Here is a 72089-nt window from a genome sequence, read left to right as displayed (position 1 = left end):
TAAGCCCTCAGATTATCTCCCAAGTGCACATATATCTGAATGGGATTGGTAAATGTTTTTTTTTTGGCTGTAATGAGTATTTTCATATTTAGGCAAACAGTAAATAGGTGTAATCATTGAGTATATTTTTCAAAAACATACTGTACTATTTAGAAAGAAGTTTAGAGTTTAGTTTATAGTAAACACAAGTCAGATCACATTTAAAAAGAACTAGGGGGCTTCACCCCCTGTTCATTTCTCTCACCAACCCCCCTGGCCTGCGCTACACACCAGACATTTCGCATCTGTGCCGTATGTGGATTTCACTTTCACCAAACAACACATCTTTTAATTCTTCATTGGGAAGAAACACTACTTTTCCCTGATGGCAACACAAATTAGATGATCTACAAGTCTCCGAGTTAAAGTTTAAATCCAACCAATATATTTGATCTCTTTTCTCTGTTCTGTTATTAATACTATTTCCATTTGTTTGTGCTAATGCAATCTTTACTATCATTTTTTTTTGAGACTTTCGAATTTTAGTACTTTCATTATCTCTAACCTGCTCTGCAAGTGTATCGCACCAACATTTTGGAACCTCTTTACAATGTTCTACTTTATCATCTACTCTTTGTCTTTTATTTCCAGCCCCAGCACAAAGTCTCATCTTGCAAGGCTTGAAAGTATCTCTCTGAAAAAGTCACATCTTGTCCCAGGCTAAAAAGTCTCGTCTCGTTACTGGAGTTATTTTATATAATAGAGAGATTAAAAATCTATGTATAAACTGCATGTTCTTAATAGAAGAAATTACACGTTTGTGAAAACTTTACAAACTGTATTATTTTTTTAACTCAATATCGACTGACAGTTATAGTATTCACACTACTTCTCACCAGAAGTTTTACTTTGAAGTTAAAGGTTGTAATTAATTATAAGTTAATTAATTGTATTACATGCTGTAAATTATTATTTTTTGTGTTTGAAAATGAGACAAAGGCCATGTTTACCACACTAGGTCTTGATACCTGAGTCAGAATTGGTGATGAAGTCCAGTTCAATGTTTATGGTATTTAGATTTCAATTTGTAGATATGGCCTAAGCGTTTACATACACGTTCAGCTAATGTGCAATGTTTGCCCTTGCATGGATTGTGATATGTTCAATGATGCTTTTGAACGTTCCTCTTTTTAAAAATAGAGCTTGTTTACTAAATATGGTACTTCAGCACAGAAGAGCGATGGCAAAATATCCCAAAGCATGATCTGCTCAGATTTTCTCCACCCCATCCCATTCAGAGAAGATTTTAGATCTGCAGCAAAGGTGAAAAGTGATGGGACTGATTGTTAGCTGTTTTGATAACACTGGAAAGGAGACCAGCTTTCTTGGGCTGGTCAAACTCCTAACAACTTCTGTTCTCCTTTCTGGAGCTTGCGTTTTGAGGCACCTTCCTGAAAACTGAGTAGAGCAGGGTCCGTCTTTGTAGCAGTTGTCCCTGCATTTCCAGAACCAGGAGTGAACTGTTACAAGTGGATTCAACTGATAGATTAACTCTGCGTATAAGTGTAGAAGGGTTTTACATAAAAATGAGGAAAAGATGCAAAACTGATAAAAACTATACTATAATCAATTGAGAGGTGCAAAATAATTTGTAAAGTGAATCCATTCCAAAATAGTGTGGTATACATTGCATACATTTCCAGATATTGAATACAAAATTAGACAACAGATGTTAGTGGACATGAATTGTCCTAATGCATTATCTGTTACAATTTTGCCTGTTAGTCCACAAGTAGAAAGCTTAATGAATTTAAACACATAACATTTTTTGAATAGTAAAAATTTCATGACACAGTCCGGAATGTTAGACTCATTCCAATTTGCCTAAATGTTTTCAAAAGCCTCATGAAGGATTTAATATCATTATTTACCATAACATATCTAGCTGACAGCTCTGATGTGACAGTTCAGTAGGAACATGCAAGAAAGGGATGCTTTATTTGCTATATCTCAATAGACAACATTGGACACTGATATTGTTATTATTATTCAGGAATAATGTTTTACATTATATGAGGCTAAAGCTTAAGATTACAATATCATAACACGCCACAAATTTAGTGGCACTCTTCAGGTCTTCCATTCAGCAAACTCATGTGTTATTTCCTTTACATCTAACTCTCTAACGTTACTCTAACTTTATTTCCTTTACATCTAGCTTCAGGTGTTCTGAAATGAAAGATGCCAATCTGGACTGTCTGTCATGACCCATGTGGCTGGGTAAATACATATTTTTTTATCTTAAGCATTGAAAATGGTGTCTCTATTGGTTCCTCAGTAACTGAAATGGTGGGGAAAAACAGTTGAGATAGTTCAAACTTCATTGAAGCTGGCAACAATACTGTTATGGTTAACAATTAAAAGTTAGAGTGATGTGTTACTTGTTTTTTGCACTTCCATTGCTTTGTATTTTCAGTAATAAAAACTGAACCAGCATTCAATTGCTCATGTGTGAATCAAGATGATTCTTTTCCAAAACACCAACCACAGATGTTTGAAAAGCGAATGTAGTGGGGTGGAGAGACATCACAAATGGCAACTCCAAAAATTCAAATATCACAGAAAATCTTGCCCACTCTACAAATAATCCATAGTAGAGATTACAGAGTTTATATTTTTAAAGGGTGGAGGATAAATGGCTCATTATTTATGAGAACTTAGTGTATCAGACAAATTGACAATGATCAGACATCTGTAAATGGCAGGCCTCTGGCCTAATAATTGACTAGTTGGGGCACTTCCTGATACATCCCCTGAGAGAAAATGAAAAGATAAATTGGGGATGAAATACTAAACATAGAATCATACCTTTTTAAAAGATATTTTCTTGAGTTATAAGAACAAAAATTTTTCTTGTAGTATATTAATTAATAGGATCATAACAAAGTAGAATAGCTAGGGACACAATGTTAAATCAGATCACAGCTGGGTGACACTGCATGTCAGTTTTTAGTGGGACAGTGGTGATGTGGATGATAGTGTAGGTGAGGTGAGGGCTTGAGGAGAAGCTGGTAAAGAGCTGTTTATGAGGGAATGGACCTATTAAGTACACACATGCAATCGACAGACCAGTGCTGGCATTCTCCACTGACAGCTCCAGGTATCGGTAGTGTAGTGCCCATACTACCATATAAAGAATCTGAGTCCAGGGAGAGAGGGGATGAAATCTGAAAGTACAGGATATTATGGAGGTGTTTTGGCTTCCATGACCCTTCATTGTTATGGGGAAGATAGGGGAAGTATTGGTAGGTTTAAGTATTTGTCCCCATTTTCACAAAGGGGTGCAAGAAGGAGTATTGCAGTTACTAAGTTATTGCACTCCTCAGCCTTCCTGGGATAGCTATGGCACTGGAATGGTGACTTAATTTCATACCACAACTGCAGATTCAGGAGGAACAACATTAAGTTAAAACTGGACATGGAACAATGGGCCCATTGTTCAGACCTGCAGAGATATTTGAAAGCGCATGGAAATTTTCCAATCATGTATTCATGTACCTCATTGATTTGGAAAAATCTTATGACCATGCTCCCTACAGCATCTTTTGGGAGGGGTTCTGGGTCTGCCACTGCATGTTGTTTGGGCACTGTATTTGTGGAGCAAAAGTCCTCATACTTCGCATTAAACTAAATCTATTCAGTGTAGGTGTGGACCCTACCTGGGATGCATTGTGCCTCCTCTCTTGTTCTTGATTTTCATGGACAGGAAATCAAGGTTTGGCCAAAGATAGAGAATATGCAATTTGTAAACATAAAGATTAAACTTTCCTTTTTGCAGATGATGATGCCCTCTTGGTTTCACTAGTGCCTAATCTCTGATGTGCACAGAAACAGTTTGGTGTTGTTGGGTTGAGAAGCAGTACCTTCAAATCTGAGGTAATAGTACTCTCCTAGAGAGGGTGACATGCAGGTAAGGGGTGAGCAGCTGTCCTGAGCAGAGAAGTTCAAGTACCTTGGTGTTTTGTTCAACAGTGAGGAAAGAAGAGATTGTGAGACTGACCACTAAGTTAGTGGATTGGCAGCATTTTTGCGTTGGTAGTACTGGACTATGGCGTTGAAATGGGAGATAAGTGGTTGAATGTAGATTTTGTTTTACAAATTTGTATATGTCCTCTTTCTCACCTATGGTGATAAACCCTAGGAAGACCCCAGAAGAATAAGGTACTGAGTTACATACAAGAAGCCCAATTGAGGTTTCTGTTTAGGGTTGCTGGGCTCACAATGTGTGAAAGGTTCATGAGGACAGGATGACATATGGTGAAGGTGGATTACAGCAGGAATTTTTCTAGAGCTAGGTTTGGGGGGTTTGTACCTAGCTTATCCATTTCTCAGGCTAATAAATGAGAGATCTGGAGGCAATGGTGACCCTAGGTAAGATATAATACTTCAGTGTGTTGCTTTCTTTAAGTGATAGCCTCTATACTACAGTTAAAGTATACATAATACAGAAAAGTAAAACGCTTTACAATAATTCAGCATTGTTCCCACTGGTTAATAATTCAGAAGTACTGATTCTGCCCATCCCTTCTGTCTTTAGGGTGGTACACCATACCAGTCAGCTCTGTTGTGTGTTTATCTTGTCTCTTGTCAGACTTTGCCCAGACATTCCTAATCACATACTTTTGCTCAAATCCTTGAACTTATTTGTAACTACACTTATTCTAAAAAGTGCGTTTTGTTGTGGGATGATGCACAGCATATTGATAATATATATATTAATATAGATAATGATAATTAAAAAAAAACTTCTTGTATAATTAATACATCTCCCTATGTCTTATTTTAATTACAATCACAATCATCCAAAAGCTTCAAGCTTACTATACAATTATTTGAAAGGCATACATGTTTTAATTGTTGAATGAAATATTTCATAACTGACAGATTTGGTTATGACACATCTTCGTTCAAAAGTAAACAACAAACTGCAGCCCACTAAAGAAATTTGCTTTCAATACAGCTTTTTCTTAGTGGTCAGCTTGTTTTTGAATTTCCAAATCATCTAAATTATTCATGAGAACCTCATACACTAGCTGTGGTTTTTAAGCCTTGAGTGTTGCCAACCCATGTCTGTCATTTCTGTCATGAATTGGTTCTTAAGCTAGGGGTTTGCTAGTGGGCCCTGGGGAGCATAGTGGGCTTGTATTCTTGACAAAGTGTACCAGCAAAAATAAGTGAAAGCACACTGCAGTCTGCAGAGCTAGACCAAGGCTGATTAAGAGATTTCAAGGAGCTAAAGAGACAAATCCAATACTTCATTCAAATTCAAATATACTGTATTATGTGCACACAGTACAATGAGGTTCTTCATTGTCTGTCTCCCTAAACTGTTTTAATTAATCCCAAACCAAATATTAAACATATTATCACATTATATTACTGTTTTCCTTTTTATATGCCACAGACAGATGGGAGCTGGAGCTGGAGCTGGGACTCAATAATATTGTGTGCAATTTTTCTTTAGAGACATTAAGGAGGACCATCCATTGAAAACCACAAATCATAGAAGGGCTCACAACTGCTATTGTGTTGAGCACAAAAACATATATATTTTAGATAAATAGACATCTACTACCTCCATGGGGTTCATAGTTCTTCCCATAACTGAGCCAGTTGTGGACACCCCAAACTGATGGTCAGAGGTGGACTCATCACTTGGTCATTCCAGTTGAAGTGACAGAAGTTGTTGATGTAGTAGTGACGGGATGAGGGGGACTGGTCATTAGAAATACATGGCAGAGGGAGGGAAAATCTATTAAAAAATTGGTTTAGGGTATTAGCTTTGTCCACATCCCCTTCTACCACCTGAGCCCTGCATTGTTTGTGTTCAATAATTATGCCCAATCCATTTCAGACACCCTTCATGTTATTTGAAATACGTTTGTTTTCTGTTTTAGCTTTGTAAGCTTCCTTTCCTTCACTCATCTTTTTCTTTAGCACTTGCCTTCGCTCAGCTTTTTCTTCAGAGCCTTTTTGTCACTGGATTCGAGTGCTGTCTTTTTCTCATTCAAGAAACACTTTAGCTACTTTGTAATCCAGAGCTCGTTGTATGGAAAGCAATGCATTGTCTTTGAGATTGCCACAATGTCGACACATTAAATTAATATAGTCTGTGATGCAGTGAGTCCCTCAACATCATCCTCAAGTGACTTGCACATCATTTTCCAGTTTATCATTCTGAAGCAGTCATCCAGAGCCTTCACACTCCATTTCCTGACTATCCTGGTGGTAACAGGCTGCCATCTAATAACAGACTTGTAGTTAGGAGTAAGATAGATAGATAGATAGATAGATAGATAGATAGATAGATAGATAGATAGATAGATAGATAGATAGATAGATAGATAGATAGATAGATAGATAGATAGATAGATAGATAGATAGATAGATAGATAGATATATAGATAGATAGATAGATAGATAGATAGATAGATAGATAGATACTTTATTAATCCCAAGGGAAAAATTCACATACGCCAGCAGCAGCATACTGATAAAAAACAATAAATTAAAGAGTGATAAAAATGCAGGTATAACAGACAATAACTTTGTATAATGTTAATGTTTACCCCAGGGTAGAATTGAAGAGTCTCATAGTGTGGGGGAGGAACGATCTCCTCAGTCTGTCAGTGGAAAAGAGCAGACCAGATTGTGGGTATATCTGCCCTAGATGCCAGAACGTTACTCTTAAAGGCATCTTTATCATTTGAATAGAGCAGGTCTAGCTTGTTATTTCCTGGAGTGAAATGATGACAGAAACTGATGTTAATGTTATACACAATAGTTTATTTGAGGATTTCCTTGATACCATTCATTCTGGTAGTCAAAATAGGTTGTTATGAGGATGCAGATGTTTTCCCATCATGTTGCATACTTTTCTAGATTTTTAGATTCTACTTTTTGCATCACAGATTATTTCTATATCTTTTGTGCTATTCATCTTCAACCCATATTTTGAAAAGACAAATATATGTGGTTTATTTTTCTGTTTTCTTTTGTATGTTTTTTGCTGTTAGAAAAGCTTCATGTTTGTGCTGTCATCATAGGTACTTTCTATGGGGAGCAGTTCCCTCTCAGAATTCGGAATGAATGCTAGAGAAAGGTTGCAATGGTAAAAATGAGTTGAAAAGTCCAAATCAGCCATGTTTGAGTCTCTGTGCTGCTAGAGGTTGCTATGGCTACATTCGGGCTTTGGTGACTCATTTGTTATTTTTGGTTTATGTCCAATATTTAGCTTGACTGTTAAAATTTATTTTGCAAAGGATTCAAATCTGATACGACTGACACATTTCCAGTTTTTGCCTCATATCTAATTTTTTGACTATGATTCAAATCCAATTGACTGAATAAAAATGAATTCATTAGACAAATGGGACCTAAAAGAAAACCATGAATACCAGCCACATGCTGACATGCTGACTTGTGCAGGATATCTGTGAATTTATCAGCTCAAGGTGGGCAATACTTAAAGATGCTTTGAGTGGAATCATAACTGTGAGATCTGTACATAGACGCCTGTGGATGTGAGGGAGTTAGCTGGAACTGATGGGAACAACATGTGGAAGGATTTGATGCAAAATATCAGTTTGACAATTTCAGAATGTCGAGGGGGACATTTGATTATATATGGCAACATCTGGCATTTCATGAAACACATAGCAACTGGGCTGTATGGCCAGAGTTTCTTTGCATCTCTCATTTCTCTAAAAACAGTGTTTCACTGAAATACAACCTTTGAGTGGCAGTAAAAATTAATGTTTAAAAAGGTACCTGTTCATTTAGCATAATAGGTAGCTTACACTGGTGGTGATAGCACAATCATAATATTATAATGTAGCCATTTAAACCTACAACATTAACCTCCTTAGCGTTGCATTTTCTTCCAAAAAAATGTAAAAAGCGTTGCATTTTTTTGGCATGAAAAATTACATTTTTATTAAATCTCTACAGTATAACAATGAAATAAATAATAATAGTAATGATGAATAAAAATAATATCATGAAATGAATAATATTAACAAAAATAATAATAATATTAATGACGCTAAAACAGTATATAATCTCAAAATGAGTCCTTTGTGTGGTAAATCTTAAAGCATGGTGAAAGACACAATCCAACGTCACAGTTGGGACAATAATAACGTGTTTCTTTACAGATTTTCTCTCCAGATTTATCAGTTTTTGAACAGCACACTGCACAGGTACCAGTCTGGATTCTTTTTTTTTTCTGTTGGAGGTATATAATCAATAAAATGTCTACCAATAAGATGCTATGATTGATCCGAGTTGTGCTAGGTTGACCGTGTCTTTTTAGCGGTAGTGTGGACGGTGGATGTGCAGCAATGATTTGTTCTGCAATCCGGAATGTAAACTCTGCATGAGAAACATGTATGCCAGCTTTTTGTTTGTACAACAAGAATGCATTTCAAACGCACTGCTCCACCAGATGACAAAATATCTATTTGTAGTATTTCTTTTGTTGCCTTGGCATAACGGGATAGAAAGTTAATTTTTGATCCACATGAATTATGCCACCCATCGTGCTATTATAATCGACAACAACACAAGGCTTCGTAACTTCGTAACTTGTTGCTTTTTGTCTGTACAGTAACTGTAGCTGCATTATGTACAGCACTAAAAAGACAAACATCTTTCTTATCCTTTTAAGCACTTTACCCTTTTGCTAAGCTACTAACAACACTTCACTGTAATTAAGCTCTGCCAAAGTCTTCAGGCATGCCATGACAGTTAGGACACACTGTTCTATATGTGTCAGTCTTTCTTCGCAGCAAGATGTCAAATAGCTCTGGTGAAGTATAAAAATTGTCCATGGTTACACAATAACCTTGATCCAACAGAGCATCTATCAAAGTCGGCACTGATGATGTAGCAGTGCCATACTAATTGCATTTTGGATCAAACATTGTCCCTCTTCCTTTGTACAGAACCAAATTCCAAATGTATCCTGTTTTAGATTCACAAAGCCCGTAAAGCTTTATGCCAAATCTTGCACTTTTTGACGTGATATACTGTATCCATGACAACCTGCCCTTATAAGCCATGAGACTTTCATCGATGCTGACATTGCTTTTTGGAATGTAAACGCTCAGAAATTTTACTGCAATCGCCTGGTATATCAACCAAATTTTCTTCATTTTGGGTGCTGGATGGGTATTCTCATCAAAGCCTTTATTTTTGGTAAAGTGTAGATATTTCATAATTAGTGAAAACCTACACTTAGGCATAATTTCTCCAAAGAATGGCAGAACTGACAGCACTTTTATAGCCCGAGTGATTCTTGGCTCTAACACTTACGTGAGACACATCTGTACAGTTGCCAGAGTGACACTCGGGACTAATGGTTTGAGAACGGTTTTCGCAGCCCAAATAATGCTCAGGTCTAATGCTAAGGAGGTTAATTAAATGTTTACAAATTAAATTTAGGCCCCTTAAATAAACTGACTAGCAAAATATAATCACAAAATACAATGACATTGATATATAATGGTTATCTTTAAACATTTACCCATGATTTCTGTTTACTGTGTTGTTTACTGTGTCCTAAAGCAATATCACCCTCCAATCAGCGCACAAGAGACCAGCTGTGATTTTTTTAGCATGCCAGGAGTGAATGTGAAGAGTATAATCAGTTTTTTAAGTTTGATTTGATTGGATGGATTGTATTTTGCTTTTAATCAAAATCAATAAAAAACATCTTGTCAAGTAAATTTTGCTTACCCCATTGGCAGATTTTTTTGCTAAATAAAAGCAAAACAACTTCCATTTAAAGGTTTTTATCTAGTTTTTGCATATGCATTTTTTGCAGTGTAGAGACTGGGATCAGTGATCAGAGACCTTAGTTACTGCCTATGAATGAATGAATGAATGAATGAATGAATGAATGAATGAGAAGAGAATGTAAGCCACCCCCCTCAACATTACCATAGGGAATCTGTCTCTTATTTGTATGTTTGTTTTGACCATTTTTGTTTCATTTAAATTATTTTTTTCAGTCATTGATAATATTTTTATATTCATTTAAATTCCATGATATTCTTTCAAGAATTCAGCTCTTCAAGCCCATAGCCCTACGGGGGTAACGACCACTGAGGGGCTGAAAGAAGCAAATAATAATTGGCATTGGCTACTGGAGGATTTTATCAGGGTATTGATTCATCTTGTGGAAGAATAATTTTAGGGTAACAGAGCATGCATCTTAAAGAAATAGCATAAAGGGTTAATAAAGGTGACATGAACAACAAAATGTATTAAAAGATGACTAAGATGTTAGCAGATATCCTGTAAACAACCAGATGGACAGTTGTTATATGCACAGTTTGGCAAGCAGCTGGGGGCGGTACCCAACTGGGACACCCGGAAGGACCGCAAGAGGGACTACACCTCCTCTGGACCACGAGAGGGCAACCGCCCTGCATGGTATGGGGACCACAGGAACAGAGCATGGAAGTTCAACCCTATAGGGGCCAGTGGTCACCGCCAGGGTGCGCCCAAATGCCTGAAGAGCCCTGGCCCTCAACGCTTCAGCCACACCTGGAAGTGCTGGGGGGACGAAGACCAGAGACACCTGGAGTACTTCCGGGTGCGCAGCCGGTATTTCCGCCACACACTAGGAAGTGCCGGCGGAAGTTCATCAGGAGGCGGCTGGAGCATGTCTGGGTGAACATAAAAGGGGCCGCCTCCCTCCATTCGGCAGCTGGAGTCGGGTGGAAGAGGACGAAGCCTGGAGGAGAGGAGTGGAGGCGGTCAGGAAAAGAGGCATTTGAGAGAGAGGCCTGGACTAAGGGTGTTTGGTGCTGAGGCACTGGGGTGTGCGTGCTACACTTTATTGTATATAGCGGTTGTAAATAAACCAACCAGAGTAAAATGTATGCATTGATTGACACTGCATGTAAATTCAGCAGTTTATAAAATGAACCTCTATTTGTTTTCTCTGACCATTCTGACTATGCTGTAACAGACTGCTTCTGAAGAATGCTCCCTCTAAGGCATTTTGCTGAGGAGTAATTGAAAGATGCAATGAACAGCTTTTCCGTAGCCTGATTGCTGATTTGTCCTGTTATGTTTCTTTCTTTAATATGATGTTAAATTTCTACCGCAATCTGAATTACAAGTTCAGGGTAATTCACAAGACAGCTCCTTTGCCTAAGTAATAATGAAAACTACATATTTTAGGGCCTCATGACAGCATTAGATTTTGAGGTCCTTGAATAGATTTACTTGCTGTGGAAAAGAGAAATAGCATTTTCATTTTGTTTCTCACTTATGAAATCTGGACACCTTATATAATATTGCATTTACTGTGTATTTTTCAATGTATTTTTCAATGTATCCATTTTGGGCTAAATGTTGGGATCTTAGTGTTGATAAAGCTGCACTGACCTGTGCACTTCAGCATGCTGTTCTGGTTGTCTTTAATTTCATCTTTTTCTCTTTGATTATGCTTTGGTACTCATGGTGTCATGCACTAATGAAATCATCAGGCATACCTTAGATAATGTGTTATTTTGCAGTGGAGATTGTAACCAGGTTGATGCATGCCGTCTTCTATAAAGTACAAGCGAGGCAAAGCTCACTTATCAGATCTTATTATAAGCACAAGGGGAGACTATACTTTTTTGCCAAAAATTTAGGAAAAAGGATGAAAAAAAGAAAAAGCTAACACAACCTAAGAAGAAGCAGAAAATAAAAGGCTAGAAGAGAAAAAAATATTGGGTTCTCAGTCTATTCAAACGAAACTTTTTGCTTTTACAGAGACTAAACCCCACCAAGAAAATAAGAAAAAAGTTACTTGTTAGAAACTCATTTCCTAGTATTCTGCATTCACCTTCCTGCTTTTCTGGTTTTAAGCTTTGTCCTCCTTTTGATTCCTTATTCCACTAGTGTTAGCAGAAAAGTACTAGTAGATTCATTGTTGTCAACACCTAAAAAGATTGTTGAATTTATTCTGTGTCAAGGTCCTAGTACTTTGAACCCGTGGAAGTCTGTTTTTTTCTTTTCTTTGGGAGTCCATTACAAGAGAACTGAAGTAGTTCAACTGAAAGGTAATGAAGGTTTGACACTGGAGGTTATGGTTAGATTCTGGTAATATTTCTTAAGTGATAAAATTCATTTTCATTGCAGTCAAGGTCTGAGGTTCAAAGTTCAGTCCAATGTCTTAGATAAATCTAATACTGGTTGAAAAAATGAGTTGACTCACACAAAATTTCAGGAAGAAAGGCCCATACTTCTTCCAGTAGTTTGTAAAGGGGATTCCATAAGTGCAGATAGAGTGCATAGGTGATCAGGTTTAGCATGCATGTGCTCATATTAGACTGTCAAATATCTTTAAGATATTTCAGCTTTTGAAAAATTAAAAACAACATAAATTACAGGACGGCGGCACGGTGGCGCAGTGGGTAGCGCTGCTGCCTCACAGTTGAGAGATCTGGGGACCTGGGTTCGCTTCCCGGGTCCTCCCTGCGTGGAGTTTGCATGTTCTCCTCGTGTCTGCGTGGGTTTCCTCCGGGCGCTCCGGTTTCCTCCCACAGTCCAAAGACATGCAGGTTAAGTGGATTGGCAATTCTAAATTGGCCCTAGTGTATGCTTGGTGTGTGGGTGTGTTTGTGTGTGTCCTGCGGTGGGTTGGCACCCTGCCCAGGATTGGTTCGTGCCCTGTGTTGGCTGGGATTGGCTCCTGCAGACCCCCGTGACCCTGTGTTCGGATTCAGCGGGTTGGAAAATGGATGGATAAGTTACAGGATATGGTTGGGTTTTGTCATTGTGTAGAAAACAGAGAAGAAAGAGAACAATTTGAAAATTTGAATATGGATGTTACTATAGTGCGTTATGATCTGTTTCTGTTTTTGATTTTAAGCGATTTATTTGTTAATTATTATCAAGATATTTGGCACCTATTTGAAGTTTTAATCCATCCATGAATATTGCAGTTTTTTTAGAATTAGAACTTAATGTTGTAAAAAATTTTGCACCATTTCCAAAACTGTTTTAGTTTCTTTATGTGAACCGCCATCTGTTGTTATGTTGCCTTGGTGATGACCTTCAGACATATATGTGTGTGTGTGTGTGTGTGTGTGTGTGTGTGTGTGCGTGCGTGCATGTGTGTGTGTGAGATCATCAAAGCAATGGGATAAACGATCACCCTTGACTTCCTGTTGCTATCCAAAATTGCAGATACATACCCTAAAATCTCACCTCGTTGTGTTTTGAATAGTTACATTTTCAGCTACTTTTCTTCAACTCGGTTTTTGGTTTTTGACTAGGTTTAGATTCCAGTACTTTACTTTTCCAGAATAGAGCCTTTGACTGATTTCTGACTGTGTCTGATTTTCTGGGGCCTTGCTTAGAATTGACACTAAAACATGGCATATGGACAAAACTAGAAATTTGCGTACACATAAAAAAATTCAGATGCATAAAACTGTGCGTAAGAAGATCCAAAGGGAAACTCAGGAGTGTTTTGAGAGTACAGGCAGCATAGCATAGTGGTTGAGGTTTTGGACTTCAAACCTTGAGGTTGGGGGTTCAGATCCTGTATAACGACACTATGTGACCATGAGCGAGTCACTTGACCGGCCTGTGCTCCAATTGCAACACCAAAAGAAATGTAACTGATTGTATCATAAATGTTGTAAGTCACCTTGAATAAAGTCATCAGTCAAATAAATAAATATAGATTTAAGTATCTGACTTAAGGCAGAGGCCAACCCTAGATGGGGTGCCAGTCTTTCACAATACATAACCTCTAACACACACCATCAATCACTTATACTGGGCTGTTGCCAATCAACCTAGTAGGCATGTCTTGAACTTTTATTGCCTTTTTTTTGACTGACTGGCCCCACCCCTTCACTGCAAAAGCCCTGCCCTTTCCAGTGCAAAGTATATAAAAACGGCCATTGCCAGAATGAGGTGTCAGTTAGACCTACCAAAAGAGAAATGCTCCTCAAGAGGTTGATTTGTGTCCTAGCGCCCCAGCGTGCCTGTTTATTTTCTCGAATTCCACCATTATTTGTGTTGCCTTGCAATTAAATGGGGTGGCCCAGCTGGCACCCCAACTGTTTTTGGGACTCTGCCAGAGACTCTGTTACATAACAGTTTATTTGCTTTTGTAGCATAATAACTATAACCATACAGAATTCTTTAAGAACTGCGCTGCTTCAGTTGCAGATAACTTTTGTTTTCAACTATGGAATCTGCAACTTATTTATCGCTCAGTTTTTCATCCATCATTTTTTTAATTACTTATTTCATTATAGAGTTGAGGTGAACTGGAGGCTGTTCTGGGAACATCTAATGCAATGCAGGAACCAAACCAAGATTTCAAAGAAGTCCACCACAGACCACACTAACTCACAGTGGTCCAGTTTAGAGCTTATATTCAGTGCTATACATGTGCCTGGATTCTGGGAGGAGCAAACATTAGGAAAACTCTAGAAAAAGGGAACAACTAGGCAAACTAGGACTGAGCCAAAGGTGTGACGTAGCGCCACTTAGTCTTGACACTATTGTGCCACCCACATCAAGCAACAAACAATCAATTTTTAAACTGTCTTAATTCAGTTATTCTGATACCAATCAATATAGATTTTATATATCATTAATCACAGTAAAACAATGGGAAAGCCAATATATAGTAATCAAGAATACAATACAAAATTAACTTTGCCAAGTTTTTCTTCTCTTTGTCTTCAATAATTAGAAAACTGCATTTTATTTATTTATCAATGTATCCAGTGTCTGAACACAATTTTGTATTTATCTATTAATTAGTTTGCTTGTTTATTCATTTAGAATTGCTGCAAATGTTTATTGATGGCATCTCTACATTGACATGACACTTTCCCACTACATTCTGAAATGCAATGTTTACTTCAGGGCTTAAGAAATTTAAATGAGTCTGATAATTCCCTTGTTCAGAGTTTGATAAGTCTTGTACATACAACATGGAATATAAAGAATACAAAAACCCATATGGTAGTAGTTTAACTGCGGATGTTGCAACTGATGGTCCAGATTTTCTGGTTCATTGGATGAAAGATAAATCACTCTACACAGAGGAAAGATTCATTTGCTTTGGGAAGCCAATAAAGCCAAAACATAAGCAAGCAATGTACTGTATGTTGTTTCGCATTAGAGGATTTACCACTTTACGTCAGGAGGCATGATATTCGCTTGTAGTGCTCTATAAATAGAGTTGACACTTTTTAAAATATTTATGTATATGTTCCATATGGTAAATAAATAAATAAATAAATAAATAAATAAAAGCACAACATCATTTTTTACCTGTACTGTAGGCTGTAAAACAATCCATTCATCCGTCCACTCGTCCATCCATTCATCCATTCTTCTCGTTAATTCAACTATAATCTGTAAATTTTGTTTAATATAAAATATGCTTGCAAGTTATACAGTATAAGAGATATTTAAAAAATACAGTTCTTCCGCACAGGGTATTTCTTTTCCAGCTACAAAGCTTAGATATTATTTAATGAATGTGTACCTGGCAATATAAATTTATACATAAAATTTTCTATTAAATTAACTCAGTAGATAAACTTTAAAATATTTGCCGTTTAGATGTCAACAACACCTAAAACATGATAGCTGATTCAAACATTAGTCATAGTATCAGCATTCCCATTACAGTCAGTAGCAGCTGGTAAATCCTTTATGTTGTTTTTTCACCTTGCTAACCCATAAAAGAGAATGGGTGACTTGTTGTCTGCCAGGCTTTTTAAGCTGGAGTTGGGGTTCAGAGTTACAAGGACACAAGGGACCTCCAGGGAAGCACTACATTGATAGTCATAGGGTTTCAGAAGAAGAGTAGGCAAATGTTTCAATTGGTGGGTAAAAGAAGATGTACCCCCCAAGTACCCTGACAGGGTTATCAATCAGGATATGAATCCTATGCATCCCTAAGAGAATCCATCCTGAGTCTGTGCCAGAGGAGCATTGCAATCTATTGTTCTGGGGGAGGAGTTGTTTTGGATAGACAGTCTCCCCCCTTACATCCACTATGGCCTTCAGGCCAGGAAAGGCACTATAAACAAACCTGGCCCAAATACCTGTCCATCCACATTGTCACCTATAATATATATACAGATTCCCACAGGGCATACTGGGAGATGGAGTTTGCAGACTCAGCCCTGTTGGGTTCCATGGTGCTGCCAGGGGGTGCTACAGGAACTGCACAGCCCTCCTTCATTGAGCATCTGCTTCTGGACCATGCTAATGGGCCACCGGAATTACACCTAATAGTAATTCTTGAATTAATAATAATAATTCTTTGCATTTATATAGCACTTTTCTCACTACTCAAAGCACTCAGCAATTGCAGGTTAAGGGCCTTGCTCAAGGGCCTAACAGAGCAGAGTCCCTATTGGCATTTATGGGATGCGAACCGGCAACCTTCCGATTGCCAGTGCAGATCCCTAGCCACAGAGCCACCACTGCATCAAGGGTGCAACATATAAAGAACCCTGCTGCCTTCATTTAGGGAGCCAGAGTGGGAGGTGGAGGACAAAGCTTGCCAGGAGGAGCAGAACAGGCAGAGAAGTGACCAGGACAAGAGGGTGAGAGAGAGAGAGAGAGAGAGAGAGAAAGAAAGAAAGAAGACAAAGACAAAGATTTGTGCTTGTGCTTTGATTTCTGCTTGTGCTGCGGGGAATGCTTCCTGGGGTTTAACACAATAAATCCTCTTATTTATTTAATACGCTTGTGTTCAAGCCTTTGTGTTGGGTGTTTGGGGAGCTAGAGTGCCCCCTACTGGCCACATTATATACATATATATATATATATATATATAGGGGTGGCACGGTGGCGCAGTGGGTAGTGCTGCTGCCTCGCAGTTGGGAGACCTAGGGACCTGGGTTCGCTTCCCGGGTCCTCCCTGCGTGGAGTTTGCATGTTCTCCCCGTGTCTGCGTCGGTTTCCTCCCACAGTCCAAAGACATGTAGGTTAGGTGGATTGGTGACTCTAAATTGCCCCTAGTGTGTGCTTGGTGTGTGGGTGTGTTTGTGTGTGTCCTGCAGTGAGTTGGCACCCTCCCCGGGATTGGTTCCTGCCTTGTGCCCTGTGTTGGCTGGGATTGGCTCCAGCAGACCCCTGTGACCCTGTGTTCGGATTCAGCGGGGTGGACGGATGGATATTTATATACTGTATATATATATATATATATATGTTGTAAGAGAATGAACGTTTGAGGGCACAGTTGTCCCAAGAAACCCAACAGACAGATGCAGACACAGGTTTGAAAGCACTAAGAAGTATTTTAATTTTCTTCTTAAATAGTGCCTCCAAAGCACCACAGCCACAATAAACACACAATGAATAAACAAAACAAATTTTCTCCTTCTCTCCTCCCAGCAGCTCTATTACACTCCCTCCCAACTCCGGCTCTCTTGCTGGGTCTCCCATAGTCCTTTATATAGTTATTGACCCGGAAGTGCTTCTCCTCTTCTGTTCACGTGACTTGTCAGCACTTCCGGGTCAGATGGAGAATTACGTTTTTCTTCAGCCCGCAAGTACTTCTGTCCTTCAGTCCGCATGACTTGGGAAAACGTCCGTGCTATATTGGAAACAGAAATCCCCATGTCTCCCTGCAGTGTCCCCTGGTGGCACCCACGGTACCTAGCTGGGCTGTGAAGCCAAACTCCATCTCCCATAGTGCCCTGCAGGAATCTGGGGCACTGCTAAGCTGCGGGGAAGTCACCATCTAGCGTCTTGGGGGTTTTGTCTGGGTTGAGCTGCCGGCCGTCCATCACAATACAGTAATCCCTCCTCCATCGCGGGGGTTGCGTTCCAGAGCCACCCGCAAAATAAGAAAATCCGCGAAGTAGAAACCATATGTTTATATGGTTATTTTTATATTGTCATGCTTGGGTCACAGATTTGCACAGAAACACAGGAGGTTGTAGAGAGACAGGAACGTTATTCAAACACTGCAAACAAACATTTGTCTCTTTTTCAAAAGTTTAAACTGTGCTCCATGAGAAGACAGAGATGACAGTTCTGTCTCACAATTAAAAGAATGCAAACATATCTTCCTCTTCGAAGGAGTGCTCGTCAGGAGCAGAGTCTGTCAGAAAGACAGAGGAAAGCAAACAAATCAATAGGGCTGTTTGGCTTTTAAGTATGCGAAGCACCGTGGCACAAAGCTGTTGAAGGCGGCAGCTCACACCCCCTCCGTCAGGAGCAGGGAGAGAGAGAGAGAGAGAGATAGAGAGAGACAGAGAAAAACAAAGTCAAAAATCAATACGTGCCCTTTGAGCTTTTAACTCTTTTAGGGCGGATGTCGACTTTTGTCGACAGGAGGGGTTGAAGGCGAATGTCGACAAAAGTCGACATCCAGGGATAGGGGGCGACAATCAGCTGTTAATGGCAACAAATCTCACTGTCACGTCACAGGCATTCCCTCTGTGCTTGGAGGAATGCTAGACTCGTTGACTCGGCAACTAAACCTTGCGTGTGCGTGAGTTGCGAAATGTAAACAATGGCAAGATGGCATCGACATGTGAAAAGGGAGCGAAGCAAGTGCAGAAAAGAAAACACTCGGCAGACAATGTTTTGCGCATTATCGTGGAGTCGGACTCTAGATTTTTCAGAATCGGATTTTATTGGCAGTGATCAGGAGATCAAGCAAGAGAGTGAGAAGCAGGCATCAGCTGATCAGACACCAGCCGATGCCGCGCCAGCGGATCTGCTGCCAGTTGAGTGCCTTCGCGCAGCCAATGCATCTACGGCAAGGTTCGCATGGGATAAATACACAGACATTGATCCGTTGAGAGCCGATCTGGCTCCCGGAATTTACAAGACGGCATGGCTTGCTGTTGGACACGACAGATCACCAGCTGCTGTACTTCAGGCTGCTCTCTCCTGATGCTGCTTTTCAGCTACTGTTAGACGAGACAAACAGGTAGGCAGAGATTTTTTTTGAATCGCGGGCTGTGTTTGCATCGCATTCTCGTCTTTCAAAGTGGAAACCCACAACGAAAGACGAGATGAAGCGCGCCGTGGCATTACAAATAGAGATGGGACAGAACTGGTGATATAACTTCAGGGAGCATTGGTCCAAACGTGTTTTGTCCCCTGGTGGCTTAGGTACGTGCTGTTGCAAAGTTTTATTCACTTCTGTAATAAACAGAAGCAAATCCCATGGGGTGAGCCAGGCTATAATGCCATACATAAAGTTCATAAAGTTTCAGAAGATGAAAAGAGGTGACAATACGGTTTTCATGCAGGCAGAAAACTTGGCAGTGGCATGGCACGATGGCAAATGGGTGACTTGTCTCTCTACAGTACACACTAACAATATATGTGAGAAAGTGCAGCAACAGACAATTGAAAAATAGGCACCAAAGCAACACATATTGTAAGGAGTGCAATGTAGCAATGACTGAAATTGGCTGCTTTGAGCGAGATCAGACTTTGCTGTGTAAAATGTATGTGATATGTATGTGAAATCATAGAGTATGCAGGCTCATACAACATGCAAGACAGTAACATTTGTCAAAAGTAAATATTTTTTGTTGATTTGATATGTTAAACAATTGCTTTGTGTTCTTTTTTAAAAAATGTTAGTTTTTGGAAAAATATTCATCCCTGGGAGAAAAGAAACAAAAAAAAAATTAGCCCTAAAAGAGTTAAGTATGTGAAGCACCGTGCAGCATGGAAGCAGTTGCACACAGAAGGTAGCAACGTGAAGATAATCTTTCAGCATTTTTAGACGAGCGTTCGTATCGTCTAGGTGTGCGAACAGCCCCCCTGCTCACACCCCCTATGTCAGGATCAGAGAAAGTCAGCGCAAGAGAGAGAGAAAAGTAAGTTGGGTAGCTTCTCAGCCATCTGCCAATAGCGTCCCTTGTATGAAATCAACTGGGCAAACCAACTGAGGAAGCATGTACCAGAAATTAAAAGACCCATTGTCAATAGAAATCCGCGAACCAGCAAAAAATCCGCGATATATATTTAAATATGCTTACATATAAAATCCGCGATAGAGTGAAGCCGCGAAAGGCGAAGCGCGATATAGCAAGGGATCACTGTATACATATATATATATACACTAGGGGGATTTGCCCCATGCTCGCTTCGCTATCCAACCCCTGAGCCCCCAACCCCCACCCCCCCCAGTGGGCTGTGCTACGCACCAACCACTTTACATCTCTGCTGCTCGCGTTGTGAAGAGGGGGACTGAAAGCACCACAAGGAGACACAATCGCTCCTCCGACACTCCCTCTTAAACGGTGATACAATGGGAAACACATACAGTTTTTTTTTACCTCCTCTTTACTCAATCAGCTGCTGGATTGCTGCTGCTGCTGCACCGTGTGATCTGCATTTCGCACGGCCAACTTCTGTCATGTCACCTATGTGCATATATTTGATCTCTTTTCGCTTTTACCTAACCCTAACCCTAATATTGCATTGAATTTTGATTCTTTGTTTGGAATTACATCGTGACAACGCAATTTATAACTGCCTGTAAGTGAATATCGTTTCTTTCTCTCTACAAGAAATGTGTCTGACATAACCACGCAGGACTTTTCCAAATCTCTTTGCATAAGCTTTTCTGTCACGGGGCTTCCGGCCCCGAGCATGGTAACATCACTAGGCACGAAGACTTGTCTTGTCTCCATCCAAGATTTTTTTATAATAGGCCGGGATGCCCCTTCTACTTATTTTCCGGGGGAACAGCCATGGGCTCCTCAGCACCTCCCCCAGGACACTTGGTGGCATCCTCCTTTGTTGACGATGGTGCCCTGTGGGGATCTGGGGTGGCCGCCAAGGGGTGCTGCATGGATCCTGGAGCCAACCTGGTCACCTCTACAGCCCCACTCGGAAGTGCAATTAGCAACAGGTGATCAAGCACCTGGAGCACTTCCGGGTGGGTTATAAAAAGGGCGAGCATCCACCACTCAGGAGCCAGAATCGGTAGGAAGAGGACGAGGTTGCTTGGGAGGAGTGGTGGTGCCAAGGTGGAGAGTTGTGTGGTTTATATAAAGTGCTTTTGGGACTGTGTTGTGGCTGGGGGGTTCATGGGGAAGACGTACCCTCCAGCTGAAGAAAATAAAAGTCTTGTGTGTTTTTACATGTGCCTCTGAGTGATTCTGTGCTGGGTCGGCGCTATATAGCGCCTTTATCACAATATATATGTCCAAAAAAATTAAAGAAACACTTTGAAAACACTTCAGATCTCAATGGGAAAAAATTCTGCTGGATATCTACAGTATACTGATATGGACTGGGTAATGTGTTAGCACGAAAGGATGCCATATCATTTGATGGAAATTAAAATGATCAACGTACATGGGGCTGAATTCAAAGACACCCCGAAAATCAAAGTGATAAAATGATGCAGTAGGCTAGTCCATTTTGCTGAAGTTTCATTGCAACAACTCAAAATCGTACTTAGTAGTTTGTATGGCTCCTACGTGCACACGACAACAATACAATACAATACAATTTATTTTTATACAGTGGTGTGAAAAACTATTTGCCCCCTTCCTGATTTCTTATTCTTTTGCATGTTTGTCACACAAAATGTTTCTGATCATCAAACACATTTAACCATTAGTCAAATATAACACAAGTAAACACAAAATGCAGTTTGTAAATGGTGGTTTTTATTATTTAGGGAGAAAAAAAAATCCAAACTTACATGGCCCTGTGTGAAAAAGTAATTGCCCCCCTGAACCTAATAACTGGTTGGGCCACCCTTAGCAGCAATAACTGCAATCAAGCGTTTGCAATAACTTGCAATGAGTCTTTTACAGCGCTCTGGAGGAATTTTGGCCCACTCATCTTTGCAAAATTGTTGTAATTCAGCTTTATTTGAGGGTTTTCTGGCATGAACCGCCTTTTTAAGGTCATGCCATAGCATCTCAATTGGATTCAGGTCAGGACTTTGACTAGGCCACTCCAAAGTCTTCATTTTGTTTTTCTTCAGCCATTCAGAGGTGGATTTGCTGGTGTGTTTTGGGTCATTGTCCTGTTGCAGCACCCAAGATCGCTTCAGCTTGAGTTGACGAACAGATGGCCGGACATTCTCCTTCAGGATTTTTTGGTAGACAGTAGAATTCATGGTTCCATCTATCACAGCAAGCCTTCCAGGTCCTGAAGCAGCAAAACAACCCCAGACCATTACACTACCACCACCATATTTTACTGTTGGTATGATGTTCTTTTTCTGAAATGCTGTGTTCCTTTTACGCCAGATGTAACGGGACATTTGCCTTCCAAAAAGTTCAACTTTTGTCTCATCAGTCCACAAGGTATTTTCCCAAAAGTCTTGGCAATCATTGAGATGTTTCTTAGCAAAATTGAGACGAGCCCTAATGTTCTTTTTGCTTAACAGTGGTTTGCGTCTTGGAAATCTGCCATGCAGGCTGTTTTTGTCCAGTCTCTTTCTTATGGTGGAGTCGTGAACACTGACCTTAATTGAGGCAAGTGAGGCCTGCAGTTCTTTAGACGTTGTCCTGGGGTCTTTTGTGACCTCTCGGATGAGTCGTCTCTGCGCTCTTGGGGTAATTTTGGTCGGCCGGCCACACCTGGGAAGGTTCACCACTGTTCCATGTTTTTGCCATTTGTGGATAATGGCTCTCACTGTGGTTCGTTGGAGTCCCAAAGCTTTAGAAATGGCTTTATAACCTTTACCAGACTGATAGATCTCAATTACTTCTGTTCTCATTTGTTCCTGAATTTCTTTGGATCTTGGCATGATGTCTAGCTTTTGAGGTGCTTTTGGTCTACTTCTCTGTGTCAGGCAGCTCCTATTTAAGTGATTTCTTGATTGAAACAGGTGTGGCAGTAATCAGGCTACGGAAATTGAACTCAGGTGTGATACACCATAGTTAGGTTATTTTTTAACAAGGGGGCAATTACTTTTTCACACAGGGCCATGTAGGTTTGGATTTTTTTTCTCCCTAAATAATAAAAACCATCATTTAAAAACTGCATTTTGTGTTTACTTGTGTTATATTTGACTAATGGTTAAATGTGTTTGATGATCAGAAACATTTTGTGTGACAAACATGCAAAAGAATAAGAAATCAGGAAGGGGGCAAATAGTTTTTCACACCACTGTATAGCCCAAAATCACACAAGAAGTGCCACAACGGGAATAACAGTCCCTGCCTCTTGACAGCCCCCCAGCCTTGACTCTCTAAGAAGACAAGGAAAAACTCCCAAAAAAAATCCCTTGTAGGGAAAAAATGGAAGAAACCTTGGGAAAGGCAGTTCAAAAAGAGACCCCTTTCCAGGTAGGTTGGGTGTGCAGTGGGTGTCAAAAAGAAGGGGGTCAATACAATATAATACACAGAACAGAACAAATCCTCAATACAGTATTAAAAATAAAAAAATTACAAGTATGGAGCAGAATTTAACAGTAGATGATATCCCATAATATGATTTGGATTTGTTTAGAGTCCTGAAGACCTCAGCCATCAAGCTGCCTCCCCCATTTGGCCATTCCACAGTTTAATCAGTGCTGGGCCAGCCAATCCGATGAAAAGACCCCTCTACCTCATGATTCCTGCGATCCTTCATCAGGGATGACTTTACCTAAGGCAGGCAAAACAACCTGGAAGGGGGGTCGTGGCACCAAGTGCCACATTTAAATACAGAGAAGAGAAACAGAATAGGTGAGGGTAAGTAACAAATTATAACCATCATGTTACTTATGTTTTAGTGCTAATGACTAACAACAGAGTCAGGATATGCTAAACTGAAGTAGTGAGTCTTCAGCCAGGATTTAAAAGCTGAGACCGAAGGGGCATCTCTTATAGTAGCAGGCAGACCATTCCACAGTTTAGGGGCCCTGTAACTAAAAGCTCGACCTCCCACTGTTATTTGATTAATTCTTGGAATCATTAGCAGACCGGCATCTTGAGATCTTAATGTGCGCTCTGGTTTGTAAGTCATGATAAGTTCAGACAAATAAGCCGGACCTTGGCCATTTAATGCTTTGCAGTGGAACCTTGGGTCACGACCGTAATTTGTTCCAAAACTCTGGTTGCAACCCGATTTGGTCGTGACCCGAAGTAATTTCCCCCATAGGATTGTATGTAAATACAATTAATCCGTTCCGGACCGTACGAACTGTATGTAAATATATATTTTTTTAAAGATTTTTAAGCACAAAAATAGTTAATTATACCATAGAATGCACAGTGTAATAGTAAACTAAATGTTTATTTACTTCTTCTGTAATGTTTACTTCTTCTGCTTGGGCTCTCTAGCTCACTCTTTCTCTCGTGTGCTCGCTCGCTCTCTCTCGCTCACGCTCTCTCTCTCGCTCGTTCGTGTTCTCATGCTCTCTCGCTGGCGCTCTCGCTCTCTCTCTCTCGCTCGCTCGTTGCACAGGGAATGCACAGGGAGAGACTGAACATGTGCGGAAATCATCGGTGCGTATGAACCGGAAGGGAAACTGGCTTGTTCGTCACCTGAGTGAGTGGTCATGAACACATGCAAAAGTTTGGTGAACTTTTTGGTCGTAACCCGATTTGTACGTGGTTTGAGACGTTCGTGACCCGAGGTTCCACTGTATATGTTAAAAGGAGGATTTTGAAATCTGCCCTAAACTTAACCAGGAGCCAGTGTAAGGATTTAAGAACTGCAGTAATGTTTTCATGTTTTCTTGTTCTTGTAATAATTCTTGCAGCAGCATTTTGGATTAACTGGAGGCTGTATAAAGAACAGTTCAAACAGCCAGTGAAGACAGCATTGCAGTAGTCAATCCTACTAGAAATAAATGCATGAATTAATTTCTCAGAATCCTGCTTATTTAGAAAACGCCTTAATTTCACAACATTTTTAAGATGGAAGAAACATGATTTGGACAACTTTGTAATGTGCACTTTAAATGACATGCTAGAATCAAAGATAACTCCTAGATTGCGGGCTGATTCAGTAAAATTAATGGTGATTCCAACTGAGCTAAATGATGACAAAATATTGTGATCAGCATCATTCCCTCCAACAATTAACATCTGTTTTATTGGTGTTTAAAGATAGGTAGTTCTCTTCCAACCACTCCTTTAATTCACTAACACAACTAATTAAAGACAACATTGGAGAAGCTTCATTTGATCTAAAAGAAAGGTATAGCTGGATGTCATCTGCATATAAGTGAAAATTAACATTATGTTTCCTAATGATAGATCCAAGTGGAAGCATATAAAGTGAAAACAGTAAAGGTCCCAGTACTGAGCCCTGCGGGACACCATATCTCACTTCTGTGTATAATGATGGAGTACTGTCAGCACATTTCTGTACATATTGGAATCAATTTGATAAATAAGAACTAAACCAAGCGAGCATGGTGCCTGTAAGGCCAACATCATTTTCTAGCCTGTGCTGTAAAATACAGTTAGGTCCATAAATATTTGGACAGAGACAACTTTTTTCTAATTTTGGTTCTGTACATTACCACAATGAATTTTAAATGAAACAACTCCGATGCAGTTGAAGTGCAGACTTTCAGCTTTAATTCAGTGGGGTGAACAAAATGATTGCATAAAAATGTGAGGCAACTAAAGCATTTTTTTAACACAATCCTTTCATTTCAGGGGCTCAAAAGTAATTGGACAAATTAAATAACTGGAAATAAAATGTTCATTTCTAATACTTCTAATACTTTGCTGGCAATGACAGCCTGAAGTCTTGAACTCATGGACATCACCAGATGCTGGGTTTCCTCCTTTTTAATGCTCTGCCAGGCCTTTACTGCAGAGGCTTTCAGTTGCTGTTTGTTTGTGGGCCTTTCTGTCTGAAGTTTAGTCTTCAACAAGTGAAATGCATGCTCAATTGGGTTAAGATCAGGTGACTGACTTGGCCATTCAAGAATTTTCCACTTCTTTGCTTTAATAAACTCCTGGGTTGCTTTGGCTGTATGTTTTGGGTCATTGTCCATCTGTATCATGAAACGCCGCCCAAAAAATCTGACTGCATTTAGCTGGATTTAAGCAGACAGTATGTCTCTGAACACCTCAGAATTCATTCGGCTACTTCTTTTCTGTGTCACATCATCAATAAACACTAGTGTCCCAGTGCCACTGGCAGCCATGCACGCCCAAGCCATCACACAGCCTTCACTGTGTTTTACAGATGATGTGCTGTGCTTTGGATAATGAGCTGTTCCACGCCTTCTCCATACTTTTTTCTTGCTATCATTCTGGTAGAGGTTGATCTTGGTTTCATCTGTCCAAAGAATGTTTTTCCAGAACTGTGCTGGCTTTTTTAGATGTTCTTTAACAAAGTCCAATCTAGCCTTTCTATTCTTGAGGCTTATGAGTGGCTTGCACCTTGCAGTGCACCCTCTGTATTTACTTTCATGCAGTCTTCTCTTTATGGTAGACTTGGATATCGATATGCCTACCCCCTGGAGAGCGTTGTTCACTTGGTTGGCTGTTGTGAAGGGGTTTCTCTTGCCTATGGAAATGATTCTGCGATCATCCACCACTGTTGTCTTCCCTGGATGTCCAGGTCTTCTTGCGTTGCTGAGTTCACCAGTGCTTGCTTTCTTTCTCAGGATGTACCAAACTGTAGATTTTGCCACTCGTAATATTGTAGAAATTTCTCGGATGGGTTTTTTCTGTTTTCGCAGCTTAAGGATGGCTACTTTCACCTGCATGGAGAGCTCCTTTGACCGCATGTTGTCTGTTCACAGCAAAATCTTCCACATGTAAGCACCACACCTCAAATCAACTTCAGGTCTTTTATCTGCTTAATTGATAATGACATAACGACGGACTTGCCCACACCTGCCCATGAAATAGCCTTTGAGTCAATTGTCTAATTACTGTTGAGCCCCTGAAATGAAGGGATTGTGTTAAAAAACATGCTTTAGTTGCCTCATATTTTTATGCAATCGTTTTGTTCACCCCACTGAATTAAAGCTGAAAGTCTGCACTTCAACTGCATCGGAGTTGTTTCATTTAAAATTCATTGTGGTAATGTACAGAACCAAAATTAGAAAAAAGTTGTCTCTGTCCAAATATTTATGGACCTAATTGTGGAATGGTCTATGATGTCAAATGCTGCACTTAAGTTTAACAATATAATTACAGTGGAGTTTCCTTTATCAGAGGATATCAGAATGTCGTTTACAACCTGTGTTAGTGCCGTTTCTGTACTATGACCAGTGCGGAAACCAGACTGGAATTTCTCAAATAAATTGTAATGCGTACGGTGTGACTGAAGCTGATTGGCAACTACCTTTTCTAGTATTTTAGAGAGAAAGGGTAAATTTGAAATAGGTCTATAATTATTAATTATGTGTTAGTCTAGGTCTGACTTTTTAAGTAATGGTTTAATGACTGACACTGACTAGTGCATCAGGTACTGTACCATGCAATAATGAACTATTGATAATGTTTAGAATAGGTGCCGCAAGAACATCCATTGCACTTTTTACTAGTTTTTTTGGCACTGGATCTAGGGAACAAGTAGTGGGTTTCATTTTAGAAATTAAAGTTAAGACTTCCTGCTCAGTTACAGGATTAAAATTATTAAAGTGCTGAATGCAATGTGACACAGGGTCTGCTAAGCTAGTATTTGGTTTGTACTGTGATGCTGAGATCTGGGATCTTATATTTTTAATTTTCTCATTGAAGAAGTTCATAAAGCCTGTACTGCTAATATCTGTTGGTATTTTGCACTGTAGATCTGAATTCCCATTTGTTAATTTAGCCACTGTTCTAAACAGTACTCGAGGAGTTTTATTATTACTATCTATTATTGTAGAATAGTATTCTGAGCGAGCTTTAAAGAAAGCTTTTTCGTATTTTTTAACACTCTCTGCCCATGCAATTCAAAAGACATGTAGCTTTGTTGTTCTCCATCTGCGTTCCAGTTTTTGACACTTTAATTTAAGAGCTTGAGTATTTTCATTAAACTAGGGAGAGTTTCTATGTGCTTTGATCACTTATGTTTTAAGGGGAGCCGCTGCGTCCAGAGCATCTCTCAAGGTCACATTATAATGTGATGTTAGCTGATCTAAATTGTTTTCCATGTTTACATTTGATGTTAACAAATCTAAATGGTTTTCCACAATTACACTCGACTTGCTCAAAGTATCTATAAATTTTGAAGCAGAATTACAATCTAGATGTCGCACTGTCTTTGTTTTAATCTGTGAGTGCATTGGCAAGGGCAGAACTAAATCAAATGTAATTAAGTAGTGATCAGAAATAACTTCATTTAATGAAGTAATATTTAAATTTTGAATTTCAACTTTGTAAGTTATAATTAAATCTAATGTGTGGTTATGATTATGAGTTGGACCTTTGACAATCTGACAAAATCCTACTGAATTTAACAAATAAGTAAAACACTTGCTAAAAGTGTTTGTTTCCACAATGCGTACATTAAAATCCCCCATCAATACTACATGATCATAATTTATAGCCAAATCAGGTAAAATGACAACGTCGGGGCATGCTCCTAATGAGATGATGGATGGTGTCCTGGGGGATCTCCTTCCAGATCTGGACCAGGGAACAACTGAGCTCCTGGACAGTCTGAGGTGCAACCTGGTGGCGTCAGATGGACCGAAACATAATGTCCCAGAAGTGTTCTAATGGATTTAGGTCAAGTGAGTGTGGGGGCTAGTCAATGGTGTCAATTCCTTCATTCTCCAGGAATGGGCATTGTTGTGCACCAGGAGGAACCCAGGACCCACTGCACCAGCACAGAGTCTGACAATGGGTCCAAGGATTTCATTCCAATACCTAATGGCAGTCAAGGTGCCGTTTTCTAGCCTGTAAAGGTCTGTGCGTCCCTCCATGGATATGCCTCCCCAGACCATCACTGACTCATTGGTCATGCTGAACAATGTTATAGGCAGCATAACATTCTCCATGGCTTCTCCAGACCCTTTCACGTCTGTCAAATGTGCTCAGGGTGCTCAGGCAAAGGGCACCAGTGGTGGAATTGCCAATTCTAGTGTTCTATGGCAAATGCCAATCAAACTACATGGTGCCGGGCAGTGAGCACAGGGCTCACTAGAGGATGTCGTGCCCTCAGGCCACTCTCATGAAGTCTGTTTCTGATTGTTTGGTCAGAGACATTCACACCAGTGGCCTGCTGGAGGTAATTGTGTATGGTTCTGGCAGTGCTTATCCAGTTTCTCCTTGCCCAAAGCAGCAGATACTGGTCCTGCTGATGGGTTAAGGACCTTCTACAGCCCTGTCCAGCTCTCCTAGAGTAACTGCCTGTCTCCTGAAATCTCCATGCCCTTGAGACTGTGCTGGGAGACACAGCAAACTTTCTGGTAATGACACATATTGATGTGCCATCCTGGAGAAGTTGGACTACCTGTGCAACCTCTGTAGAGTCCAGGTATTACCTCATGCTACCAGTAGTGACACTGACCGTAGCCAAATGCAAAACTAGTGAAAAAACAGTCAGAAAAGATGAGGATGGAAAAATGTCAATGGCCTCCACCTGTTAAATCACTCCTGTTTTTGGGGTCGTCTCATTGTTGCCCCTCTAGTGCACCTGTTGTTAATTTCATTAACACCAAAGCAGCTGAAACTGATTAACAACCCCCTCTGCTACTTAACTGACCAGATTAATATTGCAGAAGTTTCATTGACTTCATGCTATACTCTGATTAAAAAGTATTCCTTTAATTTTTTTGAGCAGTATATATAGTAGCTGTCCCCTGTGGCTCCGACCGCATAGTAGTGAAACAGGACAAACTTTAAAAATCAATAAAACAATTAAAAAGGGCCACTTGAAATAAAGTATTTTTGGTTTTGCTATCGGGGCGAGAATGCAGCTGTGATCTCTTTTTGCCACAAATGTAAAAAGTTGGCAAGGTATCTCTGGCCAAGCAGAATGTAGATACAGTGGAACCTCGGTTCAACACCATAATTCGTTCCAAAACTCTGGTCGTAAACCGATTTGGTTGTGAACCGAAGCAATTTCCCCCATAGGATTGTATGTAAATACAATTAATCCGTTCCAGACCATACGAACTGTATGTTTTTAAGCACAAATATAGTTAATTAAACCATAGAATTCACAATGTAATAGTAAACTAAATGTAAAAACATTGAATAACACTGAGAAAACCTTGAACAACAGAGAAAACTAACACTGCAATAGTTCGCACTATAGTGCTACCAACCGCTGGCTAAAAACACTTTTTTTTAATGAGTTTTAAGCACAGGGAAAAAAATGAACATTTGAAAAAATCCATAATTTAATAAACCACCAAAAAAGTAACATTGCAACAATGCACGCTACAAACCGATCGCTGTAAACAGAAGTGAAAACAAAATCAAGCCCAGTGCATTCTTTAACTGCCTTCCTACCTTATGCATCCAGCTCTCTCTCTTGTGCTGCCTACGTGTGTGCGCGGCTCTCTCTCGTGCTGCCTGTGTTTGTGCGTGCATCTCTCTCTCACGCTGCCTGTGTGTGTGCACGGCTCTCTCTCGCGCTGCCTGTGTGTGTGCGTGTGTGTGTCGTGCTCTATCGCTGTCTCTCTTGCTCGCTGCACAGGAAATGCACAGGGAGAGACTGAACATGTACAAACGGAAAGGGAAACTGGCTTGTTTGTATACCGAGTGTGTGGTCGTGAACCGAGGCAAAAGTTTGCCGAACTTTTTGGTTGTAAACCAATTTGTACGTGTACTGAGACGTTCGTGAACCGAGGTTCCACTGTATGCTCCAACATCGAGTGTTACCACTGTAACTGATCGTGTTCAGCTCTGGTGGAAGAGCACTTAGCCATGATATCTCTGCCAAAAATGTTACTCTCTAGATGATAATGTCTGCTGAACAAACAGGTATTGCTAGCTAAGCGGAGGCAAGGTATGCTCCAACTCATAGTGAGAGGTAGAGTGACTCGAACGGAGGCTGACGCGTGAGTGAGGATGGCTCCGCCCAGCTCCCTATTCCTGAGGTCCCGCCTCCCCCTCCCCTCAGCCTGCAGCCTGTCTCTTGGATTTGCACAAATAAATTGGTGCCGCAACCGAACTATAATACTTAGCACAATGAGAGAAGTCACAAAATCAGCTGGAATGTTCAAACAAATTATAGAAAAAACCCCAATCTAAATCTGTTAAGTAGTTCTCTCGTGAAAAGTGGACAGACATACATACAGACAAACAGACGTTGGATTTAATATACAGTATGCAGAGGATAATATACTGTATGTGTATGTGTGTGTGTGTGTGTGTGTGTGTGAGTGAACAAAGAATCAAGTGTTAGATAATGCCTTACAAAGTAAGAAGATTACTCCCCCCTATAAATAAATGTTTTGGTTAATCAAAATGAGAGTGGATAAGGCCCCTAGTCCATTAACAAAAAGTCTAAACCTCAGATAAAAAGACGAATGTGCTGTCAAAGAAGAACAAATGAACAAATGGAAGATTGCATTGTTTAGAAAATGCTGAAAAAATGAGCAAATTTTAGTGAGTCACACACCCAAAGAAGTTACTGCAGCATGTGCTCCAAAAGCTTTTCTCAAAAGTCATCTTTGCCAGTTGCTCTGCATCAGTCTAGCCTAGAGAAGTGCGCTGATAGTTTTCAAAGGACATACATACATAATGTGAAAAAGTCTTAGGGATTTGTGAAGAACCTGTGTAAATACCTTACTGAATTACTTCACTTTTTGCAAAAGGAATGTTGGAAACTGTACAATACACTGTTTTCTGTTGACACACCAATTCAGACAATCTAAGACAACTATTTTTGTGGACTTTCTAAAGTAGGTACTAAATAGATAGATATAAAGATCATTATACTGTGCGATAAAACTCAATAATTAAAAATCCTGCTGTACTGAACACAATAGTACCAGAAAATGCATCATGTAGCAAAAGTGTTTCAGATAGGTTGAAAAACCTTAGCCCTATGTTTATCAAAAACAGACACAGGGAAGAACAGATGTACTAACAGTATTTAAAAAGAACACAATGACACAAAAGAACACTTGCTACCCTGGGCTTACATACTGTATATAATTACTGTAAGTCTATCTACACATGGGACCAGCTTATCCACTTCACTGCCAAGAGCACACTTAATTTAATCAAGTTCACTCTTTCACCTCAGTTCAGTTTTTCTTTATGTAGTGCTTTTTAATGTTTGGTTTCACAGATATTCAAAATGAAAAAAAAAAACAGACGGAAACTGTTAGAGTAGAAAGAAATTCATAAAATACTAAATAAAGTAGAAGGATATTTTAATACTTTACTGTAAGTAAATGTGGCCATGAATATATAAAATGGATGGAATCTGAGAACAGAATAAAAGAGATTAGAAAAAGCTGAAAGGTATAGGAAGCACAATGACAAATAATGTTGCTACATTAAAAGGTCCATTAGTAGCTTTAAGAGTAGTAAATTAAAGGAAATAATTAGCAATGTTATTCTAGATGTTATTTTATGTGCAATTTTTTTTTATTCTCAAGGGTCAAAGAGGGTACGGAGAGAACTAGCTTGAATTGTGCTTGCTTACTTTTGGCTCGAGGTATAGAAAAATCCAAGTCCAGTCACTGTCTGTATAAAAATTGCTGGATTTCCCCATCTGTAATGGTTTTCTCTGGTTTCTTCCTATACATCTCAAAATTGTATGTGTTAGATTGACTGGCCCTGGGTGAATTAGTGGCAGTGTTCCATGATGGGATGGTACACCACCAGGCTTGGTTTCTTCCTGTTACCCTTTAAAAAGGTAAACATGTTTAGAAAATGTCAGGAAAATGTTTGTAAAAACTGGTATTGGAAATAAACACCGAATTGCTGAAAAGAATGTACAGAAAACAATATAAACTTCCAGAAATGGAGGCTGATCTCTCACATTTAAGAATCCGATCCTTCTCATAGAAGAGTCTGGCTGTTTTACAGTAGTTCAGCATGTCAGTATTGTCCACCCAGTCCAGTCTAAGCCCCAGGTATTCATAGATTTGCACCACTTCCATCTAGTTCTCAATAATGGTTTCTGATCTTAGGGGTTCCCTGGCACCTAAGAAGTAAATCACCAGCTCCAAATATTGTTAATGTTTAATTCCACGTGATTTCCCATGCACCACATGACAAATCCTCCATCACCTTTCAATACTTCTCCAGTTGTTAATTGGATTTGAAATAATTTTTTCTCTATTTCTTCTTTGACTTTATCTTGTTGATTTACACAAAATTAGTTTTTTGTTTGCAGATTCCATTTCTAGAATTCAATTTTAGTTTGCAATATGTTTTAAAATAGTGAAAAATCTCTTCTGACTTGAGTTATTTTTTCTTTGGTGCTGCTGTTTTATAGGTCCTGTGCTTATTATTGCTAGGTTGCCATGACCTGTGATGTCATCAGGTCACCTGTGTAAAAGTCAGCACCACTCATGTCTGAGTGATCCAAAATATTTCCTTGTGACCTGGTGTGCAATTCTTTGTTTGTAGATACCTGGTTAAAGAACTTTGGTTGGTTTTCATTTTTGACAGTTGAGGATTTTGGTTTTAGTTATGATTACAGTGTGTTTGATCTCTGGGTACTGAACTCTGCATGATTCTTTTTGATGACATATCATCTTTTGATCTTTCTATTTTTTTGGAAGCTTCATTTTGCAGCAGGAACATTTGGCATTAAAAAAACAGGCGGATTTTGCATATGCTATTGCCAAATGAACTGCTAAATCTCTGATCTGGATCTTTTTTTTAAGGAAAACCATTTTTCCTGCCAGGTTTTCCATCTGTTACATTGTGCCCGTACATTGCCTTACTTGGCTCATATCCCCTAATCTAAACGTAATCTTTATTATCAATGCAGCCTACAACGGAGAACTCATCTGAGAACTTCTGCAGATTATGTAAATAGGTTATACGTAGGGAGAAAGTATCAGGGTTGATGAGGTTGCTAAGTTGCTGATTAATATCTTCAACACAAAGCCCTGGGGCCTCACAAACTGTCATTAGTCAGCTGGAAAGTCCATGATTCAGCACACCATGGCGGAAGCTACCTGCATCACTTTAAGGTTATTCTCTAACTGAAGAGGCTGAAGAGTAGTAAAGGCACTAGAAAAATCAAAGAATATGATCTTGACCATGGTACCAGGTTTGTCCATCTGGAAATGCACTCCGTAGAGCATGTCAGAACAAATTGTAGTTGAGTTTATATAATTTAAATGTTCCTAATCCCACACCACACCTCTTTCACACTGTCCTGTTGTAATATTCATCTCCAGTTTGTCCAAGAAGTAATTTTTACACCTTTCCTAGTCTCTCTCTCTCTCTGTACCCTCCTTATATCCAGTCCTGAAGACTTTCTTCTGTTTGTTCAACAGGTTATTCAAGTCCTTTTGTCCTCCAATATTTTCTAATTAGGAAACAACACATTGTCTTTTTAGGATTATGATATTCACATAGGTGTTAATGTGATATGTAAGACGGTGTCTATAAGTCCCTCAATGTCCTCATTATGTGCCATCGGAGTTTATCCCAGTCTGCTTTCTCCAGGCGATCCTGTAGAGCTTTCTTAGCCTCTTGTATTCACTTTCTCACAGTTCTTTAAATAATCAGCAGTTGTTAAGCAGTAGATTTATATTTGGTGTGTATGTGAGGCAAAACTACTGATTTGCTTGGCTTTTTCACATTATTAAAAAGTATATTCAGTAGCAGCATTTTTTCTCTTCTTGTGCACACTATAAATAATGAACAGTTGTTAAGGATGGAAGAAAATTAAACTTAATTAAAATCTGTGGCAAATCAGTTGACAATAAAGTATATTGTCTCTGTTGTAACATCAGCCTAAGGTGGGAAATACACAGGCAGAATTATAGATTTCAGGAAACAGACACCTGCTCACCTATCACTTGCTATAAATGGCTGAGCCATTGGGATGACAGATTTAGGCTTCTGCACACTATGCTGCCACCACACCTTAAGTGGGACAATAACATCACATGTAGTATTAAGAAAACCTATCAGAGAATGTTCTTTTTGTGTCAGCTGAGGAAATTCAATCTCTCTTAGGCAAATCTGGTCTAACTCTACAAAGCCATCATCGAGCCCATTCTGACCTCATCTGGTAGGATGTTGCCTCCGTTCAGGTTAAGGCCAATCTGCAGCACATCATTAGAGCCTGTGAAAGCATCATAGGCTCTAACTTACCACACACTGAAGTCCTACATTATATAAGTCCAGAGTACAAAAGAGGGCCACAAATATCATTGCTGATCCCACTCATCCAGGGCATCTCCGTCCGGCAAATGTCTTTGTGCAGTGAAAGCTAAAACAACACATCACCTAAAAAGTTTTATATCATGTGTAGTTATTCTGATTAATCAGACAAGGCTTCAGCTCAGTATATGTGTACACCTTCTCACAAGAACGACAAAGAGACATTGGAAAGGTTTGGGGCAGCCACCCGTATAATATTTCCCGGCTGCAAAATCTATCAGAAAGAACAGACATGTTCACACGACTGAGTCCAAAACAGAACTGACTTGCTGCCTTAAAATGGCAGCCTTTAAATGCAAGTAAAGGAAGTGATGTCATCAGGGCCAGAATGTCATTGGTTGCCCCAGAACCAGATGGGACTTCCCGAGAATGGTCTGCAAGGAACTGAGAGAGAGAATCAGTGCACTTCGCTGCCCCCTGGTCAGGTGTGGAATTACTTTTATTCAAGCCCTTTAGCTGTCCCCTAATCGCGCGTGTGTGACAACCTGCACACAAGACTGCCTGGACATTTTAATCCTACTATCTCTTTCTTTTCTGTATTGCCATTTTATATTTCATCTGCTTATAGTTATCTTTTGTATTCTGTGTTGTCCTTGTATGCTGCACTAATACTATCAAGACAAATTTCCAGTTCAAATTAGGGTACCTGGCTAATAAAGTGAATACTGATTCTGAAAACAATAAAGTGTGAAAACGTCTGGGGCAGGTGATATGGCCTCAGCCCAACAATAAATATTTTCACATTCAGAGTACAAAACTGCACATTAACAATGATGTGTCTCAGATTACTCTAGCTATCATTCACAAAAATAGCAAATTCTCCACCTTCTATGTTGATTCCTCTGGCGTTTCTGTTTGAGCATAAAATGTGAAACCCATTCAGCGCCACCACAGAATCAGGAGGTTCAGCTTTCAGTTAAATTTCTGCAGAAAACTAGAAGTCACATATGTATTCCCCAGAAGACCTGTTCAGCACCAAAATCTCATCCATCTTGTTTGACAGACGCTACATGGCCCACAATAACAGAGAAGAGAAAAGCTTAACTTTTTAATACTATTCCAAAGACAAACTCTTTCTTCTTTCCTGTTTGGTGCCACTTCAGCAGATTTTCCTATTTAAACATCTGCTGCTTTGTACGCAAGTCAATTCTTGGATGAGACAATTAAAAGAAAATTGCAGATGGAAGGAGAAGGTTAGCAGGAAAAAGTGAATAAAAAAACGAAGAATTTTTAATAGAAATAATAGTATTGCCAGCAAGGTATCCTGTAAATGTCACCAGCTGTGAAACGTCTCAAGCCATGCAGTTTCATTTAATTTTTATTGTTATTTAAACCTCCAAACGTTGTACTTCACATATGACCACTCCATTAGCCATACCACTCTTTTCCTCTTATGGCCTGTCACATTCCTACCCTAAATATTTTGCCACTTTACACAAGCAGATTTCTTCTTTTGAATCTTTTCCTACTTACTAAGGAAAAGAGCAACTGTACACATTCAACTGGCACAGCATGGGCACTCCAGACATATACTGCACGGAAAGCTGCAAGTATTAAATTAACATTTAAAGTGTATACAGTATATGTGAAAGCAACATTTCCATCAATACACTTTTAAGGGTTATTTTAACACTTAAATTTATTGAACAATGATAATTTCTGTGTAGGTCAGCTGGCTGCCCATCACCCCTCTGGGCATTCTACAGTGTACTAAAGTAATTTCTTTTTGCTTTTTAATGGTCATCTGGTACAAAATACATTTTGTTCCAGTCTTTTTTTATACATACAGTATGGCCAAATGTGGATAGCTCCCAAATATCCATCATATTTGTATGTTAATTACACAGAAAAGACTCAGGAATTAAATGCAGTTATTAATGGACACAGAAACAATGACCATCTCCAAGCACAGAAGCACACTTTTTAATGCTTACCCCATACTCTGTAGGTTCTCTAAATTCTACGGTCGTAGGCTATCTTGGCTTCTCAAAAGCTATAAAAGTTACAATATTCTGTAAAAGCAGCAGCAAAGATCTGGTAAATGGGAAAAATAGCTATGACATTTTCCGCACAAAAAAATCCTTTGAATAAATTTGTAATTTTTTCACACTGTTTTCCTGTTGGGTCTCCGATAGACATTAACTCCATTATATGTTTTTAAATTTGAAAAATGTGCTTCAGTTTAAGACCCAATTTCATGTGGTAAATTAATATATACCAAGTACTGTGACCAAATAACATTGACTTGAAAAATACAAACGTTTTCCTTTAATATAAATGTCCAGTGGGGTCATGGGTTCAACACCTATCCAAGCAAAATTGAGGAGAGAAATACATTAACCCAAATGAAGTGTCACCAACAAACATCACAAGCAGAACACATATCCTGTACATACTGTAAATCAACGCTGTTATTTTATTAGCATTAACTTTTTTGTAATTTTATCTAAAATTAGATTACCTGAATATGTTATTAAGGTGAAGCTAACACTTGCACTGTCACTGCCTCAGTGACCTGAGTTGGATTCTCAGCTTGTCTGCCTCTATTTAAGTGTGGGTTCTCTAGCAGCTTTGGTTTTCCTTCCACATCTCAAACACCAGCATGCTAGGTTGATACATAAGTACTGTAATTCAGTATAGAGTAAGTGATTGGTGGTGGCAATGGTGTGTGTGTTTGTGTAAGAGGCTTTGTGACAGACTGGCACCCCATCTAGAGCTGGCTTCTGCCTTAAGCCATATACTCCCGAGTTTCCCTTCAGATCTTCTGATTTTCCTCTCTCATCCCCAAGGATGTGCATTTTGTATTAACTGGTGAGTGTGTGAGGTGGTTCTGCAATAGACTGGTGCCACGTCCTGGGTTAATTCTTGGCTAGTGCCCACTGCTGCCAGGATATCATTTTTTACCATGAAACTGTCCAAAAAAGGCACTGTACTAGCCTCTGTGGGACATAATGAATTGCAGAGTCCTAAAAATAGTTGCTTTGCCAGCCTGGCCATAACTGACTAGCCAATTCTGCTATGTTTCAACGTATCTGAGTGGGTAGCTTCATCCTGTCAAAGTCTTGGATCACAAGTGAGACGTCTCTTTCTAATGACAGCCATTTTTATATGTTTTGGAGGGAGGATGCAAGACATGTGCGACAGTGCCACCTCTCATCCTGGAATCTTACTGCATACTTGATTGGAGTCAGCAAGGTGATCCATTGACACCAGCTACGTTCTTTTGTTGTAGTTAACAAGAACAAATGCCTTTACACTGTACCTTAGCTTATTAACCAATTTTTCCATGTTCACTCCACAATACTCGCCCCTGGTCACAATTGTACTGGGAGGCTGCAAATTGTTAACACCATAGCTCACAGTCTGTTCCCGGTTTTCTACCACTGAAAGGACAAACAAAAACATATCTCTGTTTTCTTACAGGACAAGGCAAGAACATTCCTTAATCCCTTGGTGACTGCTAGTGTCAGTAAACAGAAGTAAGTTTCAGTAAGATAATAAATTTAAATCATCTAAATCTACTGCATGGTAAATTGCAGAGAAATCAGACACACAGTATCAATCACTAGGAGTTAAAATGGATGAAAACATACAACTTGAATGATTAAAATTAATGTCACACAGTGAGCTTTCTATCATATACTTTAACATGAGCAAGTCAGTGAGTGCTGTTGGTGGCAAGAGCCAAAAGAGCAGACAAGATTTTATAGATGGCAAGTTATAGAAAGAAAGAGAAACTGAAGAATCCTCTTAAGGACAATGAACCCCACAGCTAGCTCTGTGTCTGAAGAACCCAATAAGAGCGTGAAATGCTTTTACACTCTCTCTTTTTACAGGGTCTTGGGTGTTGCTCATGTACCAGTTATGGAAACAAAGCAACACTTGCATTATGTTAAAATCTGAACAACTGATAACTTATTAATGGTCATGTTGTTTGTATTAAATATTACTACTCAGCTAAAACAATGACAAACTAACATAAGGTCTCAATCACTTATAACTTCTGCAAGTCAATACATACTATTTTATCTTAAATGTAAAGCTTGAGCATTCTTTGCTTTAGGATGATTTGGATATTTGTGCATATTCCATCATCTTATTCATCAGTCTTTTTGGATACATCCCATCAGCCCTCAGAGTGCTTTCTCCCAAGAAAACAGTTACTCATCCCTAGGAGCTCTACTATCTACTTAAAAACTGCATCTGTATGTAAATAATGCTATATTCTTATATTAATACGCCACACAGATTAAATACTGTTAAAACCCCAGTACACAGCTCCTCCATATCATCTTGAACTGGTTTAAGCCCTTTTAAGAATGCAATGTTATTTTTGTAACTACTGCTTTTAGTATTTAATACTGTAAAACACAGTCATTTGTGTAAAACTGCAGCAGTAAAAGTCTGCATGTAAAAAAATGTTTTGTTACAAGTGTGTACTCAGGATGCGAAAGAAGTTGGTCATTGACCGAATAAAACAAGAACATAAATTAAATAAAGAAAGTGAGTCCAAGCTGTTTAAATTAGAAGTATTCATTTAATAGCAGCAACTTTAAAAGGCAGAACGAAACTCTTAAGGCTATATTTTCCAGAATGCTATCAAGAGGACGGTATAAAGCAGGCTGGTTTTACTCAGCATATCTTTATATCACATAATTGTCCCTTTGGACTTTTCCTGGAGAAATGGAAATGTCATGATCTGTGCAATATTTAATTAGGAAAATGAAGTCAAGAATGAAAATATTTAGGCGATTTGCTATGGGAAATAGTACAAAGATTGATGACAAGGATCCTCCAAAACCAATAGAACATACTGAACCAATAGTTACATCATTTAAGCAGTTCAATGGCTTTACATACAGTAAAAAATATTCATGTAACTGTTTAAAATACTAAATTTTACTTTTATAAAATTATTCTTTATTGTCCATATATTAACTTATTTACAACTGTCCTGCACGTCCAGTTTATGTCCTAGAGAGGGACAAATATCACATACCTTAGAATCAACAGCTGTTCATTATCGGAACAGCAGTGTTTTTTATTTGTGATCTTTAAGAAGTTAGGAGGTTGGGGGTGACTGCCGGTTTTTATGTTAACCAGTTAAACTCCACGCAGGGAGGACCCAGGAAGCGAACCCAGGTCTCCTAACTGCGATGCAGATAGATTATCATTTTCATTTTAAATACTTTAATTTGAATTGAATTGAAGAGGAAAGGGGAAGGCTAAGAGAAGGTTTATGGATGTGGTGAGAAAAGACATGCAGGTGATGGGTGTTACAGAACAAGACGCAGATTTCAGAAAGAGATGGAAGAAGAAGATCCACTGTGGCAACCCCTAATGGGAGCAGCCAAAAGAAAGAGAAGAATTTGATGCTTCATTCCCATACTTGAGGTGGTGCAGTGATAGACTGTGAGACTGGGGTTCAAGTCCCAGGTGCTCCCTATGTGGAGGTCGCCTCGTATCCATGTGAGTATGATCTGAGTACTCTGAACTCCACCACAGTCCAAAGACGGGCATGTTAGGAGAACTGCAGATGCTAAACTGAGCTTGGTGTGGGTGTGTTGGATTGCTCTTGCCTTGTTCCCAAAGCTTGCTGAAATACGGTTCAGTCTCCTCTTGACCCTGCTCTGTATAAGAGGATTTAAAAAATGGAAAGCTGGATGGATGGATGGATGGATTTCTATACTCAATTTCTATAGTCTGAAATATTCTACAGTGAGTTAATTGTTTTCCTACAAAATTTCCCAAAGATTTTTGTCATGTCTTTTAGTACCAGTATATCTGTTACACCTGCTTCCTTGCTTTTATTTTTATTTGCTTGATTTCCACCCTTAATGGTTTTTTTTTTTTACAAATCAGAAGACATAGTTGGCCTAGATCATCATGGCTCATTTAGCATAAGGTCCTTCTGTGTAAAATTATTCGGAAATGGCCATTGTCAAAAAATGCTTCCTTCCATTTATTCGTGGAATCTGCTGTTTGTGTCACTAGATATCTGGAAGCTGGAGTCAACCCTGTGTAAAGAAGCAGACATGAAGACATGAAAAAGTTTATTGCTGATTGATATAAGATGAATGAAGAATTTCTGGGCAACATTCATTTCATCTACAGCATGTTGGTCAAAACATAACTGATGCCATTATTACATTTTTGGCCAACTTTATCTTCTGGAGACCTGAAGAGTCAGTTGGTAGGAGGAGCTCAATTGGGGTCATTGTTCTTTGTCCTGGTCATTACATTTCTGGCAGGAGAGGAACAGGACAAACATGTGAGCTTCTGTGCGACCTTCAAATCCTTCCCCTGTGTTCCCTCAAAATCAGCCCTATATGGTCTGCAGTACAGTCGCACATAGGAGACTTACCAGCAACAAAAACAATATAGGTAGCACATGGCAAGTCTGCTTACATATATAGACACATACAATACCACCAACACTAAATAATAGCAACTTGAGTCGATTGAGAAAACAGGAGTAAGAAGTATGTAAGGTAAACTAATCTGTGTTTTCTGTTAACTGACATGAAGTTATTTACTTTAAACACATTCTTGTTTATCATGGCTCAAAACAGTGACAATGTCTTACATGTTGGATGTACATGCAAATGAGAATTTCATTTTATACATCCAAAAGTACTACAAACAATGCACTCACACTGAATTATTTAACATAAAATGTACTGTTGTCAAGCCAAGTGACGTAGTAAGGATGACTTTAGTGTGTGGGAAGAGAATTCAGTGAAAATCCACTCAGACACAGGGTTAATATTCAAACACTAATCAGGAAATAACAGAACACTTTCTATTAGTCATGTTTATATTCACCTTACTTTGCAATATATTCATATTTCACCTTTATATTTTGTGATTTACTGTCATTGCAACATTGATTTGAGGAAATGAGATTGGGAAACATGCTGTGTATGGAGAATGACTTGGCCTGGATGTCTGGTCTGGAAGTGCAGTAGCCACCCAAAGTATTTCAAGCTAGTCATTACAAATCGAAGTAACACATTTTATCACATGTTCTTGTTACTATCCATGAGGTAAGGATATGTTTCCTGTTCTCTTGTCTGCTCACAGTGGCCGCCATCTGTAACATTTTGCCATTTTCCCTGAAGGGAGACCACCAAATTTGAAAATTTCCATAGCTTCAGGTTTCATATTATCTTCCTTCTTACTCTGTAATTCTGTTTCTTCCATGGTTATATTCTGCCATGACTTAACACGTGATGTTCTGTGTGTCAAGAGTCTACTATAGAGGCAGACCTATCACTCTGCCTGATAATCATATAATTTGAGTACTGCCGTATTTCAAATTGTGTGGCAGCAGTTGGCAGCACATGGGTGCTCAACTCATATTATTTTCTTATGAAATGTGGACTCATTGTTTGTTTGTTTATTTTTTAAGTTTCACGGTTTCTAATAAAAAATAGGTAGTTCTGAGTTGTAATTCATAAATTTTAATGGACTTTTAATTATTTTTATCACACATCCTGATTGTGTGTGAGTGATCTTAAGTGTAATATTTTTTCAGTCTACCTGCTGACAGAACAAAGATAGCATGTCACATCTCAGCATTAACATTTAATAATGTCAATAACAACTCTTGGACTTTCCGAAGTGAAACCACACCCTAAGTCTGAAAGATCGGTAAATGGAGGAAGACGATCAATGAGGTGAAGCACACAGCTAGTCTCCTTTTAAAAGGCTGAATCTCACAAAAATGTCTTGTTTTTTGCTTTTCTTTTACTTCATAAAACAACATGAAAATGTTTTACAATATGTGTTGTGATGGATGGCCGGCAGCTCATCGTGGCCGACACAGTCAGGACGCTAGATGGCGTCTTCCCTGAACCATTGAGGTGCCCCGGATTCCCGCAGGGAACCATGGGAGATGGAGTTCGGCTTCTCAGCCCTGCTGGGTAGCATGGGTGCCATCGTGTGATGCTGCAGGGAGATGTGGGGATTTATTTTTTCCCCTATAGCACGGAAGTACTCCCAAGTCACGGGGACAGAAGAACAGAAGTACTTCCGGGCTGAAGAAAAATGCAAGTCTGACCCGGAAGTGCTATTAAATCACATGGACAGAAGAACAGGAGCACTTCTGGGTCAAGGACTATATAAAGGACTATGGGAGACCCAGCAAGCCAAGCCGGATTTGGGAGCGAGTGTGACGGAGCTGCTGGGAGAGGAGGATTGTATTATTGTGATTTATTAATTATTGTCGTGGATGTGGTGCTTTAGAGGCACTATATTGAAGAAAATTAAATTACTTCTTGGTGCTTTTAAACCAGTGTCTGCATCTGTCTGTTGGGTTTCACGGGGAAACAGCACCCTCAAGCGTCCATTTATTGACAGTGTACAATCCCAAAACACGAATCAATATTTAGAAACACTCTTGGCTTAAAAAATGTATATATTTGGTAATATATTTCTTGTCATGTTTGGAATTCCACCATATTTACTTCTATTTTAAAACACAAGAACAGGCTAGGTCCTTTTTAAAATTCGTAAATAATGCTTCACTTTAGTCCACAGATTAATATGGCAAATTAATATATTCCACGATTCTGTAGAAATAACTTTGATGACGTCAAAAATACCAAACTTATACCAAACCTTTCACATTTCTGACGTCCTTTATTACTTATCCCTCTTTTAATTAATGTGTAGGTCTGATCAACCGCTGAGTTTATTTGAGTCACCTTAACGTGGCAAAAGTCTTCTTTTTTCTCATACTAAACAGATGAAATATGTTAAGAAGACTAAAATTCATATTTAATTATTGCTTTAACTTTGGGATAATAAAAAATCAGTATTACAGATAAGAGAATTTCACAGCAGCTACAAAGCAGCAATTAATTTTGAGGTTGTCTGGAATAAAAACTCCTCTAGTGCTGAGAATAGACACCTGTGTGTCAGTTGTTGAATTTGTAGTCAAATGATTAGCAGAATTAAAAGAATGTGTGTGTTTTAAGATAAGTATTTATTATTTACTGCAGTCAATTAGGAAAAAAGTGTATTTTTAACATTTATAATACTGACCACCCTTAAGCATATTTACAGAAAAAATATGATAGTGTGCATTATTACTAACCCCTTTTCCCAACTGACACCCCCTTCTGAGCAATCTATCGAATTTTCCCCCATACAGAACATGCACACACACACACATTAATGCATGTAGTCAACAAAGAAGAAGAAAAAGAGTCATTAAGAGCAGCTGAATTACTGTATATAAGGATCGAATGTCCAGTTCTACTGAGGTGTTGTTGTTTTGGACAACAGACTTAAGTAGTCAGCTCAGTGCTATGCCAATAAAAGAAAACCAGTTTGTCTCTCCTGACAGATCAATCAAAGAGCAACAGAGTCTTATGCAGAAGTCCCAAATACTTTCCTCCATATGGGTTCATCCTCTCTCTCATCTTCTGGATGGCCACCTCAGTATGGTGGATGTCCCTCGGTGCAGTTCCCCTTTGCTTTCTTTATTAGCTCAGATAGCTACCTCATTGTTTCTCCGCAGTTAGCAGCAATTTAAAGAAAATAAATCCTTCAATCTACCAGAAAGAAGAAAGCCAGATTTTCCCTTCAATCTATGTAGCCATGCTGCAATCTGTAAAAATCTACCATTCACCTTTGAGTAGTGCTGTCTAAACTTTTCCACAGTAAACCCATCGAATTTCAAAATTCTGTTTGATACTCCAATATAACAGACTTGAATACTAACATTTCTAACTCTATTTTAGAAGGGAAATGAAGAGAAAAAAAACACAATCTTACATTTACAAATGCATTTTAATGAAGGATTAGTGAATCACATGTGACTGGTGAGTTCCATACATTTCTTTAAGGTTAGGTTGAATGATGTGAGGCAAGTTAATTCACTCTGTGCCTGTACTCTGTGAAGAGTGCTATAAAAAAATAAGTTGCACTTATTAACCAGACACATTTAAACATGTGTTTTTATACCTTTATGTTCCTCATCACATTAAGAACTACATTCACATAACTAACTGATGGCAAATTATAGCAAAATGGCATGATCTCACAGTGAAATCTAGAAGCTGTCCAGAGTTGTTTCTTTTTATTTCTGCTTTAAGCACCTACTTTTTCTTAGCAGTCTCACAAGTACTGGCAGTGCCTGACCATATATACCTACCAAGATCAAATAAAATCAGGTTGGTGTAACGTTCTTAAGGCTGAAGTAGAGACACACTCAGAATTATTTTTCTAATGCTATTTATTTACTAACCCCTCAACTAACTCTCCATAAGCATTCAATGCCACACCCTTCCCTAAAGATATCATACATCCCAAAAGACACAGATCATAGTAATCAATACCTAGCCATAAAATAATTGGAAAAACATTACTGAACAATCACATACTGTACAACAGTCTTGGAAGTGGGCAGGCCTTGAACATAATCTTGCTACTCGAGATATTGGGGGTCCACTGCTGGTAATGGGTTGAGGATCAGTATACTGGGGAAGAAGAAGTTGTGTCATGTGGGTGAGGGTTGCCCTTGATGACAATATCAGACCCTGAAGGGGCTGGCACCTTGCACAGCCTGCTGGCTTGCCATGAAAGATTGCAGGTCCAAGCTGGCTCTTAATCTGAAGGGGTGACGACCAGAAGGAATGAAGCTTGTCAGAGCAACATGAGGGCAGACCCTGACCCAGTCCATCACCTTGAAATTGGGAATCTGTCTCCTCCTCCTTCTCCTGTTGAACTCGTGCTGGGACTTTGCTTGTCATTTTTGCACTGTTGATTCAACCTACTTGGTGGGTGAAAAAGTTGTAGGGGGATGAAGTCTGTGCAAAGGTAGTTTCAGCTCATGGCCTAGCATAAGTTTGGCTGGGGAAATGGCAGTCATAAAATGCTGAGCAGCTCTGTAATGCAGCAAGGTATGTGAGAAACCTTGTGACAGGTGGGCCCTGAGGCCATTTTTAGCATCTGATTAAAACGTTCAACCCCTCCATTAGTCTGGGGTGATAAAAGGATGCTTTAATGTGGCGTAACTCCAGTTTTGGACAAAATCGGCGAACACAGCAGATGTGAACTGTGGACCATTATCTGTTATAATGCATTTTGAAAAATCCCAGCAAGCAAACAATGTGTACAGGAAACCAATGAAGGATTCTGCGCCCATGGGAATGACCTTTGGCCACTTTGCATGAAGGTCGTATGCTACTGCCAAGAAGTGCTGGTGATGTGGCACACCTTTTAATTCGCTTCAGATATCTACTTGAATGAAGTGCCAAGGTTGATCAGGCCAGGCCAAGGGTTGGAGAGGTGGCATTGATGGGGGCTCAGTCTTACCACTTATTAAATATGGTGCACAGTTACGCACTAGCTCCCCTAAGTCTCAGTCAATGCCAGGCCACCAGACTAGGTCCCTGCAGCATTGCTTTAGTTTTACAATTCCTAGGTGGCCCTGATGAGCCTTGCCCAGAACCTGACTCCTGAGGCTGCTGGGTACAACTGTGCTATATCCATGAGCTAGATAAGTCTCATTCCAATATGAAAGCTCATCTTTAAATCGGATGTAAGACTGGAGTTCAGGGGGTACTTCCGATGGCCTGCCATTAGCAATATACTGTTGTAGGACTGTGAAAACTGGATCCAAGACAGATTCTTTTAAAGTTCCTGAAATGATTACTAAATTTTGGAGAGTGCAGTGAATCAGATCCTCCTTGTAATTAATCTGCATAGTGGTTGAAAAACAGAATGCGACAACAAATCAGCCACTATACTGTCCCATCCTGGGGTGAACTTTTACTTGAAATCTCACCTTTGGAGACGCTCGTCCCAGCAGTACATACGCAGCAGCCTGTGACCTGAACGAGCAGAAGACACCAAAGACCATAGCATTTGGTGGTCAGTTTATAATGTAAATGGATGCCCGTACAGATAGGTATGCCACTTTTCACAAGCCCATACACATGCAAGTGCATCCCTCTCCCCTACTAAGTATTTCTGTTCAGCAGGGCTCAATGCACAGGAGGTAAAAGCCACAGGTTTCTCCACTCCATCTTGTATCTGCGAAAGAACTGCACCTACCGCTGAAGCAGATGCATCAAAAGTTACAATAGTTGGACAGTCCACATTAAAATGTGCCAATACTGATGAAGTAGTAAGCAACTCTTTAAGTCTGCAAAAGGTTTCTGCACAGTCCGCAGACCAGGCTGCCTCTTTTTTAAGCAGCTGCTGAAGTGGCACAGTGAGTGCAGAGTATTGTGGCATGAATCTCATGTAGTACCCCGTCATCCCCAGAAATGAGGCCAACTGTGGAGCTGAAGCTGGTGCTGGAATGTGCTGAATGGCCTCCACATTCGATTGAAGAGGTGATAAACCTTGAGTCGACAAGTGGAAACCACTTCATGTGCAGCAAACAGGCACTTATCTGCATTTAAGGTAAGGTTGTGGTGGCCATGAATTGAAAAGGTTGCTTGTAGACGCTCATCATGGATAGCATTATCTGGGCCATGGACTACAATGTCATCCAAGTAAACAACCAACCCTGGAATTCCTGTCAGGAAACAACTAGGAGCCGAGCACAGGCCAAATGGCATCCTGGTTTAACAAAAAATTCCAGCGTGGGTGGTGAATGTAGTCAAGTCCCTGCTGTCCTCATACAGAGGAACTTGAAGATAACCTTGACAAAGGTTAAGCTTTGAAAAAACCTTTGAGCCATGGAAGTGAGTGGTGAGCTCTTTGATGGTTGGCAAGAGGTAACGAACAGGGATGAGAGCCTGATTTACTGCCCTCAGATCCACATGGAACCGCAGCCCTCCTGACTTTTTTTCTTCTATGACCGAATTCGATATCCATGGGGAGGCATGGATTGGATCTATAATGCCATCTATCAAGAGGCATTGTAGTTCTGTTATGACACACTGCAGAGGTTGAATAACAAGAGTGACACTTGTATTAAGCAGGGGCTTGTGCTTAAATGTGCTGCTAAGATATCCAAAGCCAGCAAACAGGGTAGGCCATTTCTGATGCCACAGGGATGTCACATTCAGAATAGTTAATCCATTGCTGTCTAGCAGAGTGAACCCTAGACTGGTGAAGACGTCCAGGCCCAAAATATTACTGGTTTGTCTTCTGATATGGTAAGGAAAATCAGACACAGTGTTTTTGCCATATGGTATAGTGTAGTGCCCATCACATCAATTCTGGAACTGCCATATCTGTAGATGGAAGGGTTAGGTGGCTAAAGTGGTAGGTGTGATAAGAATGTTGTATAGGTGGCCATGTTTAGAAGTGACACTTTAGCTTCTGTGTCTAGCAGAAGATGGATACAGACATCATCCAGGTACACGGCACAGGAGAGAAACCCAGGCAGAGAGGAAGAGGCTATGTGGATAAATGTAGAGGAAGACTCAGCAGGACATTGTTTTTGCTGTGTACAGTTACCATTTCCAGGGTCCGGTGCTGACTTGCACCATTTTGCAAAATGGTTTGGTTTTTGACACTGCCTACATATTTGTCCTTATGCAATGCAGTCCATGGCATGAGACATATGTCTAGTAGAGCCACGATTGCCACAGCGCTAGCGAGACTGAGCTTTATGAGGCTTCATCTGCTGTACTGATGCTTTAGACTGACAGTCAGATTACACACTTTGTGCCCTGTGGCTCATTCACTGTCTGAACAGCATTTAAGGGATTCGCAGAAGGCATCTGTGTTTCAGCTATTTTATGTGCACATTGAGAAGCAGATTCTATTTGGCAAGCAATAGTCAAAGCTTTAGAGAGTGTCAAGTCATCATCCTCTAAAAGAAGCCTCTCATGCACCAGAGGAAGACTAGTTTTTTCAATCAGTTGGTCTCTTATCATTTCATCACGAAGGAGGCCAAATTTACAAGACTTGGCTAAAAGGAACTGTAGCTGCTTCAAAAGGGCACTCTGCTTTTTTGTAGAGAGCTCATCAAGAAGCCCAGTAGTGGCTTTGTATGTGTCAGCATTGCAGAGAGTCCTTCTGAGCCAAGGCAATCCAGGAGAATAACTTTTTTTCTGGCACTGGCAACTGTGTCCAAACCCACGGCCAGCAGATACATTTGAAATGAAGACTTCCATCTGTCCCAAAGGACAGTCCGTTCACCGGGTTGAGGCAAGAAATTTTCTATTTCTGTTTTGAAAGCTGAAATTAAAAAGTTAAAGCAAATTCATTAATTTTTTTAATAGAGTGTAAAAATGTGAGCTTTACATTCACAGTACCTCATAAGATGCATTGTGACACCCTAAGGTATTGCAATGCCCAGTATAGAAATGTCAGCCTTAGAATACACCTTTTTCTCTTTTTGTTGATATTTATGCTTGTTATACATAAAACATGTGCTGGGGGTTTTCCTGGCTGGAGAGGGGAAAGTCCCATGTATACTTAAGCTATATAATGCACTAAGGAGGCATGACCTGAGGTATTGTGCACAGTTTTGGGCTACATATTACCAAAAAGACATAGCACCACTAGAGAAAGTCCAGAGAAGGGTGACTAGGCTTATTCTAGGAATACGAAGTATGAGTTATAAGAAATAAAAGAAGGAATTTTTAGCTTCAGCAAATGGAATTAAGAGGCGAAATGACTGGAATATTAAAAATGATGATGGGAATAAGTATAATGGATCTCATCTGATACTTTAAAATGAGTTTTTCAACAAGAACACATGGACGCAGACTGAAACTTTTTATGGGTAAATTTCACAAATCTTTTTCCTCTAATAGAGAATCATAGACACATTGAATAAGTGGCTAAATAGTGAGGTAGGCATTAAGAATATGGGGACCTTCAATACTTGACTTGATATTATCTTGGAGAATTTATGTGATTAAAATTGACAAGCATTGTTGGGCTGATTTGCCTGGTTTTGTCAAAATTGTTCAAATGTTCTAACATAAGAAGCATCCAGGAAAAGCAAAGAAGTGACCAGGCCAACAGAGAGATCCCTGGTTATAATATGTAGTATGGCAGAGGCACATAGAGTGTACTAGACCTTTTAATACATGGTACTGGGAAGGGTGGAGTGGACAGAAGTACCAATGTAAAAATAAACTCCTGAGTAAGAGATATTCCTCTTGGACGCAAGAGGGTAGGGAACCTATTAGATAGCGGATATGCCTGACCCTGTAACTCAAGAAGCCACAGAGTGTTGAAAGAGGCCAGTTGACTTCTTGGCTGATATGTAGTGAATAGTGTCTTTAGTTCAGTAAGCCTGTAACAGGTTATTTATAGGCAAGTGCTAGAAACATTCATAGAAGAACCCATTATTTTACTGTCTAAAAGCTATGCATCAAGATGCAGAGGAGTCGAACTATAGCAAGGACTTAAAATAATAGTTAGAAAGATCAATACATCACTGTGATTTGTTTGAATAAACATTATGGATTTATAAGCTATATGCTTTACTCTACACATATTTGCTTTCATATATACACATGGAAAAGTCCTTAGCTTATGATATATACAATTACTTTTCTTAAATTACACACTACGTTCAATATCAAGTTAAGAGTTTTGTCATATGTATGTAACATAATAACATTCTTACTTGCATGCTCCCATATAATAGAGATATTAGTATAAATATCAACCAAAGACAAATAATACAGAACACAGCTGCATGCCTGTTGATATTCATTACCCTCTATAGTGCTTTGTTAGCTCAGAAGGCACAAGGATGCAATACAGCCAGAGATTATATTCAGAACTTGGTGAGTGTAGATGGAGTCGTCGGATGACATGGAGTCATCTGTGGTCATCTGATGAAGTATTGACATCGGTGAATTATCTTAACTATAGATAAGTTGTGTTATTCCCCTTTAGTTCATCAGTAATGGTAACTTAAAAAATATAAAGTTGTTAACCCCCTCCACAGTAACCCCAATCAGAGTAGAGGGAAGGGTGGACAAGTTTCTGAATACTAAAGTCTATGGTAAGCCTCTTGGTTTTGTTTACCTTAAGGACGATACTGTTGTCCTGGCACCACTGTGTCAGTATGCAGATCTTGTCTTTGTAGTAAGTCTAATTATTGTTGGTGAACAGGTTAAGAATGTTGATGTCATCAGCAAATGTAATGATGGAGTTGGAGAAAAGATTTAGCGGCACAAACATAAATAAACAAGAAATACAGCAGGGAGCACAGCATAGTACCTTGTGGGGTGCCAATGTTGAGGATTGATGTAGAGGAAGTGATGCTGTCATTCTGCATGTATAGAGGCCTCCCAGTAAGGAAGTCACAAATCTATTTGCAGAATGTGGCATTAAATACCAGTTCTTGAAGCTTGGTACATCGATTTCGATCACAGAACAGTAAATGCTGAAATGCTGAATTATAGTTTATAAACAGAACTCTGGCACAGTAGTGTTTATTAACCAGGTCTTTCAGGATAATATGAAGTACAACTGTGGCAGCATGTAAGTTGATGGTGATCCAAACTATATTGAATATCCTATTTAATACATCCTGTAATTTCTGCAGCAATTGGTTGTGGGGACACCAAACTGGTCAACCTGTTTAATGAAAAGAAGTCCAACAAAAAACATACCTCTTGGCATCTATACAAGCAGCCCCCTTGGGCAAATAATAACAAAAAGTATTCAGCTTTTCGCTGTGGAATTGAGGGACAATTATTGGACATCTGTCCAGCAGGTTGTTCTGTTTGCAAAAGATGCATCCTTCCAAGCACTAGAGCCTCTAATATTGCATGAAATGGTAGGGGTGGGGTTAGGTTTCTCAGAGCTACAGGGAGAGAAGGAGTAGAGAATATGCACTCTTTCTCATCCCGGCAGGTTATCACGTATATCGATCAAGCCCATGAGGAGATCCTCTGATGCACATGGGTGACATTGTATGTAAAGTTAAAACAGTATTAAAAGTCAAATGAAGCACAATTTTCCTCTCTAGAGGTTAGGTGTCCACATTTTATTATTGTTTGAATTGTACAGGTAAGTGAATAAGTGTAGTTGTTAGTGTTATGAACATCAGCAGCTTAAAGAACAATCCTCATAGATCAAATTTGTTAACTGAGACACTGCGTAAATTAAGTAAGACACAGCCAAAGCTGCTAACACTAAAAGTGAAAAGATTATTTGCTAAAGATTTAGGGAATTAGTAAGTTTTGTAGATCCTAATGAACTACATTTTATCGTAGGTCATTCCTTTATTATTCAACAAAATTCAGACACTACTTTAAACATGATAACAAAAGGAACAAATATCATGTTCATAGCACTAGGGCAACAAGAAACACACAATGATAGCACATAAACAAACAGAAACACAAAATATTGGCATTGGAGAAAAAGCAATCACACAAAATGTCACAGATGATGATGTCACTCTCATAATGGGTAAGTAAAAAATAAATCATTTTTAAAAAATTACCTTATTTATGTGACACTGACAGTTAGCTGTAGATAGCAGTAAACTATCCATTCCTTAACTAATATGTTGTTTATTTTGGAAAATAGGCAGTTGCCATGGTGACCAAGGGCCTCATACATAACAGTGTGTGTAGAATTCACACTAAAACATGGTGAACGAACAAAAGCAGAAATGTGCGTACGCACAAAAAAAATCCAGATGTATAAATCTGCGTACGCCAACTTTCACGGTCTTACGCTACATAAATCCTGGTCAGGTGATATTACAGCTCTCTGAATAATTTAAATACTGAGATGTATAGTTGTTATCATTTCCATGATGATAGGAATTAAAGCATGTTATTAAACATGGGAACATGGTGGTGCAGTGATTGTTCATGCCTCTCGCTTGATGTTTGGTGCGCTGTGCGCGACCTTCGATGAAATAATTTATTGCAGTAGTACTGTCTCTTTCAAACGTACTATATAAACATATTTTGCTGCATTTCATCTTAAAAATTATATTGTCATCATATGTACATACACGCTTTATAAAGTGGCTCAGGTTGTGCAATATTATAACTGTAGTGCAAGTTTACAGTGAGGTATTGTACTTACAAGTACAAACAGTTCTACCAGGAGCACTTGATGGACTGATTGAGTGCGTTTATAGTTCTTGGGATGAAACTGTTTCTGAACCGCAAGGTCCCTACAGGAAAGGCTCTGAAGCATTTGTTGTATGAGAGCAGTTCAATAGACTGTGTGCATGGCTGAGGCAGCATGTGCTTGATGATGTATCCCGATAATTCTCTTTCCGATCAGCTGCTGTAGGGCTTTGATTCCACACTGAGATACAGTGGGATAAATACACTGAGTTGTGCACTATGAGTAGCAACACTAAAGCAGCTATGATATTTGCAATGGTGGCTACATGAGGAAGAGCTTGTTTGGATAGCAAGTAACAAGAAAAATGAGCCATAAAAAGCAACTGAAATTGTTATAAGTGACGTCACTGGAATTGTGCCTCACTACATTATTAACAGTTTTTTTTTTATGCCTGCAAATCCCGAAGCACTTATGAAACTGCATGTTGTGTGGATGCTGTAGCCACCTTTCTCCATGCATACTATGCACATATGAAGCCCAGACAAAAACACGCAGATTGTTTAAACAAGCTAAATGCAGTCATTATTTTATTTTCCCCCAGCTGAATAAGTGACCTTTTGCTCTTTGAGGCCAGAATTTGCCTTCTTTTATGTAAATCGAGGATCTCTGAATCACTTGAATAAGATAATAAACTGTGTTTCACAAATGATATAGCTGAATATACCAAATGTTGCATTGTAATCATTTGTAAATGTTCTCATTTTAAAGTTTTATTTAGCAGACTCTTTCAAAGCAACTCAAATTCTATATAATGAGTTTGAGTGTTTACCAGGAAATAATAAGTTAACAAATAATACTGAACAAAATTTTGAAGAAAATTTCAAGAAGTGTAGGATGCGAAGAGCTTGAAAAAATGTTTCTGTCTGATTGTGGGAGCCCTTACTTAAAGACTTTGTAGCACTGCAGGTGGATCCAGATGTCAATGAAGAAAGCCTTAAACTAAGTTAGATTAAACTAAACAAAGTATTTTTTGTCTTTTACAGAGGCAGCATAATTGTAACAAGGGTAGTCTGAATATTTTTATGTATGCCTCATTATTTTAGGCTTTATGTGTTAAGCCAGCAGCCATCAAAGACTAATTCTGTGATATCGCATGTTGATGGAGGTAGCTAAATTAAATATTCATTGCTGACACTGAAGAAGTTCTTTATAGAGGGCATTTTAAAGTGTTAAAATAATCAAAGGAAAAATCAGAATTCTGACAGTTATTTTATATTGCATTAATGAAAACGTCTTAGCATAAAACAAAGGGCAGGAACCTCAGGTTTGTAACGGTACAGAAAAGTGTTTAGAAAAAGTGCATTTGAAGATCAAAAAAAGTAGTGGATTAAAAAACAGAAACAAAAAACTGTCCCAGATTTTGCTGTGAAGTGGTGTGGCTATATAGTACATTTTACTAATGAAGGTAAACTATTCAAAATTACAAAAAGGCTGATCATGGAAGTAATGTGAAAAAAAAAAAGATGGGGAAAAAAACACAGCATCGTATAGCATGTCTAGAATAACACAATGCCACAATTAATGCAATGTAAAGAAAATGTCCATTCTTTTTTATGTGAATGTCAGGCATCCAGTGAGGCCTCGCCCACACCTCCTGCTTCTTTTCTCCGGCCTTCAGCCATGAGACGTCAGGAGTGATAGGTCACTCCTGCTTTCTGATGCAGCTCTGCCCACCTTGAGTGCTAGCTATACACTTCTCTTTGAGGCTTTCCAGACTGCCTGTTTCCGCTCCACAACAGCACTTAGCTCAGTTTCCATCCTGTCACTCTTCTCTTCTTTTATTCTTGCTCCTATTCTGTCTCTTCTGTCTCTCTTTCAGGGCTCAGGCTCTCCTTTATACTTCCTTGGGCACAGTGTCCTTAATTGCGAGTCAGTGAGAAAATTGGAACCAACCACATCCTCACATGCAATTGCGAACAGCCTCAGTCTCTCTATTGAACATCCCAAGGCTGCACAAACATGTACACCCACCAAGCCAAAGCCACACCATGGACCTCTCTCACCACACTGTGATACAGTACATTACTTATGGTGTGGATTACTTAATAATAAATACATGGCTTTTTCAAATTGCCTTAATTATATTTTTTTGATTTTTTGGGTGCCAGGTTAGATTTAATGATCCCGTAAACCTGTTTGTTTGCACCACGTTTGGAGAATGTCCTAATATTGTGTGGTGGATTGCTGGCTTCCTATTCCTGCCCTCACCCCCAGGCCGCCAGGAGGAGCTCTCCCAACAGCATGGACGTGCCCCGAGTTCCAGCAGGGCCTCATGGACTATGTAGTTTGTATACACAGCCCTGCTGGATACCTTGGGGACCACTGGGAGTCACTGTCGGGAAGCCCGTGGACTTATGTGTGCCCTATAACCTGGAAGTACGTCCTGGTCACGTGAGCAGGAGAGATGATGTGCTTCCAGGTTGAAGAAAAGGACTGTTTACCCTGACCCGGAAGGAATAAGGAACTGTGGACTGTTGGGCAGGAACACCTCCGGGTCAGGGTGCATAAAGGACTCTGGGAAAGCCCAGTACACTGAGCTGAGCTGGGAGGTAGGGTGGCAAAGTGTCTGGGCGAGGAGGAGAGTGTATTGTTGTTGATTATTGATTTATATGAGTAGTGTGGAGTGGAGGGTGCTTTGTGCACAGTATAGTTGTACAATAAAGAAGAATTGTACTATTACCTGGTGTTTGGAGTGGTACCTGAGGGTTGAAGAGATGGACAAAAGCCTTAACTGCTACAATTGATAAACTGACCCTTCATTGACAAGTTTGTGAGGACCAGCCTGAAATATTCTGTCTAAAAGAGAAAGGAGAAATACAATGTAGTTTGAGTACAAATTACTATTTTAGGGAGAAAGCATTAGTTTCTAAATTGTATGTACATTATTCCTTTGATGTATTTTCAATAACTGGTTAATACAAATGGATAAAATTATGTTCCAATTATTTTGAGGGTCCCTGTCAGTTATGGGCCTCGGAAACATCCTAACTCCCCCATTATGGCACCCTTTGCATAGAATAAAAAAAAAAGTTAAATATATTTTGCTTTTATAAATTAAAACTTATCCTAACAGTTCTCTTACAATTACTCTGTATTACTATTTTGAGCCCACATTTTAAAGGAATTTAGTTAATAATGTGAGAAAAATGGAAACTGTTGACATGATCTCTTTTTACTGCATTATTTAAATAACATTTAACACATATACGTGTACATTTTAACTTAATAACTAGTTTAGGAAACACATTTTCTTTTAATCCTCATAACCCTGATTTGTACAAAGTAGGCTTGAGATTGAGATGAAATGAGATATATTTCAAGAGCAAAAAGCTTAAAAGTCACCAGATTAAGTATTGAAAACTTGGCTCTTTGATAAGATTTCTTGTTTGTTTCTTTTTATGTTGATGTGTGTTTCTATTTTTAAATGTTGTAAAGATTTATATTTTACTCTACTCTAGATGTAAACTGTCTGTGACTGTGCTCAGAGAAGATCACTGTTCATAAATAAATTAAATAAACTGAGCATTCCCATTTCAGCACTGTTTTCACTTAATTTTTGAAAATCAGAGAACAAAATGACCAAGTATGTTCACTGTTTTAGTCATAGTTTTAATGACTTCACTTGACATTTTAAAGCTACAGATTCAGGTTCCAGCCCTGGCTCACTTTTTGACCCTTTGTAATGTGTTTCTCCTCTGTTATGACAATATTGAGAAGGTATTTTCCATATAAAATGCATTGTGATGACATTTATTATTAAATTTACTATATAACATGTAATGCATTATATTAACATTAACATGCCATAGAACAACGGAGCACATTTTATGTGTTACAGAACACAGGGTGAAACTATTTGATCCTCCCAATTACAGAGAGTACAATTCAATTTTTTTCTTTCTACGCATGTTAACTAATAAAAAATGCAGCTGCATAGATATTATGATAATTATCAGTACCTCCAAAGTGTCCTACAATATGAATTGTATGAATTTATGCAGGCAATTCTTTCATACAGTTCTGAGTAAGGTAAAGAAAAGCAGGAGATAAGAAATTAAGATTTGCAACAGAAATAAAATGTTGCGGTCTTAGGTGTGACATGTTTTCTACCTTAAAGCAACTCTCAACAATACCAGCTTGTAATATTTCAGTTTCAGCTGTTGTATACTTCTCTGCAATAAGAGGTACGATTCAACAATCTTTAGTTTAACTTTCTTCGACTTCAGTAAGTAAAAAGTCTATTTATCAACAAACACTCTAAAAAGATGAAAACATCATCACATTTATGGTGTGGCTGTTATGTATTAGTCAGGGATTCTCCCCTAGCCAATGTTTAAACGTCTTTCTTATCATTTATTACAATTGTTTCTGTTAATATTGTTATTTGTTGTTATTATTTGTCCAGTGCCTCCACTGAGTCGTGGCCTTAACGTGGTAGAGTGGCTGTGTGATCATTGATCCTCTTTGTGTTACCGCTGGGAGTTGTGCACTCCTGGAAGAGCTGCTCATGGCGGGAAGGTCAGAGGTGAGGTCCTGACTAAGACTGGCTTAAACTCCTCCCCTCCACTAGGGATCCATTCAAAATGGTGCAACTTCCTGCCGTCCCACATCGTCCTGCACACAAGTTGCCACGTGGAGTCCTGAAAGTAAATTAAGCGGTGTGATTGAGGATTACACACCTTCACCACCACTAATATCAACAACTCCTTTGTGCGGGCGCTTCGTTCCATCCATATTGAGTTTCTGTCCTGCCAGCATACGCACAGTAAGAGGAGTGTCAGATATATAGGCAAATGGATGGTACAGCATCATAGTCGGACCGATGGCCATTTGTCTAATAATGTATGTTAATTTAGTTTTGTTTGTGATTAAATTTGTTCATTGATGTTCTGTGTATTGTGTTGGTGGTTTCCCAGTAGGTGGAGTCACCTGTCCTTTGCTGTTGGGTGACTGCTTCTAGCCCTATAAAGGCTTATGGGAAATGCAGTTCCTTGCCATTCCATTGAATGTACTTGGTGGTTTGGAGTTTTCTTTTTTGTAATATTTCTGTTCTGTTTTTTTTTTTCATTTTCTGGTTTATGTACTGGGACTTTATTGCTGACGTTTGCCTTGTAAGCAATTTATTTTTGCCTATAAAATATTTTACTATATTTTCCATTTTGTGTTAATAATTCTTCAGTTTTGTAAAGATTTCTTGTGGTATTGTTTTTACTCCCAGCCAGAGTTTTTACAGTTCTTCCGCAGAGAGACAAACTTCAAGCTTTTGAGACTCTTCCTTGTTCCTTTTGCATGTTAAAAGCCTGATGTCCATTTTGAGGCAAAGAGATGCCTAAAGCTTCTAATTTTTCTAGAGCCAGGCTTTCCTTGGGTGAAATCTGTTTTGTGGACTTCACCCCTTTGCTATTTCGTGGAGACAGCATACACATAACAAAGGTTATTGTGAGCAGTTAGAGAGAGGCTCAGTAATTATTGTGAAAAGTTCAAATGACCAGGAAATAGAGAAAGGCAAAAAATAATGTTGAAAGGAAAGGTTAAGACCAAAAGAACCAAAACTGAAGCAAAACTCTCTCTTTTTTAAGAGACTAAATGAAAGTCATAGATAAAAAGCCTAACAGTGAAACAATGATTAATTTTGCTAACTAGCACTAAGATTTAAAAAAAGTACTTTCATCCATTTGAAAGGACCAGTCACTGCCATTTTACACCAAATGGTTAAAGGATTACACAAACCACATCAATCTTGGTTACATGTTAACAATTGAAGAACATGTCTTAACAACTGCTAAAAAATACCCTAAAAATGACATGATTTTAAAACCCACAAACAAAAATGTGTTAAGTTCAAAAAATTAATAAATAACAAAATATACAGAATCATAACAGTACCCAAGAGCCACTGAACATACGTATAGGCTAAAGTCATTAGTAAATACACATAACACATCATTATTACAAACTAGCTTAATCCATTTTGGGGTCAAGGGGACAACAGCCTATTCTCACAGCATACAGCTGCCTCAGGACAAGAACTGTGAAATCTCAACTTGATGTAATTTTGGACAATCTAGGTGAATAGCATGGGTGAGCTTGTTGGGCTGAATGGCCTATTCTCATCACAATTGTTCTAATGTTCTAATACCAGATAGGTATATCACATGATCTTAGTGTAGAAGGAAAACAAATGTTAACGATTATTTCTACCCTGAAAAGGAAAGAAGTTTAAAAACACAATTGTGGCTGTATAGCTTTCTTCAGGTGTGCAACTAAAAAGGTAAGAGCATGTAACATACACATACAGACACTTTGTTAGGTGCATCTGTTTAACTGCTTGTTAACACAAATATCGAATCAGCCAATCACATTCTCAATATGACCTCCTGAAGTTCAAACCGAGCATCAGAATGGGGAAAAAAGGTGATTTAAGTGGATTTGAGCTTGGAGTGGTTGTTGCTGGTCTGAGTATTTCAGAAACTGCTGATCTACTGTGATTTTCATGCACAACTGTCTCTAGGGCTAATACAGAATGGTCTGAAAAAGGGAAAATATCCAGTGAGTGGCAGTTCTTTGAGCGAAAATGCTTTGTTCATGCCAGAGGTCAGAGGAGAATGGCCAGACTACTTTGATAGAAACGTGACAGTAATTTACATCCTCACTTGTTACAACTGAGGTATCCTGAAGAGCATCTCTGAATGCACAACATGTCAAACTTTGAAGCAGATTGACTACAGCAGCAGGAGACCACACTGGGTGCCACTCCTATCAGCTGAGAACAGCAAGTGAAGCTAAAGTTTGCACGGGGTCACAAGAATTGGACAATGGGATATTGGAAAACTGTTGCCTGGTCTGACGTGTCTTGATTTCTGCTGAGACATTTGGTTGGTCAGAATTCGGCATCAACAACCTGAAAGCATGGATTCTTCCTGTCTTGTATCAACGGTTCAGGCTGCTGGTGGTGGTGTAATGGTGTGGGGCCTCTTAGTACCAACTGAGCATCATTTAAATGCACCAGCCTACCTGAGTATTGTTGCTGTCCATGTCCATCCCTTTATGACTGCAGTGTACCTATCTTCTGATGGCTACTTACAACATGATAACATGCCATGTCACAAAGCTCAGATCATCTCAAACTGGTTTCCTGAACATGACAAAGAGTTCACTGTACTCAAATGGCCTCCACAGTCACCAGATCTCAATCAAAAAAAGTACTTTTCGGATGTTTTGGAACAGGTATCATGGATGTGCAGCCGACAAATCTGCAGCAACTGTGTGATTCTATCATGTCAATATGGACCATAATCCCGGAGGAATGTTTCCAGCACCTTGTTGAACAAATGTTATGAAGAACTGTGGCAGTTCTAAAGGCAAAAGGGGATCTAAATTAGGTATTAGGTGTATCTAATAAAGTGGCTGAGGAGTGTATATAGGAATGGAAGGAGGGAGGGAGAAAAGTCAAGACAGCTGAATGGAAAAGGAGAGAGTAGGTGAGAAAAAAGCTGCCATTAGAGAAAGATAAAGGGAGAGATTTAAATTTTAGTTGGTCATTAAGACCTGGAGATATATGTGATCCCACGTTGAGAATGAGCTTAGGTTCTTCTGGTTTTCTTTGAAAAGAGTCTCTGAGGCTCTTTGAAGGAACACAGAGAGATCAGTGTGGCTGTGATCAAGGGATATGATGTTTTGTGCAATAGGCTTTGAAAGGCCTTTGGCCTTAATGGCTAGAATATAATAATTCATTACATTTATATAGCGCTTTTCTCAGTACTCAAAGCGCTATCCACACAGGGAGGAACCCACAATCTTCCACAGTTTCCTTACTGCAAAGCAGCAGCACTACCACTGCACCACCTGTGAGGACAATATACTCCCTGAAACTGTCTGCTAGCTATCACCTGGGTTCACCTACATAGATGGCTGGACACGTCCTACAAGAAATGGAGTAAATAAGATTTTTAGACTGGCAAGAGGTCTGTTGTTTAATATGGAATTTATCAGAGGGACCATTTACATGGGTATTGTTGGTAAGATATTTGGAAATGATACAGTGGCTCCTGTTACAACTCAAAGTTCCCACTGAGGAATGTGGCTCTTCTCTGTGAAATGATCTGTGGAGAAAATGTTTGTGTAGGTTAAGGGGTCAACAAAAAGAAAAAATGCTACTGTGGAAGGATCATTCTACAAACTTGGGAAATTTAGTTTGATGACCTGTGGAAGACCTTGAGTGTTAGGGTAGAATGGGATTACCAGCAAGATGTGGGTTTTATTATTGAAGTTCCTCTTAGAGTGGATGTCACAAGGTCTACTCCACATTATCCATGAAGAAACTCCTCATTCTGTGTGCTTCATTACAGGAGTCAACCACGGAGTCTAAGGAACTGTGAAAGTGGTGGTAGAGAGTTTTTAGTAAGCCATGGATGGAAGGACCTGTATAGAAGGTAACTGTGTGAGTCAGATGGCTTGCAAAAGACGGAGGTTTTAAGTTCTGGAAAGCTGGAAAAAAGACTGATATCTAAAAATGGTAGAATAGTGGTGGAAACATTGACTGTAAACCTGAGAAATGGATGGAAACTAGTAATGTCATTTATGAATTCCTGTAGCTGGAGCAAGACACACTGACAAACTCAAACTCACACTGATGTTTACACTTAACTGTGGCCAATAAAAATGTAACACTTAACCCAATATCCACAATTAATTACACCCTGTAAAAATTATAAAAAAGGAAAAAATATCTTGACAACCCTCCATCATTTCCTTCAAAACAATATCTCCCAGTGCATTAATCCTCTGGAATGATCTGCATGTCAATTTAAGCTCTTGGTGCTATAGTAACCCCCAGGACTTTTCGATCCACAATATTAAGTTACTTTTCCCTGTAGCTCATTAGACTGAATTTTGTTTAGTGTTTACTCTTCAGTGAAGTCATATTATCCATATGATGGACTGGCACCCCATTTGTGGGTTGATTCCCCATTCAATAAGCTTAATTGTTTTCTGCTGAACAAGACTAAAATCAAGTTCATAGTCCTTGTGGATTTATGTTTCATCTATAATAATTAAAAAAAGGTAAGTACTGGAAATAGGTTTCCTGTGACTGTGTAACAAAATAGGCAGGTCTGGAAAATTGATAGAAAAGATAGAAGGTCTAAAATTGCTTTGAGGGAGCAAATGCATCCAAGAAAGTCTGCCATATTCTCAGAATAACTGAACAGATCCCTGTTGAGTAAACTTTATTTTTTCCAGTGTTCAAATAATACAACACGTCTTTTAGCCATTGCAAAGTGAAGGGTGGTGTGCGATTCTTTCTGCTGATCAAAAGCCAAGGCCAGTACATTAGAATAGTCTGTGTGGATGGGTGTTCCATCTGGAAAAATTTAAAAAGAGAAGTCAGTGAAGGAGAGGCTATTGAAATTTCAAAGGCAATTTAACGGTGGGTTTTAATATTAACTCTTTTGTCTACATTTACAAATGAGCAATCAATTCATGAGTTAGTTGTGCATTAACGCTGGGCACTAGAAGAGATCTGTTTATATTAAAATATAAACCAAATGTTTCAGTTTGCCTCAAGTTGTTTGAGTGAATTTTTCATTTAAAAATAAGAAGCAAGGTTTCCAAAGTCTGAACATTTTGGCACATGTGAAAAACAGTAAAGAATTATTTAGTTATTTTTATTTAACAATTACAGAAAATTGAAGAAAGCTGAGCTGTTATAAAAACAACAGGATGTGAAGATAAGATAGTATGCTCTCTTATAAGTGAGTGGAGTTTCTAAAGGGCTACACCAGCACAATTAAACCCAAGCCGGTGCTGATACAGCATTTCTGTTTGCTTTAAGCTATAAATAAATCATACATTTTGTGTCATGTCCATGTTCATCACATACAGTCTGCAGGCTGTAAGAATGTAGTGGACCTTAAACTCAAAGGCTTTCAGTTCAGTTCATCTGCCTTGCTGTGTGACCTTGAGCAAGTTTCTTAACCTTTCAGCTCCCACCGTACAAAATATCTGCACAAATGTAAACTAATAGTACATTTTACTAAGGTCATTCAAAGAAAATGTAATTATGTTGTTCAAATAATGCATATTTAAAAGTAACGAGTGATGTGTGTATGTGTGTCAAATCACACCAGGTCTTCTACTTGATGGCTGCTGTCAAATTATTACAAGGGTAATTTGATATATACACAAATGTATTTGCTCATTCCTTAATATATGATTTGAAGGTTCCTTCTTATTTTTTAATAGTTTGGAGGCACTAACTGATTACTATTTGGAGTGCAGACAAGAACAAAATCAAATATAAGAGGCACCACCATGTCTTCAGCTACAAAACAGGAAATTTAATAATGCGGAGAGTATTTCCTGAAGGAAATAACAGAAGCCAAACAATTTTAAATTTCAGTTCAGCTTAATTCATATAATGGATAAAGACCAAATAAATTAGTTATTTTTTAAAGCTGGCTATATCACTGCTATCATTGACTATTCAAATTATAGGAACTTGTAATACAAAGCAGGCCAGTAATTTGTATTTATCTAGAACTAAAGCAAAATAGAACTTGATGATACTCTATTCCTGCTAATCAATTTCAGCTATCTCAATCTTCAGAGCCAAAGTTGCATTTACTGTACGTTATCAATGGTTAACCCCTTTGTGATCCAATATCTGCTTTACAATATATGATGTGAGTGTGCTTTTCTGTGTAAATTTCTATTATTAGACATTACCATAATAAAAGGACAAGTGATACCAACAAGGAGTAGGATACCTTAATAAATAGACAAGTGCCTGTGTGAATCTGTTTATCTGTGGGTCCTTCTGGTTGCTAGGGTTAGGAGAACATTTTTAAAGATAGGGAAAACATATACACACAGCCAGGCACAAGAATTGATTTAACTTTTGAAAACAGAAATAAATGTTGTGTGCATTTTTAGGCTAAACAAAACAAGGAGAAACTGGTGTATTGTGACACATATTATAAATTACTTAGTGCCCGATACTGAGTTCTGAGAAAATATTGTAACAGAGTTTAGAGCTGTTAATGGGAAGCACTGAAAGATGGCTGTCTGAATTGGGTATAAAATAAGTTTCTGGGAGCAGGCTGAGGGGAACTGGATGTCTGAGTGGCAGCAGTCTGCTGGCAAGGGCTGTCAGTGAGTCTTTTAAATCAGAAGTGTTTGAGAAAGAGGGCAGAGTCTTTATTAGGAAACTAATAAATCAGAATCCCAAACAGGAGTTAGTGCTTGCCTGTATGGGAGACATCATCTCAGAGATGATGAAGCGTGTTAGGGCTCGTTTATACTTCATGCTCAGAACACGTACACGCACGCATCATAGCTGCCACGCATTCCCAGCATTCAATTGACGCGTCCTCTGAGCAGGTCCTCAGAAATTAATGCAACGCGTGCGCGAGTTGCAATACCAGCAAAATGTTGGGGGACACAGTGTGATAAAAGTCGGAATGTGACGTCAGTCTCTGTTTACTATCTACATGTGTCAGAATGCCACTATGCAGATCCTAGTAGGTTTGATGTGCGCGCTTCGATGTTTGATGAATGGTTCAATGTGGTGAAGCAAAATGCCGACATACAGATGCATTTGTGGTGCTTTTATATTCAAACGTCGCATATTCCTGATCGTAATGACACAATACATTTTAAGAGTCTCACATACCATCTTTTGTGCCATCTTTTTGTTCTGGGGCTTCCTGCTGACCTGACAGTAGCGCAAACAGCAATAGATCACCACAGAACACATTAAAAGTATGATATTCCAACTCTCTGCACAATTAGTATCCTTAGATTGATACTTGATATCACTTTCATGATGAAATGCATTAAAGTATGTATGTTACATTTTACAGATAAATTGTTAATTTCATTTAAATAATGAACACTGTTAATAATTACACACATGGGGGTGACATGGTGGTGGAGCAGTAGCACTGCTGTCTCGCAGGGAGTCACGTCGCTGATATTCCCTGCCTGGAGTTTACATGTTTTCCTGCTGGGTTTCCTCAGTGTGCTCCAGTTTCCTTCCAAAGATATGCAAATTTGGTGACACTAAAATGACGCTAGTGTATGTGAGTGCTTGTATTTACCTTGCAAATAGCTGATGCCCCATCCAGGGATTGTTTCTGCCTCATGCCCAGTGCTAGCTGGAATGGATACATCCCTGGATTGATGGATTTAATCATTAAACATAATTTTCAGAGATATTGTGGTAAGGTGTCATCGGAATTTAATGGGTGTGCCAGGCAATTCACAACACAGCAAAGTCAAACCTGTTCTCACCATGATAATATCTCGCACTGCCACCTGGTTGATTCCTCCAGATTTACGTAAAGTACGTGCGCAAGTATAAACAGTAAAATGCTTGCGTAGCAGGAGAGTCCCCAGGACCATGCATCGCATCACGTGAAGTATAAACTCGGCCTAACAGTGATTTCTGATACCATGATAGTAACAGTCTTCAGATTGGTAAGAATACAAGCTAGGCCAGTTCATATCACCTTTGCAGCTGGTTCTTGTCATCTTTTAAAATGGGAAAGTGAAATCATCTGTCATGTTAGACTCTTAGAATGCAGTGCTGGTGTATTTTGTTGTTCAATAACAAGCCCTTTATTTAAATGATTCTGTGGTGTTGCTACAGAGGGGACTGATGGGAGATTGGCATGCATTTTAAAATAAGTTGGACTTTAGTCTTCAGAAGGAAACAAAAATATCAAAACAAAGTGCATTAAATGTCATGAATAGTGGCTTTTTCATGTGATGCTAGCATAATTGTAATTGCGAATGTGATTGTGTATCTGTGTATAATGAAATTCATACACCTAAGATACAGTATGCATATCCTGATAACATTCTTCATTTTTAATTTATTGGATATTCTGTAGTACCATAGGAAGATTTCAGGGTTTAGCCAATAGGACTCTCCCGATTACTGCTGGGTAATTCAGACACTGTCCACAATGCGCCAAGTGACCTGCCAGGACCAGACCCATGTACAAATAACAATTATGCAGTATCTGAACAAAAATCTTGGAGTTGTAATTGACTCATCACTATCAACTTACAGTTTTCAAAAGCCATTACAATGCTAACAGAATATTTGGTTGTATAACACAATGTGTAGTATACAACTTCAAGGATGTTACGCTCAAGCTTTATAATGCACTGGTGAGGCCTCATCTTTAGTACTGTGTGGAGTTTTGGTCTCCAGGCTACAAAAAAGACATATTAGCACTTGAATAAGTCCGGAGAAGAGCGACTAGGCTGATCCCTGGGCTACAGTGGGTGAATTGTGAGTAAAAATTAAAAGAGCTGAGCCTTTTCATTTTAAACTAAAGAAGATTAAGAGGAGACATGATTAAAGTATTTTAAATTCTGAAGGGAATTAGCACAGTGGATCAAGACTACTACTTTAAAATGAGTTCAACAAGGACACATGTATAAAGTTGGAAAATTGTTAAGGGTAAATTTCACACAAACATTAGGAAGTTTTTTTTCTCACAGAGAACCACAGACACATGGAATAAGCTACCAAGTAGTACGGTAGACAGTAGAACTTTAGGGACCTTCAAAACTAGACTTGTTGTTGTTTTGGAGGAAATAGGTGGATAGGATTGTCGAGCTTTGTTGGACCGAATGGCCTGTTCTCGTAAAAGATTTTCTACTGTATGGTAGAAAATACTGTATGGTGCGACTCAAACCACCTACACCTGAACACCAGCAAAACCAAGGAGCTGGTGGTGGATTTTAGGAGGCCCAGACCCCTCATGGACCCCGTGATCATCAGAGTTGACTGTGTGCAGATGGTGCAGACCTATAAATACCTGGGAGTGCAGCTGGATGATAAATTAGACTGGACTGCCAATACTGATGCTCTGTGTCAGAAAGGACAGATCCGGTTATACTTCCTTAGAAGGCTGGCGTCCTTCAACATCTGCAATAAGATGATGCAGATGTTCTATCAGACGGTTTGTGGCGAGCGCCCTCTTCTACGCAGTGGTGTGCTGGGGAGGCAGCATTAAGAAGAAAGACGCCTCACGCCTGGACAAACTGGTGAGGAAGGCAGGCTCTATTGTTGGCATGGAGCTAGACAGTTTGACATCTGTGGCAGAGCGACGGGCACTCAGCAGGCTCCTATCAATTATGGAAAATCCACTGCATCCACTAGACAGTGTCATCTCTACACAGAGGAGCAGCTTCAGCGACAGACTGCTGTCACTGTCCTGCTCCACTGATAGACTGAGGAGATCGTTCCTTCCCCAAACTATGCGACTTTTCAATTCCACCTGGGGGGGTAAACGTTAACATTTAACATTATACAAAGTTATTGTCTGTTTTTTACCTGCATTATTATCAATCTTTAATTTAATATTGTTTTTTTTGTATCAGTAAGATGCTGCTGGAGTAAGTGAATTTCCCCTTGGGATTAATAACGAATCTATCTATCTATCTATCTATCTATCTATCTATCTATCTATCTATCTATCTATCTATCTATCTATCTATCTATCTATCTATCTATCTATCTATCTATCTATCTGTCTATCTGTCTATCTATCTATCTATCTATCTATCTATCTATCTATCTATCTATCTATCTATCTGTCTGTCTGTCTGTCTGTCTGTCTGTCTGTCTGTCTGTCTATCTATCTATCTATCTATCTATCTATCTATCTATCTATCTATCTATCTATCTATCTATCTATCTACTGTTGTAATACATGAAAGTATATATATACACTAGATCTTCAAAATATTTTATTTTTTAGTTTTCCCTTGAATTGTGGGAATGGCATGGTCTCTGAAAAAATGAGTTGGAGAGAGTTGGAATTACAGACGACTGATACTAGCAGCTTGAGGGATGAGTTGAAAAGAAGGGATGGCAGTGGGCAGCATTGTCTGACTTCATTTTTGATAATAAACGCAGAAGAGATAGAAGTGTTGGTGAGTACAGCTGCTATCACAACAGTTAAAACCTCTTTTGGTTAAGACAAATGAATTTATGAATGATCAAAGAACAAGGACCTTAGCTAGTAAAGTAGCATCAGTATTCAAAAGTGAGAGAGCAGACTAATAAGTGTATTGTTAATTCTTGGGTTTAATTTACATGATGAGTTGGCATCATTAATTATATTAAGCAGAGGAGTTGATAGATCTTTTCAGAATGTGGAAATGAATTTAGGTGCAAAACATCAATCCCTGAAGACCTGCCTCTGTTCATATAGTCAAATCCCTCTTATAGTTCAATTAGTGATATGGATGTATCCAGAAGGGAGGTTTCCTCCTCAGTAGGACAAGGAAGAGGAAATCTGTTTGAAACATCTCACTTTTCACAAGAGGGGCCATAGAAAATAGTTTAGCATAGTAATCATAAAAATCTTTGTTAATTGTATGGGAGTCATGTAAGAAACGGCCTAATTTAGTTTTAATAGAGGAAATAAACAAGAAAGAATATTTTAATGCTTGTATTTTGCAAGGCTTGGCATTTGATACAAAATACTGGCACCTGGTAGGGTGGATTTGAAATTCTGTCTTTTGGCATAATAATTGATTTAGGTCTGATCTATTATTTGTGACAGATTGATTGTGTTCTTGGTTAGCACAATTTGTGGAAGAGTGTTACTGGGAGCTTAGATTCAACTACACCTCTCAAACACACATCGTAAAATTACGAAGAAAGGCCTTAATTGCCTCCCAGATTACTGAGCCAAGACTGAATTTAAGACATTCTTCCAATATGCTAGTGAATAGCTCACAAATGTCTTTGTTATTTAAAAGAGAAGTATTAAATCTCCACTTTGGGGTGCAAAGGAGGAGATGTATTTATTATAAAATAAGACTTTTAATTTTGGAGGTTCAAAGCGAGGAAACAAAGGATACTTCAGTGACTGATAAGGCAAAGGCAAAACCTGTTTTCCTCCTTTTTGTTCCTGCATTTATTTTCTTGTTTAAACTGTACTATCAATTTAATACATCTTTAAACTTTCGCAGAGTGCAGGTGTGGTGTTTGCTTGTTGTGGATTGCATCCCCTTTTTGATATTTTTGAGTGGAAGAATCCGAACAACAATTTTGCCAGGATACCAAAATGCAATAGAGACAAAAAAGCCAAACAATAGAAAAGGCCCAAATTCATGTTCAAAGAATATTGAACTAACCTTAGCTAATATAAAAATAATTCAAAATTTTAGTGAAGTGAAGAAAGAGGAGGCAAAGACAAAGCGAACAAACTCAATTCTCCAGTAAGGTACACAATAACAGATAATAGAAGATGACAGCTAATAAAAAGAATTACATTAACAAAAGGAATGGAAGAATGTAACATGTCAAAGAAAATAAACAGAAAAATATAAGCAAAAGTAAAACCAGGGAGCTCTGGCAAAACTGTGACAGGAACTAGTATGACCTTTGAGAAATGTTATCTATAACGCTGTCATGGAACATTGCTTTGAAGTCCATCCATGGCTGCTATGTGAGATCAGCTTACTGTCCCTGGGAATCTGTAATAGAGTGTACAGTATGAAGAACAGTCTAGCATGCCAACTGCAGTCTGCTTTACTTTCTTATCTTCCAGTAGGACTGGTTGCACAATATTTAGTCACATGTGTCAATACCTTTCTACACCAGTATGACTGAATGCCATAATTAATAAACTATTTATACCTTCTACAATGGAGGCTTTACATTCACAATCTTTCCATGTTGCCACATCCTAATAAGCAGATCATTCTCCACACATCGCATGATTTGTATATTAATATTCATGACATTTAGGTCACTGCTCTTGAGTGTGACAATGTTTTGTAACAGAGTGTATCCATAATGTCTAATTGAAATAATAGGTGTTATTTTTATTCACACTTCCTTCAATCTCAAATACCCTAACAGAACAGTGTGTTATGTAATTCAGTTTTCTTTCTTCATTTTTTATAAATAAAGCACACTTTTCTCTGTTAATTTGCGACATTTGAATGTTTTACTTAATGATATGAAAACATTGTTATTGTTCTAGGAACTTTATATAAAAATTATGTTATTATGGTCTCATTATCAAATCACACTACCTTACCAGCTAAGTCTGAATGCTGTTCTTTAACTTTTCTTTAAACATGTGGAGCTTATGGACAATTTATTAATTTGAATCCTGGTTCTAGTGTTATTTTGGGTTTTTCCATCAGAAATTCTTTTTTTTTGCCAATGTTCCAAAGAATGTCATGATGATGGACTTTGTTTTACTAATTTATTTTATTTATTTTTGTTACAGTCTTTTCCTTGGCCTATAAAAATAATGTGGTAGAGGTCAAAGAATATATTGGTCTGGTCTGTTTTTTGATGTTGGATTTAAGGATGTTCATTTTAAATACTCTTTCCTGAGGCGCCATTTTGTTTTTAGAATTAGTGCTACCATTGTGTCATTGTGAGCTGTTTTTAATGCAGGTTTTTCAGGCTCTTGTTTGGGAATATGGGGCATGTGACATAATTATGAAGGTTAACATTATACACTCTTTTACTGTCTGAATTTGCAACTAATTCAGATCTTAAAACTTTAGCATCTTTGTACATAAAGATATTTCTGACTGTGGAGTGTTTTCTGTTCTTCAAGTTTCCTTGCATCATTTCTTCTTAGGCTACATAAATATTTCAAAGTCAAGTCAAAGTCACAGCAAACTTTATTGTCATCTCAACCATATACAAGTACACAGACAGACGAAATTGCGAAGCTCAGGGTCCATAGTGTAACAACATGAAGTGCAAATAAAACATTAAAATTAAATTAAAAATAGAAATAAAATTTAAATTTAAAATTAAAATTAGAACACAAACAAGACAAGACATTGTGCAAAGACAAGACAAAGAAGTAGCAGCAATATTGACGTGTAATTAGCAATATGAACATTGATGCAATGTATGGTATTTGCAATCTAGATACATAAATATAATCAATAAATATGTAATATAATAAATAAATAATAGATATAGATAATACAGAAATTATCAGTGTATGATAATAGTTGTTTAAGACGTGTAAACAATGACAAGTCAGAATGTCAAAGTGCAGTGTGCAAAACACTTCAAGGTCAGTATGAGATTTTCAGTTCTTTTCTACATGCACACTCGTCTTTACAGGAAAGTGGCTTGCATGTATAAAAGTTCTGTATTTAGAGGTGGTTGAGGCCATGTGGAATATCCCAGGGTGCAGCATGGTGTTAAGGAGTCTGACAGATTGGGGGTAAAACTATCCTGCAGCCTGGCAGATCTGGGTCTGATGCTGCAGTATCTTCTCTTGGATGGCAAAAGTGTAAAAAGTCCATGTGAGGGGTGTAAGGGGTCCTGCACAATGCTGCAGGCCTTGCGGACACTGCGTTTGTAAAATATGTCCTGTAGTGAAGGGAGAGGCACCCATATAATGTACTCTGCTGTCTTCACTATCCTTTGCAGGTGCTTGCGGTCGGATATGTTGCAGTTGCCATTTGATGTGATGCAGCTAGTGATGCAGCTAGTCGGAACACTCTCAATGGTGCCTCTGTAGCACATGGTGAGGATGGAAGGGGGAAGACTTGCTCGCTTCATCCGCCTCAGGAGTGTAGTTTCTGCTGGGCTTCCTTGATTAGTGATGAGGTGTTATGCATCCACGTAAGTTCCTTAGTTACTGTATGTGCACACCAAGGAAATATTTTGGTTTTTGACTCTTTCGCTGTGTCTCTTGATTTACAATTTTGTCTAATGTCCTAGCAATTGTTTATCATTCTCTTGGTTTCAATCATGACTAGTACATTCCATCTCCTGATTCCACCCTAGTGAAAACTGCT

The sequence above is a fragment of the Erpetoichthys calabaricus genome, chromosome 3 (assembly GCF_900747795.2).
Source record: "Erpetoichthys calabaricus chromosome 3, fErpCal1.3, whole genome shotgun sequence".
In the NCBI taxonomy this organism is placed as follows: Eukaryota; Metazoa; Chordata; class Cladistia; order Polypteriformes; family Polypteridae; genus Erpetoichthys; species Erpetoichthys calabaricus.
Note: the sequence above shows the minus strand (reverse complement) of the source record.